The sequence below is a fragment of the Puntigrus tetrazona genome, chromosome 4, assembly GCF_018831695.1.
Source record: "Puntigrus tetrazona isolate hp1 chromosome 4, ASM1883169v1, whole genome shotgun sequence".
Lineage (NCBI taxonomy): Eukaryota > Metazoa > Chordata > Actinopteri > Cypriniformes > Cyprinidae > Puntigrus > Puntigrus tetrazona.
The window spans coordinates 8,268,484-8,340,572 of record NC_056702.1 but is presented as its reverse complement, the minus strand read 5'-3'; the positions used below and the strand labels follow the sequence as shown (position 1 = coordinate 8,340,572).

Here is a 72,089-nt window from a genome sequence, read left to right as displayed (position 1 = left end):
GTATCTAATGGTTATCATATCAGAATATGGCCTTCCTTGTCAAAATGTAGGGAGCTAGAAATATTAACACACACACACACATACACACACATATTTAATATATATTATATATATATTTATATTTATTAATATAGATCATTTATTTTATATATATATATATATATATATATATATATATATATATATATATATATATATATATACTGTATATATATTAATAAATATAATAAATAATCTATATATATATATATATATATATATATATATATATATATATATATATATATATATATATATATATGTTTTATTATTATTATTTATTATTATTTTTTTAATGCAGTTATAATTATTATACACACACACACACACACACACACACAAAAGCTTTATTACCACAAATCTGTTCACAAACCTCTAATATAGACAACAGTTCTTAGTATTTATGACAAATCAAACACATAAACATATCCTTATCTAGCTTAAACCATCCCTTTCCCAAGAACATTGTTGTGTAATGGTGAAAAAAAAAATAAATCGGGCCTTCACTGACCCAGTGATGCGTTAAACATGGATGGCAGGCCGGCTGCTGTGGCAACCGGTTCAATGCAGTTATGCAAGAGATGGGACGTAGGATGGCAGAGATCGTGTTATGAATTTACTCCGTTTAGAGGTTGTCAGACAAATCAAAAAGCCTTTTCTGCTCCCTCTCTGAAGTTACATCACCGTTCAAGAAGAAAAAAGCGAGCAGACCAGCTACATTTTTTTCAAGCCATAATCTTGCATTTTTTATCACTGCATATAGATACATACTATCTGAATAAGTCATATTTTGGGTCTGTATGAGTGTTTTTGCTTGTGTGCGCAGCTGTGGGTGGTTTTCCTGTGGGAGAGCAATCGCATCAGCAAGGACAGACTCAGATGCTTGGGTTTAGATAGCGGGAACGTCTCTATACTGCAGAATGTTACGTCACCTGCTGCTTAAATCGCAGTCTAACGCGACCCATTTAAGTCAGAGAGGCATTCTGAATACAGTTTTGCCGTTATTTCTGTTTTCTGTAAAGGTCAAAGTATATTCAGCCTAATGCCGTGTGCTCTGTGTATGTCATACTGACCTAATTTGGAGTTGTGCAAAATGTGTGTGTGTGTGTGTGTGTGAAAATGCCTCACCTCATACACATCCTGGGTGAGTTGTGTAACAATCCTGGCACCGGTTGCCCTTGACTGACATGAAAGGAAAATATACATGCATATGTGGGTGGAGAAGGGAACTCGTCTGTGTCTACAACAAAGAAACCTTTCTGTATGATTAAACCAATTGCATAATCATGGCTTTTAGTACACATTACATAACATAATGCACTTTTCCAATTTTGCACACAGCCAAATTGACATTCTTACTATTTCTGTTCGCATTTTTTTATACATAAACTCTCCTGAGTTTGATTCATTTCGCATTTTACTCCTTACGCGAATCTGTTTTGTTTTAGGAATGTTTTTTGTACCGGAAAACAAGACCAGAACAGTAGGTAACAAAACTCTTTTTTTTTTTTGCAGTGCAGTGGAAGACAGCTGCTTTTTAAATGATGTAACAATGGCACAAACGCTGACATCAAACGCAGCTAAAGCAGGACCACATCAATATTCTAGTAAGTGGGAGGCAGACGAATAGAGGACAGACGGGCAGCTGGTTATGCCAGAGGTGGGGTCGAATGCGTTTATTAAATACCATGCAGGAGGGCTGTGCCTGCGTAGGAAAACAGCTGGACAGAGTGAAAGAATGACAGATAGATTGATATATTTGTGAGAGAGAAAATAAATGGGTTCCAATCAATGCATTTTTTGTTGATACATTTTCAACATAGTTGACCCAAAGATGTCGTTTGAAATTAGGTGAGTTTTTCCATTTGGCTCACCAGTGGATCCTCTGCAGTGAATGGGTGCCGTCAGAATTGGAGTTCAAACATTGCATGCAATCAAGTTATTCACATGACTCCAGTTTATAAATTAACTTCTTGTGTTTGTAAAGAAAACTAATCTATCAGTAAGCCTTTTTGACTTCAAACAATTGCTTCTGGACAAAATAATAGCCCATAATCTGCAATAATATAACTCTTGCTTTCTTCTCACGTCAAAATCCACCGACTGGAGTTGTTACTTACACAAGTTTTTTTTACTTGTGGATTATTGTGATTTTATCACATTCTGACGGCACCCATTCACTGCAGAGGACAACTGGTGAGCGAGTGAAGTACCCCACTGAAATAAATAAAGTCTAACAGGTTGTGAGTAAAACATATGACAGGATTGACGTCATGGGTGAACTGCTGTATGCTTTTTAATTCTACACTACACAATAGATGCCCGAGGGACAGTGTCGTTTCTGGTCCCCCTTATTTTCGATGTATTCAGCGCACAGTAATCTGTTTGTGTTTTTTCTTGAACTGAATAATTCAGACAAACGCCGTGACCTCGGGGGCTGAGGGACAGGATGTTCTGAACAAGTCCATGTTAATTCTGCATTAATGAAGGTCTTTGGAGGCCAAGCACACACACACACACACACACACGCACGCTGACACGTACAAGGACGCGCTCTCAAACTTAAACATGCTGAAATTCATATGCACGGACACACTTTTACACTTACGCAAATACACTTGCATATGCAAAATCTGTGGTAAAACAATCCATGGGTTGTTTTTTGCTGACTGGCTAAAAATTGACTTCAGGATCTTATGAAATCATGAGCAGTTTTTCCAGACTTTAGACGCTGATGAAAAATAAAGCCTAGGCAGAACGCGTTTTGTCTTGATTAAAGGCATAACCACAATCCAACAGAAGTGCGACGGAATAGAGGCTTTTGTGTGTGTGTGTGTGTGTGTGTGTGTGACATATTAAAATCAGGCGTTGATATCTGTTCTGAAGGTTTGTACATGTAGAGGCATGTTGCCTCTGTGACATCTTTTTTTCCCATCCGAAGAGAATAAAGGAGCAGTCGTATCCTTCTCTTTAAATTTTCATTTAGTCCTTGAAAAGCACATATTTGTACAGCATCCTTTTATTAAACACATATTTTTTTTTTGTCTGTAGCTTATTGCGTTCTCGGCTATTAAGAATGTTTATTATTTTGGGCATTCTGCATGGATTTTTAAAATGAAATCAATCTGGAAAACGCAATAAAATGTAATTTTACAACTATAGTCATGTGTCCTTGTAAATATTTGAAAGATTTTATTTATAAATATTGAACCCATTGCCGCAGATGATGCTGAACTGAATATGAACTAGAGATGGATATTAAACAAACAAACAGGAAAATCAAAAAGCGTCATATTTGATTAGCGTAAGGACACCCTGACCAGATATCAACGTGCACCTTTATTTGTGTTGCCTTGTTGCTTTCTTAACCCGTGGTGAGCTGTTTTTAATACAGTGTGTTATTTAAAAACTTATTTTGAAGACCGTGTGTTGTTACGTTCAGTTGAGCTCTTCAACGGTTTGAAAGGAGGAACACGTGTTTTGTGCACGATCCGTGACGAATCGTGGGCCTATCCTTTTTGTTGAAATACGAAGACTGATAGGCGACCGCTGCAGGAAACGTTCATATCAGTATTATATGTAAATTGAAGTGTCTGTGTCAGTCGAGGCAGCACAAAAAAAATATTGTATCACTTTAGAAGCTTCCTGCTATAGTGAATACATTTTATGGGCTAGTTGAGCACGGTCTAATAAAAATGCATAAATAGTATGTCAAAATATACAAACAGAAAAATATTGGCTTTGACGTGCATATAATAAGGAGTTTTCGCATTACATGAGATGCGCAATTTGTTGGCGTGCACGAAATGCAGTTTTCGCACACATGCAATACTCATCTACCTCACACCCATTGTCAATTTCTATTTAGCAATAAATAATACGCCAAATTGTGCTATTGATTTGCACTTGACTAGTTTCACTGTAATGACCAAGGCATCCGGTCTTTTATATTTCACCTTCTGTGTCCCACTGATGGTTTGAAACGTCATGAGGGTGAGTAATGAAGACAGGTTCTTATTTTTAGACAAACAATTCCTCTATCTAATGTCGGCCTACGTCAAAATGAACCGACGAATACAGATCACCAACGCTTTTTTTTCGTTACTCATGCAGTGATCAGATGCTTTTTACATATTCATAAGCTTTCTGTAAATGTGTGTGTATTTGGGTCAGTTGGTAATCAGTCCAGCTGGTTTGTGAGATGTTTTGTTGTGTGTGTCATGTCTATATTTAACAACCCACACGTATCAGAAATCCGTCCCCCCAAAACCCTTTTTTTGCCCCGATACACAGCAGATCACCGACGTGACACTGGCTGACAGCACCATCTGCGATCTAATTGAATTTGTCTCATTACAGAGAACAGTAGATGACCACAGCTACACACTATAAACTAATGGTGGAACCTGTAACCTCGGACAATAATCACTTTAAAGCCTGCAAACAGGAGTGCAATGATAATGGAAAGCGGATGATGTTTAATGGATAATGCAAATGAATTAGTGTTATTTCATTGACTCCTGTTTATACGGATGTGTGTGTTCTGTGGGGCACAAAAAGGTGAGATCATTCAGATGCTCAAGGGTTGCACTTTTATAGCTGAAAAGTGTGCCAAGTTGTGTCGCATTTTAATATCTTCGCTTCGTATGTTTCTCTTGTGCAATTTTCTGAAAATGTACTCACCCTCAGGACATCCAAGATGTACATGTTTCTTCACTGGAAGAGACGTGAAGAATTTTTTTATTGCTTGCTCATTAATGGATCTTCTGCAGTGAATGGGTGCCGTCGGAATCTAAATGGCTGATAAATACGTACAAATCCGCAACATTAGATCGATGGCTTGTGAAGCAGAATTAACAAATGCATTGATGCTTTGAACGGTGGTTTTCCTTCAAAAAAAAATAATGTTTATTTCTCGCTTTATTCATGAAGGAAGCATTATTGTGGATTATGAACTCATATTTTGAGCAGAAAGGATGGTTTAAAGTTAAAATGCCTTAATGATGGATTTGTTTCTCAGATTATTGTGATGTTTTTATAGCTAGCTCTTTTTTTGAACTCTTACTCTGACGGCACCCATTCACCGCGAAAGGGTGGAGGGTGAGCGAGTGATGTAATGCAAACTTCAGATCAAGTGATGGAAATAAATGATGTTTTATACAGAAATTATGTTTTTTTTTCTGACACGATAATATTTTTTTACCACGATCATATGTATTTAAAGAAAAACACAGTATTTTTCAAGAAGACTGTTTTTCCAAAAATACAGTTTTTAGAGATTTTTCGGGATTCCAATCATAACGTGAGGCAAAGATGCACATAACAGTCTTACGTAATACACGTTGCTCATTGATATAACCAGATATTTTGGAATTAGAAAGCACTGCGCTGGTCTGTAATGAGTGTTTCCAGTTAGTGGCTATGACAATAAGCAAGCAGGAAAATAACTGCTTGTGATTTCTTCCAGTAAGTGTAAGTCGGTATGGGTGAGAGAGAAACACAGGCTAAGCACATGGAAACTTTCTGGCAAGTATTTTATGATACTTGCCAGCGTATTTTGCTGCATGATCAATAATAATTTAGCGGTGTTTGTCTGCTCCTTTTTGTGTTGATTCTTTCCTTATGTCAGAAGTCGTGTGTAGCCGGGACTTTATTTAAGTTGCTGTATGATAAAAGAGTTAATGAAGGATGTGGGAGGCCGGAGCCACATAAAGGAAGCAGAATATTTCAAACAGATGCCAACGAAATGCACACACACTTTAATCTAATGAGCTGCATTCATTTCTTTACAATGTGCAGCAGTATGGAGATTAATGGGCAGGAGAAGCTTGTTTGTGTAGTTTTATTTCTTTGGTTGAGCAATCTTGCATCTGGTTGAGCGTGTGTGTTATGATGTGTTGTGTGTAAACTTTGGATGACGCCTACACGCTAAAACGTGCTCCTGCACCCACAGGAAGACTGTGTGTGGGTCTGGTCTTGCCTAAATTGAAGGGACCCAATGTCTACAAAAATATAATAAAACCTGATATCACCTGCTTTGAGGGGACCACACAAGGTTTCTTCAGTATAAAAATAAAAATACAAATAAACAAGTACTATGTTGGGGTATGTATGTATATAAATGATTTTGAGACAAAGTTGTTTCTGAGCTAAATGGTATTTGCAGTCAAGTTAATAAATACATGTAAAATAAAGAATTATTTTGTTTTCATGTAAAAAATTATGTGTGTGTAATAATATGTATATATGTATATATAATATGTGTAGGTGTGTTTATATATATATATATATATATATATATATATATATAAAATATTTAAAAATATAATATAATATAAAAATTAAACGTTCTATTTCTCTCTCTCTCTCTCTCTCTCTCTCTCTCTATATATATATATATATATATATATATATATATATATATATATAGAGATTTAGAATTAGTTTGAACTGAAAGTACATTAATTTGTTTTTATATTTCAATTTTTCTAATAGATGTATATATTTATATACATGTCCTATATAAATAATGGCTATATAAATAGTATTTTGTACTCATTTCATATTTAAAAAAAACAATAAGCATTTAATATTTTCCATTTAGATAGCTCTGTAAATGTGTGTGTGTGTGTGTCAGAGGACAGAAGGAAGAAGGTTTCCAGACAATCCAATTTAATCCACTCAAAAGACTGGATTACTACTGTGTCTGTACATAAACACAGACACACATATACTCAGTGCATTATAAAATTACACTGGCTTTATATTTCGACCCAAACTGGCACAGCTCACAGGAGATTTGAGGGTCTGGTCTTCACTTTACCACACTATGATGAGAAGGGACAGGCTGCGCTCTCTTCATTTTAAGTGGATTGTCTGGGCTTCCTGAAGCAGAACAGACTGGCCTCTTAGTTTCTGTCAAGTTTAAACAACCGACAACCAATGCAGCTACACATGCATCTTTTCAGTCGAGCATAGAGAAGCGATCTTGTGTAGCATGTGATTTGTTCCAGTGAGGTTGTTTGGGTTGTTCATGTAAATGAGCCAGATCAAAATGATTCACCTATTTGAATCAAGAACAGCAACAGCCACTGGCCGGCACTCAACATAATAATCTTGCCACATCTTTTTTTTTTTATTGTAATTATTTTTTTATCTACATTTTCTGTTGGTGCGCGCAAACAAGCCAAGGCTCTACAGCATTAATCATGAACATGTCAGCCGGTGGTTCGATCTGAGACAGGTTGACATGGAAACACAGTGACTTATCTAGATTGAGAGAGACACTCGTCTTATTTAAACACCCTTCAGGATGGGAGAAAACGGCCTTTGTTAGGGGGAAAAAGCTATTTGACAGTGTTATTATTGAAATTCTCTCCACAGGTCAGATTTGACAGTTATTTATAGTTTGTATCCATGGCAAAAGACGGCTGATGGGTTGAGAGAATATGTTTGGTTTAGATATGTATAGATAAAGGCTTAAATATGCTTACATTTCAATCTGTGTGTGAAAAGGCCCTTTGTTTACTTGCTGAGTAGTGTGCTGTATATACCGACCTCATCCAGATTTCCAATAAATAAATAAAAATGTCATGCGGTTTAACCATCAAGGAAAAAGAAATAACACGTTTTCCTTACACCTTTATACACATTTATAAATATTATATAATTGTTAAATATATAGTGTATTACATTATATATATATATATCAGAACAGTGTTAAAATAGTCCATGTGACTTCAGTGATTTAAACATAACTACCAGAGTATTTTTTATGGACAAAGTAGTTACTTTATTTAACAATTTGTCTCCTCTGTGACTCCCTATGCCGCCATTTTGGGGTATCAAAGTGATTTTGGAGTATACACGTAAACAGAGTTTATGTATGCATTAAATATTCATCAGAAATATCTTAATTTGAGTTGACAAGTTTGTATTGACATGAGGGTAGTTAATAAATGACATAATTTTCATTTTTAGGTTAACTATCCCTTTAATGTAATTCTGCATAAATTGCCCTAATCCTATTCCCTTAGATTATTCATCATAATCATACAAACTATGAGTTTTTTTAGGCACCGAAAGGGTTAACATTGATCTTTCCAAACCCTCCGAAATCAGTTTTATCTGCTCTTGTACAATGTCTATTCAGCCTGACCTAAAAACGTATCACCATCCGAGCGAGAGAGACACAGGCTTATGAAATGAACATCTGTCTGTGGCAGACATGCTCCTGTAAGCCGTACCCAGACGTATTGTTTTCAAAGTTTGCATGGGAAGCTTCTGAAATGAACCCTTGGGGAGGGGAATCTAAAGGGTGGAAGCGTGAAGGTAGTTTGCTTTTGGAAATGTGCATTTCAAGCTCTATTAAAATGCAAATGTGATCTCTGAACTCCTGCATAACTGCTTTTGTGAGACACATCACGGCACCTTAAGAAAGATGAATCGTCTTTTGGGAAACTTGGTTTGACAACTCGAGACCTCTCTCTCTCTCTCTCTCAGTTTGAGAGAGTGCACTTTCACACAATGTTAAGCATCTGTTTTTTTCCTCTACTCAAGGGACTGCATGATTGGTTAAAAGAGCCACTATGCAGCCAATGAGAGGTCTGTTGTCATGCAGTCTTGGCCGTCTTTGGCGTCACCTATCAGCCCCCCCACAGCCAACCTCCTGCCCCCCCTCTCCCCAAAACACAAACACACACACACAAGTGTGCCAATGAGCGCTGTCATGACATAATAGCGCGTCTCGCCAACCTGACCCCCCTGCTGATACACGCTAGGTTTAAGCCTAGATCTCACCACGAGACAAATCAGCATGTCTCTAGAAGTCTGCCACATGTCTTTCCTCTAATGCGCTCATGGGTGGCCCTTTATCCTGGTTCTCTAGAAAAACACGGTTCAGAGATCGGGATGTGTAAAATGTTGATGCATTTTATAACATTTTATAATGTCATTAACTGGTTGGGTTTCATGGTGATATAATGCTAAAGTATATGCAGCCTTAGCCTATAGCTAAAATGTGACCCATTTATAATTTGAAAATCCCAAATATTGTACATGTGTGAAATTTGCTTCATATGTGAGTTTATATATCATAATTATGTTTATGTAGATTGTCTGTGTCTGTGTATGTGTATACACGCACACACAAGATAAATTCAGACTTGCGAGATGTTAACTCATAATCGATAAGAAAAAAGGTAATAAATTATATATATTATTATATAAAATTATATGTATATATATATATATATATATATATATATATATGTGTGTGTGTGTATATATATATATGTGTGTATATATATATATATATATATATATATATATATATGTGTGTGTGTGTGTATATATATGTGTGTATTTAGAAATATGTGTGTGTTTAGAAATATATATATATATATATACATTTTTATGTATATATGTGTATACACACACACACACACACACACACACACACATATATATATATATATATATATATATATATATATATATATATAATTTTTAAATATTAAACATAAATATATTTTTTTAATCAGAATTTTGAGTTATAAATTCAGAATTGGGATTTTTATTTATTTATCCCATTATGGAAACAAGCTTCCATAACTTCTGCTGTAGCTCTTAAATCAAATATGTCAAAATTATTATGTTGTAAAAAATAGTTCTTTACAATATCACATCTGTTTTGAGTGCACATTTTAGTTTTATCAGTGCACTCTGGGATTGTGTGCGTGTGTTTGATTGATCATTTATACAAGCGTCATGAAGCATATGGTGTTGCTGTCAGCTGAGTCCAAGTAAGACACAAACGCACACACACACACACACACACACACACGCACGAAAGCACACGCTCTGTACATATGGTCATCTGAATATTCATGCTGTAGGTTAAAGCCAAACCTAAAATCACAGTCTAACTTGACAGGCCTTTTTAACAGCACTCCTGAAATCGGTCTCCCTCTCTTTATCTTCGTACTTTGCATTATCATCAGAAGATCACCAGCTGTGTCCTATTCTCCAGCGTCCTACATATGTGCACAAATCAATATGATGCCTATATGCGTCTATCTGTGTGTGTGCTTTTAATAATCCTTACAGATAGGGAGCTCCATTATATAGATTGGTCTGTCTTTTACGTCAGCCCCATTCTTACGTATTAAAGTGGAGTCAAGCATGCAACTTCCCGCCATCCACACAAACTTACTCAACTCTGACCTTAATGGCCATCTGATTTGATTTGAGGTTATTTAGGCCAGATATATATTTTAATATATAGTCTATATATAGCCTTTCCTAAACCTATAACCAATACTGCCTTGCTTTACTATAAATATTAACTAAAATTATTTATAAAAATAGATTTAATATATACCATTTTTGATGTTAGACATTTTTATGATGCCAAATATAGTGTTAATATATCTAAACATCCTTAAACAACTAAGGTCAGTTTACTTTTTTAGAGATACAAAAATACATACAATAAACTATGTAATGCAATATATAAAGAGATATCAAAATACATAACATTTTAAGCATATATTTCACTAAATGAAATAAAACAAGACATGTTTTTAAATGTTGAACAAATGATAGATGAACGTAGTATTTTAAAAGTACAACGTTTTCTGATCTTTCAGTTTTAATATTTTTACAGGTTGAGTTATGAATTTCCCTTTCGTCAACAACTAGACGCATGTATCTCGTTTTTCCTTTCAACGCACGTCTCCCTTTTTTTTATTGCTCGTAATCCTTTCCAAAGACTTCCAGCTCCTCTCTACACATCGAACGATCCACATGTCCAAAGAAAACACGAAGAGGGCAGGAATAAGCTGGGATATTCTAGGCAGGGTTAAGACAACAGAACAGGGGCCTGTCAGGGGCCCTGCTTCAGGCCTCATAGATCTCATGAAAGAGGGATGGATCCGTGAAAATATTTGGATGTTCTAGGCCAGCGAAGTGCCTGAAAGTCTGTGTTTGTACATGTGTGACTGGTAGCGTGTGGTCGGTTTCCGAAGGTCCAGGAATAAGGAGAAACCGAAGTCTCAAAATCAGGTCGTCCGACTGCTACTTTACATATCTTTTGGTAATCGGCTCTGGGACGCGAGACCGAGCCAGAATTAGCAGTGAGCTGTGATTAAACATTTACACAGTCTTTTCTGTCAGAGACGTGGGCAGCAGACAGATTGTCCCATAGTTAGTGGCCTCAAAGTGACAGACGGCTGGAAAATTGATAAGGTTTTATGTGTACAAAGATAAGGCAAGCGTAAAGTTCATTCGCGCTGTACTGTATGAGCGTCACACACAAATTGATCGCAGTCTGCGACCTATGACCTTTCAAATCCCTGACCCCCAGCAGACAGATGGGTCTGTGGTTGAGGGGAGGAGATATCCTATTCTCAGTCAATGTCATTGTGTTCTCACTCTGGCTTTCCTTTCTCGGTTTTCCTTTCTGTTTTCAGTACAAGCATCATTGGTTTCACCAGAAACTTGACTATTTCCATTGAAAATAACACCACATTCCAGGCAGGCTGTATGTGAAACCAGAAAGCGCAGTCTTGGTGGAGGTTAAATTGCTCTGCGAGAGACCCAGGTGTTCCTCAGCGTGAGGTCAATACCACTAAGCTTTGTTACACCCAAAGTTGACAGGATTCGAAATAGAAATCATGGGCTTTCTGACATCAGATTTAGTTCGTCCATCACTTTATGTTCAGTGTGAAGCTGTGATATGCTTGTTCATGGTGTTACAGGCTGAAAACCCTGCATCTTTTTCACCCGGCGTGCTTTAAGAAAGCTCTGAGGCTGCATCAGTGCACTTTGAATCAGAAAAAGTGATGTTTTTTCCCCAAATCATGCAATCCTGAGACTTCAGCTGTGTGTACGGCAAATGTTTGCATCAAAACGTCAGTGTGTTTATGGGTTTTTATTTGGCCGTTATACATTGGATTGCATTTGGCTGCACACATCCTTGCATCAGGGCATCCATTCGCGTCAAAATTTAAGCATACTTTGTTCTTAAGCGTTTAGCTATATGTTAAGCGTTTGCGTCACAAATGAAGTTAGCTTTTGACTCGTGCGTTTGGGTGCATGAATACGCTAAGCGTCCATGTCAAAGTTTAGGCTTATGCGTATGGCTGTATGCATACACTGTGTGTTTTGACAAAACTGAGCTATATTATGTGTTTATGTGTTTTGGCTGTACACAATAGGCTGAACATTTGCATCAAAACTGAATTATATTTTAGGTTTATGCATTCGGCTGTACACGTACACTGTGTTTGCGTCAAAATCAAAGGATGCTCTGCATGTAAAGGGATACGCCACCAAAAAATAAAAATGACCCCATGATTTACTCACCATCAAGCCATCTTAGCTGTATACGGATCATTTTCTTACACCAATGCATCAACATTTCTCTTCATAATGCCTTTATTCACCCCCTGAGCCATGTGGAGAACATTTTATGATGGATTGATGCACTTTATGTAACTTTAAAATCTCTTTTAGTGAACTATCCCTTTAAGTGTTTGTCCGTATGCATGCACTTTAAGTATGCTTTAGGTTTTTGCAGGTGTCTGTATGCTTGGTGTCAGAACTGAAGTATAATTTGGATTTATGCGTTTGGCTGGACGCATACACTGAGTGTTAAGCATACATTGAGCTTTAGTGATTTACCCTATGCATGAGTCTAAATGATTGGTTAACCTTCAGGGCACACAAATAATAGAAAGCTATAGTGGAAACCTCCTCACAGTGCTGGTTAGGTTATCGAGTGGATTGATACATGTGTTTATGTAGTCTGCACACACACACACACACACACACACACACACACACAAAGTGCAGTCAATTAGTCCATCTGAAGGCCACAACATTTGCTTTTGTTTCAGGTCTAAATTGGAATTGGAAAATCAGCCGTGAGGTTTCTATTATCTCTCTTTGACTTCATCACTGTTGGTTAAAGTACAGACTGTCAGCTTTAATTTTAGGATATTTGCATTCATAAACAACGAGGCGTGTTGAAATTACAGTCCTTTGAGCAAATGTAATTGGACAGCTGGTCGTTCAGCTGTCTCTTGACCAGGTGTGTGTCATTACAGCTCCAGCACATGCACAAAGAGAGCTAACAAAAGGTTTAGTGTTGAGTTTAGGTGTGTCATCTGTCTCTTTTTAGACAAATGTAAAGGGTTTACCATTGACACCATCTTAAATAAGGAGCGATAATGGTATGAAGCCTAAAATGTAGCTTTCGCATATATTACATCATATTTAGGCCTAATATAAGCTCTTCTTATAGTTGTATATAAAATAACAGCCTTTTTTTTCCCACTCCCACCCTGTTGTCAATTTCCAAACAGGTGGTCTGTCTAGGACAAGCTGGCCCAGTTTCTTTCCTCATCCCAGCAGACAGTAAAACTAACATTATCCTTTCTTTTCTCAAGTCTGTGTCGTTTCCTCATTCTGTCCATCTAGATCTCAGAATGATAGTAGTGACACCAAAGATAAAGAATATAGTGTCCTATTTTTAGTGTCCTATTGTATTGTGCATTTACATACGCTGATGCCAGTAGCTGGTAAAGTTTGTTGGAGAAACAATTTGTTTTTATATACACTTCTGACCTAAATTCTTACAATGGAGTGGTCCATCTGGGTGAACGTATAAAATGTTAAATGGTCCTTTATTGCACCCTAGTGTTTTTTTTTAGAACTTCATCTATTAAAAAAAAAGCCTACACTTGGGGGCAAAATGATTTATTTTTATGCATAATATAATACAAATATTTTAAAAATCAATTTATTAAATAATGTAATACATGTTTATATATTTTATTATAGTGTATATTTACAGTACCCACTGTGTTTAGGATGCATTTCTGATGTATTTTGTAAAGTAGGCTAATCCTCATAAAAAAACAAAACAAAACAAAAAAACATTAAAAATATAAAAAAATAACTGTGTTTGATCTATGAGAGGCAAGCTATTCTTCGCTCTGTCGTACTGCTGTGCTGACCATTCGAGCCACTTAGGGCCACTTTTAATGCATTTTAATGAATGTGGATTATTTATACAAGTTACATCCACGGTATGATGTTATAGTGTCTTTCATATAGGATTGATATTACTTTGAGAGAGTATAACTGGAACAGAATTCCACTGAAGAAAAATGCAATATTTCACAAATGTGAAATAGGAATTAAATGTTTGATCGTTATATAGTCCGCTTGAAATGCATGTCTTTATGACAATGATTTAGAGTAGGGGTTTTTAAACTGGGCTTTAAACTGCCTTTTGCTGATGCTAGAGGGTTCATGGAAAAGTCAAATGGAAAAGGTGTAAAATTTGAAACAGAAAGAATATTATTGTGAAAATGGGCAATTTGTGTTGTGAAGTGTTATTCAGATATTGTTCAGATAACAGTGTAAAATAATGCCAATTATTACACTTTTAAACACCATGTCCTCACAATATCTTTTTTACATGAATCTTAAAATATACATCACATTAGGGAGCCCAAATGATTCCTAACTGACTTCAAACATTGAATCCAAAAAAAATGAGACGAATTTGAGTCAGAATAAATGCATGTTTAATGCAGACATTGTGAAACTCTGTTTGCCTGCCAGCTCACTCATTCCTCTCCTGCTGCTTGGTGGTGACAGCGAACATCTTACTTTAATCACCTTTTTATTTCCTCACAATTTGATTAAAGTTACATCTGGAGTTAGAAATAGGCTTGCAAAAATGCCTCAGAAAAGTAAGAAATTCTAAGAAAAGCTTTTACATCTGTTACAACGAAATGCACGATTGGTGATGGAACGAAACGGATTTCACAAAGACAGATTCTTTGTGAAGTTTTAATTTTCAGCCTTCTTCCTCGAAACATTTCTTCCCGTCTCGCACAGCTTTCGTGACTAAATTCGAACCTGTTGTAAGGTCAGAGGCCACAGACCCTTTTAGGAAAACACTTGTCATTGTGGTGCCAGTGAGTCGGCACCAGTGTTTGTGAAAGTAGAGCAAATAGTGTCAATTCTTAAGTGAATCCCGACCTTTGACCTCTCTATCTACTATGTGTATCTCCGTTCCCCTGAATTGATCCGTCAGATTTTTCTGGATCTAGTGTGTGAGTGAGAAAATTCCCGTAATGATAAGTGTCTTTTGAAGAGAGCTATTACTCAAGAGTGTATCATTTTTCTGAGCGTCTGTGTGGAATTTGCATTAGGGAGAAGGAGAGTCTTTAAATAGGTCCATTAGTCTGGATGCGCATCTATTTGTTTGTGTATGTGTGTCAGGCTCGGTGGTGTAGAGACAGTCTATGCAACACAGGAAGCCAGCATGTCTTTCATATCTTCAGAGTATTAGGACGCCACATACTCACCTTGAACACAATCCAGGTAAGCTGTGCCTGGCGGGCCGATCTCATTAAAAAAATCTCAAGATCTGGATTTATTGCTCGCACGATCAGTTATGGCTTGTAAATGGAAACCGGTTCAGATGCTTCCTGGCACCTTTTATTGTGGTTGTGAGCCATTTAGAAGATCATGAGTATTTTATTTCAGTCTCCGGGAGCTTGGTTGATCGCCACAGACGTTTTACGGCAGACAAATAAATTTGTAACGTTCTGCTTTTTGCGTTAATTAGAAAATTGTATTCTTCTCTTTAGCCATTTTAGCCAAAAATGGAGCCCTTCATTCTGTTGTTTTGGATTTTCGCTGTGCCTGGACACACTTTTGTGCTTCAGTCAGGTAAGAGTTCTTTAAATTATTAATTGCTTAAAATTAAATAATACATTTTTTAATGTAATATTTTTAAGTCAATCTTTTAAGGTTAAATACTGAATGTTTCATATGAAACGATAAACACAAATTGTTCAGTTCATAAGTAAATGTATTTGTATTATAGAACACAATGCAGCCTTTTAATCATGTAACTTATTTGGCAAATGTCCTAAAAGCATAAGAATAATCAGTTATGAGGGTGATTTTGTGTTTAATAAGTTCATTATTCAAGTTTTATTACCTGTTATAGGTGTAAATGTGACAGTCATGCAGAATATATCTGCAGAAGATGACCTTTGGGCAGATCAGAGACTTGATTATTCAACAGAGGCTCTCAACACTGAAAAGGAGAAAAAAAGTGAGGAAGAGGTCACAATGAAAGAGGCGGAAGAAGAAATGGACACAGATGAAGAACATGGTGTGCAGAAAGCAAAAAGGGTAAAACAAACAAGAGAGAGTGATGTAAAAAGCAAAGTACTGGAAAAAATAGAGGAGCAGCAAGGACAGAATCTGTATGAACATGACATGTCTGATGTAACTAAACCCATCCTTACTGCACAGAATACCAGCCATTCACAAGACATTGAGGAACAGGAGGAACATCTACCTCCCACCATGGCCACCATCTCCCAACGTGTCCTGAACTTGCATACAGAATCAGTTACTGCACCTTCCTCATTCTCCTTCACTTCACGAGGACCAGAAGCAGTGGCAGCAAGGGCAGGACCCACTGCAAAGGGCCCTTTCACGGTCGAATCCAAAAACAAACCTAAAGACAATATGAAACTGAAAGCAAAGAAAAAAAAGGCCCTCAAAGTAAAGGCCAAGAAGTCCAAAGTTACGAAAAAAGCAAAGAAATTGAAAAAGTTCAAACGCGAGAGGAAATTGAAACCAACAACACCTTCGTATTTTCCTTATTTTGAAGATCACTACTGTCCCTCAGAATGTTCCTGCTATGGGAGGTATGTGTCTGCTAAATCTTCAACCACCATGCTTAAAATTAAAATTCTGTTATTAATTTTTTAAGATGTTTTATTAAATCCTAAAATTTTCTCACCCTGCATAGACAGCAACACAACTGACAAGTTCAAGGCCCAGAAAGGTGGAGAAGACATCATTAATAGAATAACGTTATGCTTTTTCATTGTGCACAAAAAGTATTATCGTAGCTTCCTAAAATTATGGTTGAACCACCGGACTATTTTATTTATCTTTCTTGGCCTTGAACATGTCAGTTGCGTTGCTGTCTATGCAGGGTCAGAAAACTCTTGGATTTCTTAAAAAATTTCTTAAATTGTGCTCCAAAGATGAACAAAGATCTCACTGGTTTGGAAGGACACAAGGGGGAGTAATTAATGATCAAATTTTACTATCCTTTTAAGAATTGTCCTGATTTTGCTGAGTATTGCACTGGAAAACGTTCCGTTTACATGCTGCAATTTAACATGATCTCTTCTTTTTCCAGGGTTGTGCAGTGCTCCAACAAAAACCTTGACAAAATACCTTACGGCATTCCTTACAACTCCCGTTACATTCTCCTAATGAACAACCACATCGATAGCATTCAACTGAAGTTGCTTTCCGAGTATGACTCCATGGAGTTCCTGGTGTTAAGCAACAACTATTTAATAGACGAGACCGTAGAGGGTTCCTTTGAAGGGATCAAGAGCCTAAAAAGACTATATGTGGAGCGTAACCTTCTCCAAAGTATCCCAAATGACCTGCCCGTTACTCTAGAGGAGCTACGACTGGATGGAAACCAGGTAAGTGTTATACCCGCCACAATATTCGGACGCTGCCCAAACCTGCTGATCCTCAGCCTGAGCAACAACAGCTTGGGCAGTAAATCATCCACTATCCCTCCGGGAGTTCTTCTACCATTGGGCAAACTTCGGACGCTTACACTTTCCTACAATCAGCTTGCATCTGTTCCCCTGCAGCTGCCCCTCAGTCTTCGAGAACTCTATCTCAGGGGCAACCGCATTCAACGCCTACAAGGAGACATGTTCTGGGGTAAGGCGGAGCTTCAGGTCTTAGATCTAAGTGCGAATAGATTGACCGATAAAGGTCTTGGGAAGGCAGCACTACTGAATGCCAGTCGCCTTGAAAGTTTAAATCTAGAGGGCAACTTACTGAAGCAGGTTCCTCTCCATCTACCTCATAGCATAAAGACCCTTAACTTGGAGGGAAACTTCATCTCTAGCATTGGCAAGGATGCTTTTATCTCAATGCCTCAGTTGGAGCACCTAGGCCTAGCAAGAAATAAGATCACTAAAGTTGCCCTTGGTGCTTTCCGGGTTCTTCCACTTCTGCATCAGTTGGACATGAGTCACAACACCTTACAACAGGTACCAAGGCAGCTCCCGTTATGGCTCCATTCTGCAACATTTTCGCACAACAAGATCCGTGTAATTCCACGGGATGCTTTCTGTTGGGGTCAAGGAAACGAGTCTCCTCTCAGCCGCCTAGTCATGGTTCACCTGCAATATAACCTGATAGACCTGGGCCACTTGGACACATTGGCCTTCCGTTGCCTCAGAGGCTTTCAGGTGGTCCAGTTTTACTAAACTGAATGAATTCCTGTAAATGGTCAACATATGGGTCGAAATGGGCTTGGTCTTTTTTTTTCTTGTCTGTACTGAAGACCTTGAGCCAGCTGCATCTGTTACAATGATGGTACACTTTCAGTGGGGCGAAAGTCTGAAATTTGTAGACTGCAGACCTGTCATATAAGACAAAAATGTAAAGTTTGATCTACAAACTTTACAAAGTAGGATTTTGAAGTTTGGAGTTGTGCTCATGGGGACAGACTTGAATCCTAATGTTTATTTACCCGTACCTTTCTTCCCGCTGGTGCTTAACTGATTTTATTAAAAGTCAAAATATAGCAGGATTTCATTGTCTGAGACATGGGTTACTCGACCTCCATAGGATGTGTTGATGTTTTTTTTTATTTTTATAACTGTCACAGCACTGAAATCAGACTAGTTGCTAAAAACAAGGATGTTTTGTTTGTAGGAATCTCAAGACAGTTGTTTTAAGATTACATTGTTTTAGTATGTTTCATAAGTGTACATTTCAATAGTGTATTGAAAATAAAACACCCACTTTCATATCCTGGCAGTCCGCAATCTCTTTCTTGAGCCAGTGTTATATCAGCACTGGTTTGCCAAAGTGGTTCATCATAACCTTGCTATAACAGCTTTCAACAAGAAAATTCATCATGACAAGTGTATAAAATATTGTCAGTATGTTTTTCATTATTCATAGTGAAAAAGTGTTTTTCTGAAAATTGCTTGTTTTATTTTTCTTGGTAAACGCTTGGCAGCTTTTTCTGCTCGGCTATGGTTATTCTTGCCAGATTTGAAGCGAAGAAAAGCGCATTATTCAGAATTTGGCTCAGGTGAACTTGGCTGTTTTTCTCTCTCACGCATGTACGCCAGTTACAGCTATTCCAATGTGTGTTTTTTCCACTGCAAACAAACATGTTTGGATGAAAGTTATATTGAGTGTCTCCCTGTTCATGTTTATTCCGGACGAGTCCAGAATTAAATGCTAAGTATGCTAACCTGAGGGAGACTCTTGTGCTCAGTTGTATTCACCACTAGATGGTAGCAGAGTATATGTTAAAAAGCGCCGCAATACATAACTTTACATCTTGCTTTTTAAATATGTATGCTGGTTATTCAAAAATAAATAGCAAATAAGTTAACATGATCTATCATGAACAAATAGATCATATGCGTTATTAATGACTGTTATTAAAATCTCCCTAATCTTGAATATTTGCTTTTTGTCTCAAATGTCTGTTCTTGTTTAATTTCTTCTGACCTGTTGAAAGCAGTTGCAAATAATGTGCTTGCTCTAGGATTTGACCAAATTTGACAGGGTGCTGCCAAAGTCATGAGGTCTTTACATTCAATTAAGTGAGGTTTAAGCAAACCATGCGAGCGAATGGAAGCGGAGAATGAGTCAGGGAATACAACGAAAGAGAGGTGAAGAGGGGGAAGGGGGTGACAGAGTGAGAGAGAAATGAGATGGAAAGAAAGCAAATAGCAGCTTCATGTGTAGGGTTGGTAAATTCCATCTGTCTAATAATGCAGGAAAGCTACGTGGCACTGGGAGACAGCTGCAGGGAGAGAGAGAGAGAGAGAGAGAGAGAGAGAGAGAGAGAGAGAGAGAGAGGAGAGAGGAAGATAGAAAAAAAGAAGGATTTTTAGGAAGGTGAAGGACTCTCCCAGAACCTCCCTACAGTCCAGCAGGACCCTGACCCCTGTAATTTATCTTTTTGTCTTTTACATTTTTTTTTAACTATTTTTCTTTTATGTGTTAACTTAATCTTGGCAAATGGGAGGGTAAGCTGTGACACATTTGACATGAGATAGAAGATGTCTATGAGATAGAAGTAAAGCTGATACCTATAAATATCTGTCAGGGTTGATTACAATTTGGAATTGCAAACATAATAGAAACTCCAAATAGTAAGTGCTTTTTAAAAAAAGTTGTCTAGTGACACAATATCCGCCATTTGTTTTTTCAGATGAAATTATCAACATATGATTTAAAAAATAAAAATGTAATGCACAATCCCATTCTTAATTGCATGTTATTTAGGTATTCATAATCCAGCCAGGGAAAAGTTAAATATTCATTATATTGTAATTTATTGAAAACGTTTAGTAGTGGTGATTTTTGCGATAGTACTACATTTCCTTGCACAGCTTCCTTATATACATACCGTAAATACAATTTTTAATGCAAATTTAGTGGATCAAGGCAGCATAATTTCCCACTTTTACCTTAATAACATAAATGTTTCTTTAATATAATATATAAATATATAACTTTTTCCATATATAGGTAAGTTCTTCAATTAATACAATTTATGTTATTGTGCCATCAATTGAGGATTCAGTAGGATTCATAACCCCCATAAACAACGAGACAATTATTGGATGCTGATTTCATAAACCAGGAAAGGTCAATGACTGTTGCACTGCTTGAGGTCAAAGTTTAGCTGCTTGAGGCAGATAGTTGATAGTTCAACATGGTAAATGAAAGTAAAATTAAAGGCAAAGCGGAAAATTGTAAGCAGCAGTGTAACCACAAAAGCTTGCCTGCTCTTCTAAGGCTAATGCTAACATCTGCGATTCAGTTAGGATTCAGTCTAGCCTGTGGCGTTTAATGAACAGAAGGCCTGAACCTAGTTACCATTGAAGAATGTCTGCAAACACAAAGCCAGGAAATTAAACCCCACCCTGAAAAAAAGGAAAAGGAATAAATGGATAGAGACAAAGCGTCTGCCCAGGTCAATAAACAGAAAAGCAGGTCAACGTTGGTCTGGAGGACCTGTGTCCTCTAGAAGACACGGGTCACATGGAAATGGAGAGTCTGGGATACCTGAATGAGCAAAAACACTTGGTTTGATCGCTCTTTCTGTTATTTTGTGGTGGAATGTGCTTCCAACTTCCAATTATCTTTATTTTTCCACACTTACACTTCTGCAGCACGGTTAATATCTTTGGCCTTTGGATGATAAATTGGTCGGGTTTGTCCTCATTTTTAGTCGCTTCGACAATGTTGGAATCGTGTTTTGTTTTAATTAGCAAGAAAAAAACCTACTTTCACAGTTGACAGTGAAACAGTTTCATGTTTGAAGTGATCTCTCGAAAAGCAAGCCATGATGTACCATGATGACTCCTCTCACGCAATCTCCGTATTTCATATAAAGGAGCAATTTGACAAATTTGTAGCCTGACCCTTGAGGTTAAAGGGACACTTGACAAGTGTTCAAGTTGAGTGACTCTGCTATTACTAGAACTGAAGTGAGGTGGCGCTTGAGTCAGTGGAGAGGAGAAGGAGAGAGACAGACAGAAAAGGAGGAGGAGAGAGAAAGTGGGAGGTGGCAACCGAGCAAGAAAGAGTTGAAGACTGAACCATGGGAGCCAGACGGACCTCTATATACCCACACCCACACTTATATATATGGACATATGTATGTATTTGCATTTACAGCCCCCCGATCTCTCTCACCATCACTTTTTCCCTCTGTTCCCTCGATTTCATTTAACCCTTTGGTGTGGACACGAGGTGCTTGCGAACCTGCAAGTCTGATTTACTCACGTGCAGGCTCCACAAGAGGGCTGTTGGGTTTACTGTTTTTCAGATTTGGAGCCGTTTCACTCCATTATCACGCATACAAATGCATGCAAATGTAGACATCTGAATATAAATGAAGCATTTTTCTGTCCTGAAAAGCTCCATGCAAGCATATGTAGTCTAGCCACACCTCTTTTCTTCTGCACGGTGTCTGTGTGTGTATCGGTTCAGCTCAGGTTATTTATACAATAAAAAGATCTTGCATTTAAACAGTGTAATTAAAGCTTTTGTTGTTTATAAAATGAATGAAGCTGCTGAAAGTGTGTAATTATGTACCTAATGTTTTATTATATATCCCTAGATACAGCAAAAGGATATTTTCCAGCCTGGGGAACATTCGCAAGGTTAAGAGCCATAAACGGCGCCCTTAATGGGTCATATGACTGCCGGTGTTAAAGCTAAAGGTCAAAGGTCAGTATGCTCATTTTACACCAGCCCTGGTTTTATCCCGAAATGTTATCTGTGAGGCCGGATTACGAGACCCCTGAGCATTCAGGTGTGCTCTTAAGGGTCTTTATAAGAATTCCATGTTCCTGCAGTGTATTTATTAGGTTGTTTTCCTGAAAGATGCCACTTTGAAGAAGAAAAAAGGCAGAAAACCGAAAAAGTGTGCTTTTCTATATCATACTAAGAGCTGGACTGAGATCTTTTTGTGAATTTCCTCCCAGTTTCTTGTTTAGATATTCTCCCTTTTCACCTTTCAAAGAACTCATACAGAGACCATTTGACACGCAAGGCATGAAATTATTAATCTTTGATAAGGTACAAGCATCACTGAAGCCATTACGTTTTACAGTTTGAGCAATTCTTAATTTTAAAGGGATAGTTAATCGAAAAATGCCTCACTCGCCCTCAAGCCATTCTAGGTGTATATGACTTTTTTCTTTCAAACAAATATAATGAGTTTTATTACAAAATGTCCTGGTTCTTCTAAACATTGTAATGGCACTTTTTTTTTTATATTACTCCAATTTGTCTGAATGAGGAAAGTCATATACACCTAGGATGGCTTGAAGGTGAGTAATTAACATTTTTTTGTGAACTGTCCATTTTGGAATTAAACTTTGACAAATGATACGTCATGGACGATGAACTTTACATCCAGGATTATTGAGTAGTTTTATTTTTCGAGTACAAGTTTTTGCTTGACAAAAAGTCATTTTTGACTTGGGACAGTCGATAGTCTAGCAACAGTCTTTGAGAGAGTTTAGCTATGTGCTAACAACCGCGCTGAACCTTTTAGCAACCAATTAGCATCGAGGTGGTGAGTTTTGCAAGGGCAATTACTGCGCACATTTTCTTCAGCAAATGTTAAAAAATCGACTTATAAAATAGCCTTGCGTAATTCCTGTTTTTCCTTTCCTTCTCTTCTCTACGTGATTCGTCCCTGACTAGACAAAAAGTCTATTGTAGTACACAGTGTTTCCTCCTCGAGCAGACGTTACCTAAGCACTCCAAAGTTGTTGCTTGTCCCACTATTTTTATGTCATTTTTTCCTTCTAATACGGTCTCGTCCATGTCAACGGGAATTAGACCGGTAGCTTCATGAGCTGAGGGGGAAATGCTTGCGAAAAACGCTCTTATGATTTACCGTTTGCCGCTAGGAAGCTGGGTTAGCGTTCATGACGCAGCTTTTTCTAGGCCTGCAGACTCTCGGTAATGTGATCTCCAGCTGTGGCAGACCAGTTTGTAAACTTTACTGTGCTGTTTGCTTGCGAGGAGGCTTACCGCAGGTGAGGCATTCGTATCTCTCCTCACGGCATTCAGCTTTTCAATATGTGACATTCAAAAATGAAGCCAAGAAATCAGAGACTTCGTAAACATGGACTCTTCAGCGGTGATGAGTTTACAGCACTGTTTAATGGTGCATCCCAAAGTCCATTACAAGCCCCAATAAAGTTTTCGAATTGCTGCATGAGTGTCTGTTTGGGCAAGTATAAGGCTTTCGGTAGAACGCAGGATGTGTTCAAGGAGATAATTGTTGTTTTAATGTGTTTTCTGCATCACATCGAGGCCGCCTGGAGGGCTCTTCTATGACTCTGTGTGTGTGTGTGTGTGTGTAGACACAGGTTATCACGGAGGCTTTGATACACCATCTGGCATTTAAAGGTGATTTTTAGCAGACTCATCATTTTTCACCTAGCCTTCAAACCTCTCAGCATGATCCGTCTTGAATCTTTGACTCGCCCTTTTGTTTTTTCAACAATTGAAAAATTCTAGAGCCTAAGGTGCAGAGTAATGCAAAAATTTGGGATTGGAAAGATTTCATTAACTTCATTAATACAGCAAAACAGTAATATTGTACCATTATTATTTCTGAATTTTCATCATTAGCCCAGTCTTCAGTCTCACACGATCCTTTAGAAATCATTCTAATATTCTGCTTTGCTGCTTAAAAAACATTTATTCTACTGTTGATGCAGAAAACAGTTAAACAGCTACCTAAACGAAATATTTTGCAGCATTATAAATGTCTAAGCTAGTGCTGTCGTTTCATTTACATACTATAAGTATGTGTACTGTGTATGTTTATTGTGTATATGTAAATACAAACATGCGTCTATATATTTAAGAAAAATGTATTGTTTATATGTTAAATGTACTAAATATGTCATATAAAATATAAATGTATGTACAGGTAAATATTTTCAAAAAATATGCTGTATGTGTGTTCATATATACATAGTAAATAAACAAAGTACATAAACGCGTCTTATGTAAACAAACACTTTTATTTTAAACGCGGTAATTTGACAGCACTAAACTGTCCCTTTTGATTAATTTAATACATTTTTGCTGAATAGAAGTATTCATTTCTTGTAAATGAAAAGAATGGTATTTATATAGCAAACCAGGGTGTGCTGTTGCCATTACTCTGATGGGATGCTTAAGTGCTGGTATGCATGCAGTGTGAAAACTGCTTATTATTGAGCTCCAAGGAAGCCGCATCTGTTTACCATTATCAGTCATTAGGATCATATAAACATGTGAAGCCGGAGTTGATCAGTTTATGGATCAAGTGCCTGCATTAGAATATAGTGAGCTGAAGCTCGCTTTAATTATTTTCTCTCATTTAGTGCTGCTTTGAACACTAAATGCTTGTTCATTTAATCCCTCATTAAAGGCTGTTTGTGTTTTTCAATCAGTTTGCATTTTAAAAATCATTACAAGATTATAAATTTTTTTCAAGGTAAATGCAGTCTGTGTCTAATCTTTTGAATGCTCGAGGTTACCGTAAAAATATTAAGCAGCGAACACTTCAGCGTTGATACAAATGAGAAATGATTCTTGATCAGCAAATCAGAATTACAATTCAAATAGAAAAAAATTGCAATTGCTTTTTCGCAACATTACAGGTTTTACTGTATTAAAAATAAATGCCTATTAAAAGAAAATAAATTAAACCTTTCATAACTCATAATTGGTTAAATACTTTAAATACAATCCAGACTTTTGACAAGTAGTGTACATACAATATATAATACATATACAATACACATTTTTGTTTCTTAACCGCGTTAATAAGATCCAATTCTGAATTTCTTTTTTTTGTTGTTTTTTTTTGCAGCACTGAGCAGTCATTCGTTTCAGATGGAGAAATGAACAGAAGCAGATGTGCTGTGTGTCGATATGAGATCAGCCTCAGGAAATAGAGCCAAGCGGAGATGAGAGGAGAGCCAGGAGCGCGCTTAGGTAAGCAGGCACTCTGTCACGCCAGACACGCCGCTGGAGCTGTAGTGGGTAAGCAGGGCAGAGTTCACACACTGATCAGTGGAGATGAGAGCCACGCTGCCAGCGTGAATGAGCTCAAACACACACGCGTGCTCTCGCATACACAGACCGAAACTGATAATGCGGTGATGTAGAAACAGCAGGTCTATGATCCGTCAGTCAGCAACTTCGACTTTGCAGCACAGCCAAACATGTCAAAAACACATGCATTATTATTGCAGATATGTTACTTTATTAGCACTCACGAGGGACGCGTTTGCTAATACTTGGAGTTGGGGGTTTGAGCACACCCCTGGAAACCGGCTTTGAATTCTTGTGGTGAGTTTTGCACAAAGCAAACGCAACTTTAAAAATGCCATAATTTTGCTTTGTTGCAGTTAGGACACACTCTCTCTCTCTTTTCCCTCATTCTCCGTGTGAGTATGGATAACTCATTCTCTATAAAACGTTTTAGTGGTAGCAGAAAGCAAGCCACAGGCACTTGATCTCAGTTATGAAAATGTGAAGCATTCAGCACAGAATATATGCGAACTGTAGAGCAAACACACGTACGTCCAAGAGAAACAGGCTGGGCTGCTATTATACTCTCTGGAGGATGATGGGAAATCAGCCCCACTGGGCACAGCAAGGAAGCCACGTGAGAGGATTCACAGAGCTTTCAGGGTTTCATTCATCTCACATAGACTTTGATCAATGAAAGCAGACTTCGGGGTGACTAATGTTGGTGTGTGTGATATTAACAAGAATATCTTAGTGGGTGGTAACGATAATTATCAGACTCCCAAAACCCAAACTCTTCATAACTTATGGTTCTTTCCATATTTGCCGCCTTAAGTGTATTTCTGGGGTATTCTTTAGTTTTATAAGCGGAGCCTTAATTTGTATACACATGAAAAAAGTGCAAAAGCCAGTGTTCTTAAAGGGATAGTTTCACATCGTTCCACATTCTGTTGCATCGTTTCAAACATGTAAAACCTTTGTTGAAGACAAATTTATGATTTTTTGGATGAAATCTGAGAGCATAGACAGCAACGCAACTGACCCGGACATCATTAAAACAGTCCACGTGACATTTAATGGAGCTATGAAAAAACTAAACAAAAAACAACAACAACAAATAGGTGTAAGCAGTAGTCCTTTTGTCAGAGTTCTTACGATAATGATCCATTTAGAATAAGACACCGTAGATGGTTAACATTACCAGTCAAATGTATCCATGAAATTGAAAAATATGGCGCACAGTCAGTTTCGTTGATAGCATTTTGGTATGCCTTGTCAACAAATGAACATTTTCCAAAAAATAATATATAAACGCAACAATTAAGATGTTTAGCTTTTGAAACAGCCGATGCTCCCTCCATAGGCTAGTTCACTAGATTTTAGAGTGAAACAGCAGTCAAATGTATTGTCTTTTCTAAAAAAACTGATTTTAGACAGAACCTGGCAACCGTAATGGAGAAAAAGCAGAGAATGTCTCTTTATATTCTCTTCCTATCAAATGCGCAAACACAGAATGAGATAAAAACAGGCGCAGTGATGGCCAGGCGCCGAGGCCTGACATACACAAAGGAAGTGTTTCGTCTGGCAGTCAGTGTTACCAGGCATTCACAGAGAAGAGCTGAAAGCTCCACATTGCTCCATTCAGAAGAGAGTTGAAGAAAGATGGCTGACCTTCTATTCAGCCCAGCTCCCCGTCAGTCATTCGGCTGGCTAACTGTGAGCTTACAAGCACGGCGGCCGTCACGGTGGGTGGGTGGTTGGGTGGGCGGATAAATACTCTCAAATGATTTTGTTGGAAATGCTTTTTCTGTGCAAGTTAGATATTGGAGTTAGTTGGTGAAACTGCTACTTTAGTTTCTCCGAGCTTCAAAGCGGTTTGTTGCTGTGTGATAAGGCATGTCTTTGAAGGATTCGAAAGAATAATGGTTCAAGATGTCTGGGGCTGAGGAGGGGGTTTTGACCATTTATTCAAACTTTAGACAGGAAGGCTGAGCCAAGGCCTCGATAAAATCAACAGGATCGCAGAGGTCTGGGAACAGTAAGCCAGTGGGAACGTTCATTTGAGGCATACGCAAAGAGAAAAAGCAATAACACGACAAGCAGTCACTTTAAAACACAGTATTCGGAGAAGCATAGTTACAAGAAGGAAATATTTACTTGTGCTTTCTAAAGACGTGATTACATTTGCATCAAGCCAGGTGGAGCATCATGTTTTCTACTTTTTTTTTTTTTTTTTTTTTTTGTCTGAAGGCTGAATCTTTCCCCCTCCACTGGCCCTTTCCTGACCAGCCAGACTCTAAATCTCCCCTGAATTTGTACATTCCTCTGGTATTGCCTAATACATTTTCTTGTCAGGGTGTGTGTGCATAGTATCGTAGACTAGAGTGTGTGTGTATTGGGTGTTGTTTGGGGTGTGGGTGTGTTTTTGTGTCATTTGTGTGCGTTTGGGTTGGAAGCATCTGTTTATCTTGTTATCACTGACATTTTTTCGGTGATGCACTGCAGACGTTTGGCTCTCAGGGGTTTCTTAAAAACTTCCATCTTTCAGATGCGAAGGAGAAAAAGCTCGTTTTCCCTGCATTTTACTGATGCAAAATGCTAATTATTTAGATGATCATTTAAAACAGCCATAGTGTTAGTACCTGAAAAAAAAAATGTATCGTGTTTTTACAATTAGATGGCTGCTTATTATTACTTCAATCCTTAAAGCAAAGTAAGATTAATTATGAAGCTACTGAGTGTATGATATTAACATAATATTATCCTAATTAGCTAGTTAAACCAATCAAAAATGGTGGTTACCTGGGGAAAAAAAACATTTATTTATTTATTTTTTTTTAAAGAATTGAATCTTACTTTTGGCCATAAAACAGTATATAAAAATGATACATTTGAGAGGAAATGCTGTGTAATATATTAACTTAATATCCCTAAAATGTAATTTTTCTCCTTTTTTCTTTTTCTTTAATACTACACAATTAGTGTTCTTGTCTTACTAACTGCAGACATTCCAGGCTACGCTTGCAAGCTTTGATGAGACTGGTAAAGACATCACATTTTTTTAACGTCTGTCAAGATTTTTCCATGCAACTTTTTCTCACAAATGCGCTCGAATGCAAGCTCACGCTTACGAGTCTGTGGTCCTCAGATAAAATATTTGAGTCTTATTAGAGTCATTTGATTTTCTCACACACTCAAAACATTTCAACGAAATTCACCCCATGTCGGAAAATTTTCTCTTCAGTGTTTGAGCCTCAATATCCAGCCCACCTCTGACAAATCAAACAGCTTGTGTAATGTAATACGAAATCCTGGTTCATTTAATTTCCACTTCACTGCAGTTAATCCAGTTGAGCAAGGGATACTGTATTGCTATTAATATCCCCATAATTAGTCAACACATAATTAATTACTAAACAGTTTTAAACTATTTAACCATTTTAAACCAAAAGTCTATTTTTAAAACTATGTAAAATGTTTTGGAGCGCAGCTTGTTTCTCTGTATTGTGTTGTTATCCATAAGCTCCATCCATTTATAGTGATTTTTTGCTCTTTATCTCTTTGTGCTTCTGTCAAGCTTGACATTTCTTTAGATTAGCTTGACAGGGCCAAAGGTCACCAGAAGCTTTGTGAATAAGGGTTATTTAGATCGTCCCAGGATAATAATACCTGAAAAAAGCAATAAAAGTGTCATGATATGCGACAGAAGAATAATTCAGGTTGTCAGTTTGTTAAAATCTACTCAAATCCAACAACTGACCATTTCTGCTTTTTAAATGTATATTCGACCAAATTCATTATTTAACGTTTATTGACTGAAACCAACCTGGTTTCATAAAAATACATAGCTCTGTGTACTTTTTTGCACAAGACCGCCGCATTTTGAAAGAGAAATGTCCACTGATTGGTGCTAAAACACATGCTCAATATGTGAACCCTGGCACGTTTTTAGGTATGTATTGCTGTTTTTATTGTCACTAAAAGTTAACGCTCTGTCATGTCGAAAATATGCCCTACACAAAATTTAAGTAATAACATGAATTTCTTTAAGTAATTGCCTTGAACATTTGGCTTTATTATTCGAAACTAAATTTGTGTGAAAAGGAATAAAAGGTTTTACTTGGAGTTTTCTGCCTCTAATGTATATTTCTTTTGGAAACTGCAGTGATATGTACTTATTGGTACACGTTTATGCCATGAGAACAGGAAGCAACACAGTTATCCTTTTTTCATTATTTTTTAAAATGGCTTTGTAAAGGATTTTTAGCTGCCTCTTTCTTATAAGCCGTTTTTGGTTCAGGTCTGCTGGTTACTTTAGTGGGGGACTGTTGACTTTATTATCAGGTTTGTGTGGGGTTCTGTGGGGTTCTTTAGGGTTTTGGCCCATTTGACGCTCATTTTATGGTTCTTTTGGGCTCTGGTGGTCTTGTGACTGAGTTGCCAGCAGTAAAAGCTGTTTGGTGTCTGATGGAAGCTATAAATCAAAACCAGACTGAACCAGAAAAACTGACACTGGATCGGCCCACTAGAAGAAAAGCAGTCCGAGTTTGACTCAACCGCCAACATGCCAAGATTTTTAAAAAAATTAACTGCATGAAATTGTAGTTTAATAACTGAGGATGAAGTTTAGTCGTTAGCTACGTTTGAAATAGCAAGGAGGTCTGTCGTCTGTCACATCTTGACCCTCTTGAGATTTAGTGAAACAAATATACACTAATCAAGATGCCAAAGAGATTACACACATCCTGGAACTCGCGATGTTACTTAGGTTGTAAAATCCAATAGTACAGAGCTTGGGAAGTTTTGTGAATGCATGTAAATGCTTGCTAAATAGATAGGATAGGCAGAGATATTAGATAAGTGATAATCATGTAAATAATAACAGCACAAATCTGCAAGGACGTGTGCAGACCGGAGGTGAGAGGACATTCTCCACCGCCCACACTCCCACAGCTGTGTTTTCTCTTAAGACCTAGATTCAGATGTGAGGTCTGTGTGGTTCTCTTTGGTAATTGTGGTTGGTGATGCAGGGATTAGTTCAGAGCAGCTTTTAATGGCAGCATTCATCAGTTTCACAAAAACCAGACCAGTTTTCAAAAATAAATAAACGCACAATTTTTAACCATTTGACATTTTAGTGAATTAGTTACTAATCTGTATGAAATCATTTGTATGCCTTTATACAATCTGTTAAACTGTTTATGTTTTTATGTAATTGTTTATGTTTGTGTATGAACTTATACTTTTTGTAATAATTACAATAATAGAATAATTAATATGTACATATCAGAATAACATATGTACTTTTTAATTGAATACTTATATATAAAGACAAACACATATAAACAGATATAAGTAACTTAATTCATGGAAGTCAAAAGTCCAGTATCTCAAAATATTATAATGTTTACATTTGAGATTCTTTTTCACAATATTCAAAGTTTTGAGATATGAATGAATAAATAATTTTTGATCAATGCAGTCTATTGAATTGATATAGAACAATATTAAATTGATCATAGATTAATGGAAAACTCATGATGCAGCACTGGTATTTTTAATGAAAAACATTCAGTTGAATGGCAATCCAAATTTTGGACAATATAACAAAATGATTAGGAGAAACAGGGTGAACTTTCACATTATTATTAAAAGAGAAAAAGAATGAATGTGTTCTTCATTAGTGCAACTGAACCCTAAACCAAGTCTTTCCATTGAGTGCTTTTAACTAATGACATTGTACGGTTTATTTACTTCAGTGGTTTATTAAATGATTAGTCTCTGTGCAGTGCGTCAGTGACTAACGCTGCTGGGAAATATCTGGGTGTGATTGTTGAGGATTGGAGAAACAGATATACCCATGCAGACTCACTGTGGACACGTGAAAATAATATTTGCACCATTTTCATTGCAGGTCAACACCCTCGTAAATATTTTTCGCCTCTCGAAGTCTATAGTGGTTTGATATCTTTTGTCTTTTTGTGATGTGTTTCTCCTCATCTTGTCCCAGCTGTTCAGCGGTTCCAGAGGCAGTAGAGTTTCGAGTTTCTTCGCGCTGCTCTGTCGTGGTTTGGTCCGCACTCTGCCTGCAGGTTCTGATGACTCTAACAGACTCTGAGCTCTCTTTTCAGCTGCACACATCACGTCTCTCGTCTGCAGATCCATATCTGTGCCAAGCATAAGGCAGACAGAGCTTCAGTCTTGCCACTCTTTTGAACCAGTTGTGAGATTAAATCCAGATTGCTTGCAAAAGTTGAGTCATTGGTCCCGATTCCACTTTGCATTGTGTAACTAACCGCTGAATGGCGTGGGATCTCACACAGCTCACTTTTATAACAATGATTCAAAGCCTTTGTCAGGTCAGGATGTCTACAGGAAATTTTTAATGTGTGTACATGGTTTTCAATTTATGGGTATCTGACATGATATAGGCTACTTTTCTGAAAGATGTGTTCTGTCACATGCTCATCGCATCTAAAATAGTTTTAAAAGATTCTGTTGATATTTTAGGATTATATCAAGCGTTTCTACTGAACGCTACTGAATCCTGAGTCCTGGAAGTAGACAAAAAGGATCCAATCAAACAATTGAGTCGTAGAGTATGTGAACCCTTGCTTCCAGGGTCTGGTGTGACCCACTTTTGCAGCAATAACTGTAGCTGAACATTTCTTGTAACTGCTGAACAGTTCTGCTCAGCATCTTGTAGGAATTCTCACTCATTTCTCAGTATAAAACCGCTTCTTTTGGTGAGTTTCCTCCTATGAACTCCACAACATTTTAGGTCAATTAAGTTGTTCTTTTTTAACCAATCTTTGGTAGAATGACTTGTGTGCTTTGGGTTATTGTCTTACTTTATGACCCCTTTTCTCTTGAGATTCTGTTCTTGGACAGAATTAGCTAATAATTCAAAATTTGTTGTTCTGTCAATGATGACAAGCCTTCCTGTCCCAGATGCGGTAAAAAAGGCCCCAACCATGATACTATCATCACCATGTTTCACAGATGGGATAAAGGTCTTATGCTGGAATGCAGTGTTTTTCCTTTCTCTAAACAAAACTCTTGTCATTTAACCCAAAGCGTTCTATTTTGGTCTCATCATTCCATTAAATCTTTTTCCAATAGTCCTCATTGTTTGTACACATGATCTTGGTCAAACTTCAGACGGCCAGCAGTGTTCTTTTTGGAGGGCATTGGCTTTCAACTCAGCCATGCACACTATTGTTGCCCTGTGTTCTGCAGATGGTGGACTCATGAACTTTAACATCACCTCATGACCTCACAGACTATTACACACCTTGCTTTTAGAGTGATCGTTGTTGCTGGACCACTTCAAGGGAGGGTAACAGTGGTCTTGAAATTCTTTAACTTGTACACAATCTGTCTTTCTGTGGCATTGTCCTTTTTCTTTGTTCAAGCCAAGATTCATTTCCCCAAACATGATCAAGACTTTGATAGATCCTTGTTCTTTGTATAAAACAGGGCAGACTCTTACACCTGAAAGTCATCCCACTGATTAAAAGCACCTCTGAATAGATGTACTCTAATTTCGCCTTTAAATTGCCTGCTAATCATATAGATTGACATATTTTTTTGTCACTCACAGAAGTAATATTGGATTATTTTTCAAAATAAGTAAATAAATACTATTATGTAGTATGTAGTATTAGATATAGTACGTATTTTTGTTTCAATTGTTTGATTGTGTTCTCTTTGTCAATTTTCAGGTGAAAATCTGATGATCTTTTGAGACATAAAAAATTCAGTTCACAAACTTTCAACAAACACTGTATGTGCTACATTTGTTAACTACATCTTATGTGTTTTTTTTCTAGCATAGCTAATAACTTCCTCTCTTCCTTTTGACTTTCAGTGTAATAGTTTCCACATTAGCGTTTATAGCTTGTGTATGCAGACACATGCAGCTAAACAGACATTGACACCAGCAGGGGCCCTTGTGTCAACTATCCTTTAGGGAGCACTGGTGATGTCAAAGACAAACTCATGCAACAGCTGGAACCTGTTTTGATCTCATTCGTCCATTTTGGACATGCAAGATTAGAACGAGAAATCAGATTTAAAGAAGAACATAGGAAAATGAAGTGAGAGTCATCATATGGAATAGAAATTCATAGTGATTCATTCCTGTTTTGCCAGCAGACACTTCCTGTCGGTGAATGTGTTTAAGAGCTGCGGTTCTCAACCGATGAGTTGTGCCCCAAATCACAAAGATTTGTTCTTATTGGTAAAAAAATAAATGATTCTAAACAGCAATAATAGCATGCAACTAGCAACTGTATAATCGTGTGTAATTAGTGTAGCATCATAAACCAGAAACGTGCGTCAAAGACAGTGTGTCTAACCAAAAATATTGGTGTAAGCAAGAAATATAGCCGCTCAAATTAATCAAATGTGATATGAACCGGTTGCGTGACATCTTTTGAAAATCTACTCAACAAAACTCAAAGTTAAAATAACATAAAATCCAGAATATATTAGATGCAGATTCATGTGTGCTGAGCTAGAGGAAAAGAGCGAGAAGGACAGAATGTGAAGAGGGTAAATAGGAGGGTGTGGGTCACACAACTGTGTCTGAGTTTTATGTGGACATTTGGCTGTGGCCTCAGGTTTATTGGCCAGATCCTCTGATTCTGAGCTCAGCCCAGGGCAGATGGCCGGAGGGGATGATGAACAGGTCATCATCTGCATCCTCCACTGATCTGACGCCATTTCATCCTCTCCAGCTTTCCGATGAAGGAGCACACAGTGTCTCCAAGTCTCCTTATAGCTGACACATGGCTTGGGGTCAGTGAGAAGTAATTTTGAGACCATAAGTTTAGGTTTTGAGATCTTTTGAAACCATAAAACTGATACTGTGAAAGGGTCACTGGGGATTTTAGACCTTATTCAGTGGTCTTGATGAGTATCCAGCAGTGTCCGACCAAACAAGTTATGAAATGAGTTATGAATTACATGAGTAACAGTGACCCAATGACTTGAAACAACTGGCGTGTCCAATGACGGGGAAACAGTTTAATTTTCATGAAAACGTGAATACTTCCAGATACTTCCAGTAAAACAATGGAGTGCACAGGATTCATATCCTGTGTTACTGTGATAATATGACCTATTTAATGTATTTGTGATTTATTAATATAATCACATTGATAACTAATCATTTGTAAATTGTGTAAAACTTTATTGTAAGGAGCAGTGTTCACTATTAACTAGTTGCTTATTAGCATGCATATTACTAGCATATTGGCTATTTATTTGTACGTATTTATTAGTGCTTATTCTGCATGACCACATTTTATATCCCTTAATCTACCCCACACCTAAACTACCTAAGTACATAAACTACCTAACTAACTGTTAATAAGTAGCGAATTAGGTGTTTATTGAGGAAAACTCTTAATTAGCAGTCAGTATGTGTTCCCTATTCTAAAGTGTTAGCATAAATTGTATTTCTAGCACGTATGCATTTTTTTGTATATTTTCCATATTTGATAACCTGATTTATTGCTTCATATAACACATTCCTCTCTGAAATGTTCATTTTTAGTAGTGATTTATTGTCACAGTTGAATGGCATGTTATTTGTACTTGAATTCTATCTAATTTGTGATGAGATTTTCAAAAGCCTTTCAAATAACCAGTAATGCAGGACATCCAGTGGTGTGATAAAATCAGTGTGAATGAGGCTTGAGACTGAAATCCTAATCACCCCAGTCCAAATGTACAGCTTATCTTTGCCGTCTCCAAAAAGTGTGCCAGAAAATCCCAAAAGCCCAATCTGATTTAGGAGGATTGAATCGTACCAATTCAACCCGGTCTTTCAGTTTAGACACGAAAAGAAAAGAAAGTCAGGCAAATGTAGAATAACTGAAATAAAGAAAGATAGAGAGAGAAGAAAAACTGGGTCCTGATTTCAGTAACTAGCTGAACTCAAGCCAGCTCCTCCCTCCCCATTTTGGGTACCTCCGCTTGCACATTCAATGCTCTTCCATGCCTGTTACTCCGTACAAATAAACAAGCCTAATACGGATTTGGAAATGCTGTATGTGTGTGTGTGTGTGTGCGGCTGAGGTTACGGGTCACCGAATAAGTTTCTTGTTTCAAAAGAAACAAAAGTATAGTGGGTGGAAAGGAGGGGAATGTTTCCACCACGCAAAAAAAAAAAAAAAAAAAAAAAAAAAAAAGCGGCATGAAGTCCGCCGAAAGACTACGAGAGAGAGAGAGCCGAGCCGCTTTTGTCGTATCCAGAATTCCCTATCTTTACCAGATGACACTGTATAGGAGCTTGCCAATGCCTGTATAGTTGCAGCCTCTCGCCTCCCAACTTTTTTCCCCCTCGTTTTTCTTGTTCCAACTGCATTTGGACCGCTCCAGTCCGGGGGAAGTTCTTCTCCAATTGTCTCATTTGAAAAGGACGTAGAAATCAACCCCTCCCTCGCTCCTTTTCTTCCCTCCCTCCCTCTCTCTCTCCTTCTCTGTCCTTCTCTCCATCCCCTCCCCCCGTGACAGAGCACACCTGCCTGATCTTGGCTGCAGGCGTCCACACAGCGATCAGCCCTCGGCCTGCCGCGCTGCACATTGGCTCCAGCCCTCTCTGGATTTGCGGATCTTCGTCTGCAGCTCTACAAGCTCCTGTACGTGCAGGTAAGATCAGCTTTCGTCCTCCGAGTGATGAAAAGCAGGGACTTTGATTGAGAGAGCAGACTGACCGTCTCTAAGAGAGGTGGACGGTTTGCTGATGAAATGTGGGTATAACACTTCGGGAATCTGCGGTTTGGTGGTTTCTGCAGTTCATTAAGGCTTGGAGCAGAAATCGGGACTTTGCATGGGAAGTTTACAGCTTTATTCTGGCATATCCTAGATGAACCGATTCAAGAAATTGAGTGTGTCGATGATACAAATGCATTTATTTTAAAGCCTCCTGTGTTTATTAGCTTTGCATGTGGAGTAAGGTTGCTTTCTGAGAAAAGCATCTTCTGTATTTCAATCCAGAAAAGTGTATGTTCGTGCAAACTGATTGCAGAAGTGATTTTCTTTGTTGCTCAGTTGGAGAGGACCAGACCTTTTCCGACTTTTCCAAATTGTGACAAGTATCTCTGCTCTTTGAAACCCCTCCAAACAAACTCACTGTTGTGAAAAAGCCATTAACTTTTCGAGTGCCCTTATTCTCTCTGCTCCGACTTTTCCATCCCAGTTTTTCTTCTTTTTGTGTGCGCCACTTGGCATTTAGAAAGAGTTCATGTAAGGCCTGAAAACACTAGAGGATAGACCTGTCTGGAGAGACGTTTCGTCCTCTGGCCTCGCTCTGCATCTGCTTGCCTCCACTCGTTCGAAGTTGCATCCTAAACTCTTTATCCATGGCGTGGAAGCCAAAGTGCCTTGAGCAAAATCAGCTAAAGGATGAAAGGACTCTGGAGGAGAAAAGATAGAGATGGGAGAGAGTGAGAGCGTGGGACTGGTGTCTCATTAATCCTTTAATGATATAGCTTCCTTCCAATCGCAGGCAAGTCTGACAAGGCACTTCCTGGTAATCCCACCACAAAATTCCCAGCTAACTCAAAACATACAGTGGAGGGGGGCAAGGAAGAGGCAGCCGAGGGTTAAGACGCATTCAGCGGGCACTTTATTTGGGTTAACAGGGTCATGCATTTCTCGTTTGTTGGGGTTGGAGTTGGGGTTCGATTTGGGGTTGAGTTTTTGTCCTCTAGTCCTAGTTTACAGCTTTCAGTAATTGCGAACAGAACTCACGTACACACCATGCACCATGACAGGAAACTCTCGTCCCTTTCTTCCTCCCTTCAAAGGCAGCATCCTCAGGCCATGCAATAAGTATACTTTGGAAGCCAAAGGTCTCCATTTGGTTCCAACTATTTGATGTTAGAAAGAGAGGATCATTAAATGGTAGCCATGCTGGTCACCCTCTCTTTATTTGCTTTTTAAACCTTTGAGGAAAAGACGCTGGAGCTTTGGACCAGTGGCTTATGACAGATATGCAGTTATCTTGTAAAAAGGAAGTGAGAAGATGAGTCCTTGAATGTAAATGTCATGGGCTCAAAACTTTATTCATTCATTTTGGGGCCAATATAATCAGACGACCTTCGGCATATAATTGCTTATTCAACGTTTGAATAACTTCTTGTGGCTTTCAGTTCAGTCCTTTTGAAGACAACCATGTTTGATGGGTTTCTGTGAGAAAGTCTAATTGTGCTCTGGCAGTGGCTTTGGAGTTTGGTTTAGTGGTCTGGAACCAGCCTGACCGCACAGGGCAGAGTGGTTGAAATCCTTGTATGCTAGTGTAGTCCAGGAGTGCAGTTTGTTGAGCTCAGTATTAAATCCACATTTTTTTTAGGCTTTTGCACATTGGGTTTTATATCTTTTTGTGCTTTTGTTTTGAAACATGACTCATTGGAATGGGCAGATAATTACATTTCTGAAACATTCTCTCAGTGTTTGGGGAATTTGGGATATTTTAGAGCTTTCAGTGGAAGAATTCTTTTAGAAATAAAAAGCAGATTTCTGGGTATAATGATAAGACAGGTCTATGTGTATGTTTTAAAATGAAGGAAGCACACATTTTAAATGTCCTATAGCCTGTAAATACTTTTCTGTGAGTCATTGCTGAAAGGAGCAACAGGTCAATGAACATGTGTGTGTGTGTGTGTGCGTGCACGTGAACAGAAATGAAAGAGTTATGAGTAGAGCTACATTCTGTCAATATGCAATTTACACTATTTTAATGAGTGTTTAATACCAAATACAGTAAACATTTAATTTTTTTTAAAAGAGCAACACTTATTACCTTTTGAGTAAATAAATACATAAATATAATTAAGCAAATATCGTGATTTTGGACTGTTTAGATATTAATACATACAGTTAACTGCAATAGATAATTCTAATGTTTATACATGCACATTTTCTACTATTACTTGTTAATAAACAGTAACATAAACACATAAACACAAGTTTGATCACATGACCTCATCTTCACAACGCAATACCATAATCCGCTTATAGTTGACTTTGAATACACATCTTTGACGTAAGCCTCTTGTGGTGTGTCTTGAGATTCAATTCAAAATTTCATTTTTTAAATGTATCTTGCTTTAAGGACATTTGCGAAATTTGTTTGATTAAGGGAGAGAAAAGTGCCACAGACAAATCAGACCTGCTGTGATACAACCCAGACCTTAAGATCCCGAAAGACAAGAGGGTCGAGTGAAAAGAAATTTTGAAATGCTTAGAGAAAGAGTGGAAAAGTGGAAATTTTCCTGTCTCCTCTTAATCATTACAAGCCCACATTTATAAGACCAGAAAAAGGCTAGTGCTGATTTTGGGTTCTGTGAAACACTTCAGTTGGAAAAGCTAGTAGTTATGCACAAAACTGTGTGTGTGAAAAATGTATTTAAACTCAGTTCTGATAATCCTTGTCACATTGAGATGTCTATTACTTCCTGCTGAGAGGAACATAGCATCCGTACTGTCGAGTTTGTGTCCAGCTGCTTTCCTTTTGATACAATATTTTTAACAATGTATAAAACATAATGTACATTTAAACATACATTGATCATATCTCTGAAGTTGAAGTCTCTGAAGTTGTTCATTCGGAAAATGCTTAGACAAAATGTTTAGAGGCTGTCGGAGTTAAAATATTAGTTTTTTTTTAGTATTTTATGCATATTTTATTAATATAATAATTAATACAGATAATAATTAATACAAATAATAATATTAATACAGATATTACATTTATAATTCAGTGTCTGTGCAAACTCCTAAAAGATGTATGTGTGCTAGAACCAAACTTGCCCTACACCATCCATTTAAACACACTGGTTTCAGTTCAAATTAAGTTTAATGCTGCTGTTCCGTATAAAGTTATCAATTTATTTATTCCTAAGCCAATTTTTACTTCTGTTTTGTGATTGGCGAATATGAACTTTGTACCCTGCCTGTTTTTTCTCCGACAAAGCCATGACACCATCCATCCGTCTTGTCTGTTTGCCTGGCTCTCATAGCAGCCTGTGGTTTGTTGACAGGACGCAACTCAAATGCAGCAACAGCTTCCCATGATCCCCCTGCAAACAGAATCGCTCATGGTGACAGCCTGTAATGCTCAGAGGGCTTTTCATACTGCTGACCAGCTCCTGAGGGTCTAAACTCCTACTGTGGCTTCATTCCTGCTGGGAATGCATATAGAAAAAGAGGTTTGTGCGGCTCAACAGGAAGAGCGCAAGGTCATGGGTTCAATTTTATAAAACTGCACTGTAAACCTTGCAAATACATAAATGTCAAAGGGCAAAGTGATATGGCCGTGTGTTTGCTCAAAGCTTCCCATTGCCCACTGGGTTAAAGGTAATTAAAGGTGTCTGGTGTGACTGATGTTGTATCCAGGCCTGAAAACGTAGCATTAAATTAAATAGCATGTCTAAATTGAGGGCGGCAAGTTGTTGTTTTGAAATGCTGTGGAATAAAACTACAATTTCTCATTGTTTTTCTTGAAACATGGATACTAGCTGAGCTGAAGGAACCTCAGAAAATTGATTCAACATGCTCTCCCGTGATGCAGATCAACAGAAATCTGAGGTCAAAGGTCACTTGCTGTCTTTCTGTTTTCTTCTGAGACTTAGTCTTTTGAGAAAAAACTGTTGTATCCAGACTTTCTGTGCTTGTAGAGAATTGCGATTATCCAGCAGAAGTCTTTTTAAATTTCCTCAATGGAATATATCGCAAAGTACATGTTATATAGATGTGCACCAAGATTGAATGTATCATTGACTTCTTTTGCTTGAGAAATTAAGAAAAGCTCTTTTCTAGAAGTTTGTCAAGGTCAAGCTCTGGGTTTCCAGAGTTTAACAACAGAGGGCACGGTGGTTATTCGCTGTCCAAGTGACGTGGCTGCCCGGAGGATTTGAGCTACTGTAATTATGCTGTATGTTGATTACATGGACCTGAGATGACCCTGAAAAGTCGAACTGAGCTCTGGGAGTTTCTGTACCTACTTTACAATTTCCTCGTCGTTCGGAGACGTCCAGCTGCTCTTCAGACATATGTTTATGCATGGGCTCGGGCACAGCTTTGTGCACTCTTTTTTTTCTGATTGATGGCATGAATGAGGTTGGTTATGAAGTTTAACCCAAATCAGTTCTCACATATGTAGCGTGCACAGTCATTATTTTAACGCTATAAAATTGGGGAGTTTTCAAATTGGGGTCCACAATTTCAACTTTTATAAAATGATGAGACTGAGACTAATTGCAAATTTATTTAATCTATTGACATCCCTTTTTTCAGGAAAGTAAAAAAAAAACTCTTTTTTAACATTGTAAACATTTTACTGCCACTTTTAAACAAGTGAATGCGCACTTGCTAATTACATTGTTTTGTGTGATTGTTTTGATAAATATTTTGGGGACTTTTAAGATTTACAGCATTTAATAATCGTATTCCCTTCATTACTGAAAATGACTGAAATTGCATGAAGCATGTTTAGGAATATGTTATGTTAAAGGCCCATTTTAAATCATTAATTGCAGCCACTGAAGTACTTTGTATTGTCCCTCATTCAATTTAGTAAAAATCATTTAGTCATATAAACTAACCATCAGTCTAACAGCATAAAATCCTGCAGCAATAGTAACCAGAGACCTTAAAAATCTAATAAACTCCTAAATTTGACTCTTGACCTCTGCCTAGTTATCACCCACATTGCTCAGTCACATTCATGAGCTCTACATCTGTCGTTTGACTTTTAACCTTTCACCATCACAGGTCCTGAGATGCCACCCAGCATATCGCCTCTCACCTTTAACCCCTTCTCTTCTCCATTTTCCCCTCCAGGCCTCCATCAGCAACATGAAATCGGCCTGTCTCTCCCTGCTTTTGGTGTCAGTATGCTGGGCTCTGCCCTTCCGTCAGTCCGGCTTCATGGACTTCATGATGGAGGACGAGCCGGGCTCAGGCTCTCCCATGCCTCCAGTTCGCAAACCACCTGTTCAGACTCCTCCTCCAGTGCTACCTGAGGGACCTGATGGACTTTTCTGCCCCTTCCGGTGCCAGTGCCATCTGCGAGTGGCCCAGTGTTCTGATCTAGGTAATGACTTCATGACACTTGACTAGATTGCTTGATGAAAGCTGTATAGGTCTATTTGACACTTTTTTAAAGACTCACTATCAGTGATTCTGGCTGGATGTGAGCAATGATCAATGGCAATAATAAACTAGATGTCAAATTTCTAAGTATAATGACGGATTAATGAAACCAAACAGAAACAAGTGACCTTTTGCAGGGAGTTTGTTTGTCAAGGGATCTGATCAATCATATTGATCAATCTGCCCTTTGGTCTGACAAACAAACCAGACAATTTACTAGTAAATTTAAAAAAGATGATCTGTTTCAGTGCCTACAGCAATCTGTCACGACACATTAAAAAGCTCAATTTATTGTTAAAATTTTTTATTGTGCAAACATGACTACAGTGGAAGTCGACGAGCTGTTGTAAATTCATGAGTTCTATTAACTAATATTCCTTTGGTCATAAGCCAGGCTTTGATTGAATTTGCATTTTCATTCAGACAATGAGAAAAAGACCATCAAGTGGACGGGCGATATGCTAATGGTTCGTTTTGTCATCGACATGAAACTGCTTGAGATTTGTTTTAAAAACATGTTGTTTGTTTTTAGGGGCAATAACTTTATCATTTTAATACACAGTCCACTTTCAGATTTAAAATTTGCAGCATGCTTTCATTCACTGTGTTACACACTGCATGAAAGGTAATTTTCGGAAATCCATAATAGGGGCACTTTAGGAATTTAAGGGATTTTTTAAAAAACAATTTAGCATTTCCATTGCTTCAAATTTTGCAATACTTCAAAAACAGGGTGATGGAAACATAGCAGTAGAGGGTTTTATCTGGCAGCCGAGGGTAGTTTGCCACCCCCGGACTCCCTTGCAGTGGTCCTATCTGTTAACTGTATGACCTTGCACTTATTATACTATAAATAATTGTACATGTTCAGAAAAGGCTTTGTCAAGCCAACATCAAAGTTGGTCTTTATCTATAGTGTTTCGTGCTGATTAATGCTTCATAGGTTTCCTTTCCATTTCCATCGTTTACACCTGACGTCAATAATTTCTTGAGATAATGCTGACCAAGGCCAAGCAGCCGTGAACAAAACCTCTCTCTTTGTTTGATCTGCCCATTGTTGAGTCATGAGTGAATTACTAATGTCACTGTTTCAAAACCACTTTAAATGTTTTCATATGCTGTTAACTGCCCTCACTTCCGTAGAAGACTAGGCACTAACCTCCAGACGGCTGCCTCATTTTCCTAATTGAATCCCCAGGCGTGTGTTTGTTAATATGTGAAAAAGTCAAGTTTGTTCTTTTATAAGGTTACTTCCAAAAGATCACAGCTTCTCTTCCTGTAAAACTGCCCTGTCTGCTGGGTCACTGTGATCTTCACAGAAAAGAGCATTAGAAATAACACGCAGTTGACTGATCCTTCTTAATTGGTCTGCCATTATCCCTCAGGTTTCACTAAGTTTTCTTTCTTTGACAAAAGGTCCTCTTTTTACCCTTTTAATAACATGTTTAGCATCAGGTCCAAGAAATATGCAAATGTGGTTATGTTGGTAACACTTTAGTATAAGGACCAATTCTCAGTATTAAGTAACTTAACAACTACCTTACTAACTATTAATAAGCAGCAAATTAGGAGTTTATTGAGGCAAAAAGGTGTAATTAATTGTGAGAATGAGTCTTTAAAATAAACTGTTACCTGTTTATGTTAGCAACAACAGTACAGTTGAGTATTGTATTTGGATATCTGGATATGGATGTCACAGATAGAGATTAATTCTTCAATAATATTTGCCTACAGGTTTTTGATAAAGTCAGAGGTTGGAAATGATTATGTAATATTTACAGCATTATTAATAAATAGAACATAGAGTGAACAGGGGTTAATAATAATAATGGCTTGTAATGTGGTACAACTAAGTTGCTGTAACATGTTTTCTCAGTTAGCCTAGTTTCTTATAAACAGGAAATTTCTTAGAGTTCTGTTTGATAGACAGAATGCGTGTTTGGAAAGCAAAACTGTTGACCAGGCAAAAAGGCAGTTCTCAGTAATTCTTTCGCAATGTTAACACTCAAAAGTGGACAAGGACAAATAAGAGAAGAGAGAATATTTGTGGCCTCCAGCGCTCATCTGCTCCGCAGGTCTTTTGGCATGAATCAGAACTGGGAAAGAATGGAGGGAAGGGGGATAGGTGTGCCGACAGGCCTGGTCTCCATCTAACTTCACCTCTTTTCAGTGAAATATGTGACCCAGTTTATACAGCTCCGCAGCTGCAGGGAAAACTGTCTGGAAATAGCTCCAGATCCCAAGAACAACTAATGGCAAATATGAATTTGTTTGTCTAGGAAAGTCTGATTAAGGGCCCGCTTGTGTTTTCACTTCCTAACAACGGGCTGTACAGTAAGTGTGAAATACTCCCTCTTTTAGGCAACAGTTGATATGAGCTTAGCATTTTTTTGTGTTACAATTGAGATAAGTGTAAAATAGTATTTTTTTTTGAGGGTTATGGACCACGGTGTAGTGTGATTTCCATTTTGAAAATATTGGGTGTTTACCAGTTTAGCATCCAATGGTTATGTGTTTTTCTACGCTCTTGATTTTGATTCCGTTGCTGATTTCAGTGGCTAAATAGTATTGTCTAACCACAGAGGACAATTCGTTTTTGAATAGTTTAATGTGTGTTCCATAACATTTGCCAGTGGACTGCGCTCACTGATTATCTGATTGCCATTTGGCTTAAAACTGTGACTTGTTTACTTAAACAACTGAAGTTTTCATTGTGTTATTAGAGCTTTTTGGATTACGCGCTGATAATGTGTTCCATAATAAAACACATTTTGTCCTAAATTGATTGCCCGAGATGCGTAGCCACTAGAAAACGAGACTAAACAGCCAAACGAAAAGAGAGACATCTCAGCGGCAGTGATACGTCCAGCTGTGATCTCTATGTTCTCTGTCCTGTGGTTATATAATTAACAGGGACATATTCTTAAACTGTTTATACGCATGCAGCGATGAGGAAACTCACCGCAAAACAAAACCAAACAATGTTTGTGTGAGGTTCTGCCTAAAAAGCTTTTAGAGTTGCTAGAGCAGATATCTGTATGTATGTGCCACGCGTGTTTACCTCATTTTTCTTATGTTTGAAGCAAACACTATACACAGTGGCCCGAAAAACCTTTTGAACACTTATTGGACAAAAGTATATTAAATTAGTTTAAGGATGCTGAATCTTCTGATTTGAAACAAAGTGTGTTTGTGCTGTTTTCATTCAAAATATGTGCCACGTGGTCGGATATTTTTTGTTATATCATGCAAACGCATTCATACGACTGGAAGTTTTAACTGCTCCTAATTTGCTGCAGTTGTTAAGTTTAGGTATGAGGTCTAAATATGGTCGTGCAGAATAAAGCATAAATATGTGCTAATACTATAAGTGCTAATAAATATGCTTGTAATACGCATGCTATTAAGTAACTAGTTAATCCTTGAAAGAATATTTTAAGGAAGAACAAAGTGTATGTTCCATTAAATGTAAGCTGTGTCACGCTGTCATCCAATGTTGGCAAAATCAAATTCCCCTGTGAAAATCTTATGCCAGCTTTTTCATTGGACAGCATCGTACAGCTTTTATAATCCTTCCAAGAAAAGCTGTGAGATGTCTGGCTTAAGAGTGGTCTATGATTATATTTCAGAACTGCTTCGAAACACTAAAACTTACTTGAACCATCATATAACTCTTCACTGTGTTGCACTTTAGAAATGGATTGGTCTGATGTCCAGCTACACATTCAGACGTTCATTTTTTGTTTCAGTCCTTGGAGTGCTTATGAAATCCTCCTGGTTTTGTAAAGAGTTGATTCATTGTTAGTTTTGATGCTGTTTTCAGTGTTTTAAGTGCTTTATAGCTGTACTGCTCGGGCACTGTAACTCGTGAAATGTTATTTTATTATTATTTTAATTCAGAGTATAAGATTAATAAATATTAAGATTATTTAATATTAAGACATTATTTTTTCTATACAGTGATGACTGGAGCTCATCCAAAACCAAGACTACTCCAGAGTTCATTTTCTTTTTGCAATTTAAATGTTTTTCAGGAATGTGCCTGCTCTATTTAATACCCCAGTTTACGCTCTTCGAGGATTTATTTTTTTTTGTTCGTATCAGTGCGTGTTGTGTTGGTGTTGGACCAGAATCCATACGTCTACAGCTGATTTGATTTCAAAGAAGATTCTAGCCACGAAAGCCCAGATCGGCTCGTATCCCATTTCATCTGTGTCATTTTTCTTACTGCTTGTGGTTTTGTGTGTCTCAGGTTTGAAGAACGTTCCAGAAAAAATTCCAGTTGATACCACTCTCCTGGATTTGCAGAACAACAAGATCTCAGAGATCAGAGAAAACGACTTGAAAGGCCTGAAGGGTCTCCAAGTGAGATATTCAATTACTCACTCTCTCCCTTTCTCGTTCTCACTTTCTTTTTTTTTTCCTCTCTTGCTTTTTCTTTAATTGCCTAGATTGGGTTGTAGAAGCCATGACATTTCTCAATCCCCTTTTAAATCCAAGTAACCCTCATGGGACAAATCCTATTTCCCTTTCATATATACATTTTGGGATCAGTTGGCTGCTTGCTGCTGATAAATGGAAGTGACAGCATGATGTTTTTGCTATGACCTTGAAAGCATTAATTCAACACAGAGAACATAAAGTCCAAATGTCAAAATCAAAACCTTGCGAGCCTCATTTCACATAAAAGAAGTGTAATTCTTTTGCCCAAAACAAATGCTTGAGCAGCTCTGAAAAACTCTCCAGATAAAACACTCCAACGCTGTTTGTCTGCCAAATGTGGAATTGGGTGCTAGAACTATGCGCTGCAACCACAGCGATCTTTAACGGCAAATATCTGCTCTAATTTTTTTCGAAAGCACAGCGAAAACATTCTCTGGAGATCTTCAGAAACTTTGCAAAACAGAGCTTCGGGCAAACTCATAATCCGTAATGTGAAGTCCTCCGTGTTTCCAATCCATCATCTCCAGAAAACAGCTCTCAGTGTGAAAAATGTGTCATTCCCAGGTGCACAAGTGTAATGATTCACTTTTGGAGCGGATCCATTGTCCGGCCTCCTGAACTTCAATAAATATGCAGCCTCCCGTCAAGGGCCCTTTGTCGCTTCTCCCTTTCCAAGCTCAACATCTACATGGCGCCTGGATCCAAATGCAATTAGAACATAAAAATGAAGATTTTCATGCACTGGAATGTAGTGTGGATTATAGCAAGTAGCTAGGGGACGTTTTTATGACCGAAAGTCAGGAGAACTGTATGTTTTCACTATCATGTATGTCTGCACTGGAAGCTCATGTTGTCAAATTCCTTGTGTGTGCGAGCTCTTCTTATTCTGATCCTAAAGCTTTGTGTATTTAACACTAGTAACTGAAGAATTATACCATTCATTTACTGCCATGAAGTTTCTAAAGGAATGTCTTTTTTTTTTTTTTTAAGACACTCATCCTGGTCAACAATAAGATCACCATCATTCATGCCAAGGCCTTTTCTTCTCTGATCAATTTGGAGAGACTCTACCTGTCCAAGAACCTCCTGAAGGATGTTCCTGCTAACATACCGAAAAGCCTGCAGGAGCTGCGCATTCACGAGAACCAGATTAACAAGATCAAGAAGTCCTCCTTTGCCGGCATGGCCAATGTCATCGTCATGGGTAGGAATTTTTGTCGGTGCCCATTACAAAAAAAACTATATGGAAGTGGCTTTCTCGGATTGCTTTAGTTGCATTATTGCATATTTATTTATTTCATCCTGCACGCAAAGGAATAACACATTTATGTAATTATTCATGCATTTTAGTCAAGTTTTGTTAAATTGTTTTAGTTTTTCCCCAGTTTACGATTGTTTGTAAAATGCTTTGGTTTTAGTTTTTGGTCTACATTTTTTTAGTTTTGTGGTAACACTTTACTATAGGGACCAATTCTCACTATTAACACGTTACTTATTAAAATGCCTGTTATTTTTGGCAGTTAATTAGTACGTATAAAGCACATATTCCGCTTGACCATATTCTACATCCCTAATTCCACCTAAACTTAACTGCTTTACTGTTACTTGTTCAAACCTAAGGCTCAGTCACAATGATTTATTTTAATTTGCACTAAATAAAAAAGTGTAACAATAATGCAAAATTAATTTTGACTGTCCCGTTCCAGAGCTGGGCTCTAACCCTCTGAGTAGCTCTGGGGTTGATAATGGTGCCTTTGCTGATCTGAAGAGGGTTTCTTACATCCGAATTGCTGACACTAACATCACCTCCATCCCCAAAGGTACAGAATCATGCCTTCTGTGAATAACCACGAAGGCCTGTTTCACTTTAGTGAAATCTATCAATGCAATATCAGTGTGTTTTCATTAATCTAACTCAAAAAAATATATAAAAATATGTTCAGGTCTGCCCAGCTCTCTTTTTGAACTTCACTTGGATGGAAACAAGATCACCAAAGTGACCGCAGACAGTCTGAAGGGCCTCAAGAACCTGTCCAAGTAAATGCGTCTTCCTTGTTAATGCATTTGTAACTTGTTATGCAAACAAAAACGTTGATTTTCTTCCGTGGCAGACTTGAGTCTGAACAGAAACAGCTAAATATGTCTCCGTACAGCTGAAAACCTCAGCAAAACCTGACTCAGAAAGGAAAGGGTTTGATACAAAGGAAATAATAATTCAGATTTCATTAGGTTTGCTTTGAATTTGCATGAGAACGACCCTGTGAGACTCAAACAGCATGACTTCATAGCATGGATCAGTTTGCTTTGGAGCGCACAGAGAAATTACAACATTCATATTACAGAGATTTTCCAGCGTACACGCCGAGACTGAATCACAGCCGAGATGTTATAAAAGAGGATTGACTCAAATACAGACTGCTTTATGAGAACACTGGAAGATTGTTTTACTGGTCGTATCATTATTTTGATTATATTTCATAGAATATATCATGTTTGCTTGTTTGTTTATTAGATATTTTTTACATTTAGGGTTTTCTTATTTTTAAATTTTCAGTTTATTGTTGCTTTATCGTTGTTATCTTTAGTTTAATTTTTGTAAAGTGTTCTCTAAGTTCACGCACGGGTATATTTTTAGCAATAGCCAAAAGTGCATTGTATGAGTCAAAATGCTCTATTTTTTTATGCCAAAACTCATTTGAAGTAAAAATCACGTTCAGTGAAGATATTTAGTTAATTTTTCTTCTATAAATATGTCAAAACATAATTTTGAAATAGTAATATGCATTGCTAAGGGCTTCATTTGGACAACTTTAAAGTTGATTTTCTCAGTATTTAGATTTTGTTTTATATTGTCCAATCCTAATAAACCATACATCAACAGAAAACCTATTTATTCAGCTTTCAGATCAGATCAGCTTTCAGCTTCAAAGAAATTTACCCTTATGACTGGTTTTATGGTCCAGGGTCACATTTCTGTTTTAGTATTTCAAGGCTGCCTATGGTTGTATTTATTTATTTGTGAGTCTTAAAATACCTAAATCTCTATTTATTAATTTTGAGAGGATGCATTACATTTATCAAAATTAATGACACAAATATTGATTCCAAATATTTCTGTTCCAAATAAATAAATTAATATATATTAATATATAATTATATATTAATATATAATAAATTAATATATATATATATATATATATATATATATATATATATATATATATATATATAAATAACTATATATATATATATATATATATATATATATATATATATATATATATATATATATATATAAAATAAGGAGATAATGACAAATTAAATGATAATTAAAAAAATACCTTTGTGTGATAGTGTACCACGTATAAAGAAAAAAAGTGGCCTTTTTTTTTTTTACTTAGTTTGTTCAGAAAACAGTTTCATGTTTTTTGTTAATGCTAATAACACGGCGTGTGTTTTCAGGCTGGGTCTGAGCCACAATGAGATCAGCATGGTGGAGAACGGCTCTCTGTCCAACGTGCCTCACCTGAGGGAACTTCACCTGGACAATAACATGCTGACTTCAGTCCCGTCCGGCCTGCCAGAACACAAATACATTCAGGTGAGAGATCTCGCACGGGTTAACGCGCCATTTCCACAGTTTTGAGTCGCAAATGGTCACGCTCTCATTCGATCGATTCCAGGTGATTTACCTTCATGCCAACAAGATTGCTGCTGTGGGAACAGAGGACTTCTGCCCACCCGGCTATAATACAAAGAAGGCCATGTACTCAGGCATCAGCCTGTTCAGTAATCCAGTGCCCTATTGGGAGGTCCAGCCCATCACCTTCCGCTGCGTCTTCGACCGTTCGGCCATTCAACTGGGCAACTACAGAAAGAAATAAAGCCTCCAATCAGACGGCTTAGTCACTGTTTTCATCCCGCCCCTTCCTGTCTGACCTAATCCTTTCAAGCACATAACTTAGTCTGAATGTCATATCCCAGTTAACCCCAAATAAACTCCAATTGCATTTTCAACGTGCAGATTACCGGACAGATATTCGAATAAACAAATGCATATCAGTATTGTATTGAACGTACATGTTGTGTAAGTGCAGAGGAGAACAGAAATTGTATGATTTTGAAAAAAAGAATAGAAAAATAAAGAAAGTAAAGCCACGGCCACTTAGAATATCCAATAGCGCACATCACCCAGATAATGAAATGATCTTTTTCGAAGGTCACTCTGGATCTTCTGGACCTAAGCCATGTTCTTTCATGTTCTTCGCTGGCCTGCGGAGCGGGCAGCAAGGGGTTAACACACGTCAGCCAGTGCCATTAACAAGAGCTTGTATGCTAGAATGTATTCAGTTATTACTTTCCATTGTAGCGCTAGTTCAGATTGTGCTAGTCATGTTGTTTCTCTCGCGATCAATTGAAGAGGGAGAAAACAGGAAGTCAAGGCTGCTCGAGATTCTCTTCGTCTCATTTGGGATGCTTGGGTGGCATTTGTGTTCATTAGTTCCCTCAGATCCCGTCTGCTCTCTGCCCAGGTGAACATAGCGCTTCGAGATGTAGAATAAACTTTGTTGCCATTACGATGAAAGCGATCCCCGAACCTATACGCATGCTTTTTCTACTCTGGTGAGCACCGTGTTTATGTGCAAGCTTGTACATGTGTTTCTTTCTTTTTATTTTCGTGTTTGTTGATCGTCTGTGTTTCAGTCTGGAAGGATCGGGAGGGAGACGGCGGATATGGACACCTCCTGCTTTCATGAGAGTCATGAATGTCTCTTGTATAGACGCTGTATATAAATGCTGTATAAAGAATCCTATCAATGCTTTGAAGCACAAGCACTTACAGTAGTTTGGACTTTAATATATCGGCAATAAAGATAATCCCTTTCATCTCTCTTTCTCTCTCTCTCTTTTCTCTCTCTCTCTCTCTCTCTCTCTGGTCAATTGAGGCTTCGACACAGGTGTCTTGAACCAAATAAACAGTCAAATCTCTCACTGTGCTTTCTGGGAACTTTCACTGGGCGGTTTACCGGGTTTGTTCGGGCACACGGTTGGTTTTCAGGTAAATGAAACCGAACGAGGCTTCAACATAACACACAGGACAAACTTTCTATGATGGATGCTACAGCCGCAGAAGGCCTTCAAGAGCTACGGTAAAACAATTTCACGTTTGGGTGCTAGCTCTGTGTCAAACAAAACCGTGTTTGTGGCGTTTAGATGAATTACACAACCATTGCTCAGATTGAAACATTGAAGCGTTTTTAGGGAAAGTCCGAAGAAAAAGTTTTCAGAGCCTTTCATGTGGCTCATTGTGTCCAAAAATACAAAGAAAATTAAGACATTCGGTGCTTTTAATTGTGTGGTTTAATTTCCTTTAATTCTTCTCAGCTTTCTGTCTTGAAACGAAATATTATTCTTTCTCTGTATTTCGTTTCCTTGAGGCAGAAATAGCAGTTTTTAAAAAATAATAGTCGCAATTCTGCCATCTCAGAGTCACCGCTGCAGACGAATGCGGTTTAACCCGTCCACCATAAACAGACTTTATGAAAATGTAAAAAATTGCTATGAATTGCTATGATTAGCTGTTAGGATGTTAGTTAGCCTTTGTGGAGATTATATATATATATATATATATATAAATTTCCTGATTTGGTCCCTAGACAATATATGCTTATGAAACAGAAGGAATAAAAAAACAGAAGATCAAATTTAAGATCCTAATGTAAATTCTTTAACCATGAATAACTTAAAAAAATGGCATTTGTTAGTAATGACATTAAACATTAACTATACTTCTATACACTCTAGTTTTAAAACCCATAGCTTGGGATGATTTTAATACAGCAGAAGTGTTGTTAATGTATTTTAACACCCCGCCCCCTTTCAATTTCATGATACATCCTGCAGGTTTCCTCTGGTTTCTCTCTGGTGCCCCCTTGTGGATTCTTTTGCGCCGCACTGTTTTGAGTTCTTTCTCAATTTAAACACATTTTACTGTCATACGAGCTTTAATAATTAAGCTCCTCCTCCAGAACTCAACGGTGAAGTGAAGTGCAGTGTGTGTGTGTGTGTGTGTGTGTGTGTGTGTGTGTAAGTGAGAAATGGAGGGGACACAGTGTGGGATTGTGTATGTGTAAATATACGAATGTGTGTGTGTGCCAGAGAGCTAAGTGTGCGAGAGGTGGTATATTTAACAACTGTGGCAGTTTAAAGCCTCTCTTCTTACTTGAGGGAAAAAGTTAACATCACCACACTGCACTGGACAAGAGCTGTACAGAGTAGAGCGGAGGTGGAAATAAAATAATAATAAAATAATGTGGACATTACTTTCATGAATTACATTTTTCCAAATTAAATGTCTATTATTTATGTTGTAAAATGTAGGAAGTATAAATATCACCCACAATCATATATCCACACAAAAGGACATTTTATATCTAAACAATTTTTTTTTTGGAAGGCCATTTTCATGCCTTTAATATTTTACAAATAAAAAGATTATTGTGAAATAATAAAGTTTAAAGTAAAAAATAAAGCCACTTTATTGGCGTATTAATAAAATTATATAAAGCAGCATATAAAATAGTTATTTTGTTGTTAACTAAAAGAAAATAGTTAATTGAGATATATGAAATATGTTAGGTGAATATTTTAACTTAAATGACAATTAAAAATATATGCCTTTGATAACAATTGCTAAAGTTGAAGTGCTAAAACTTTTTAAAACTTTTTTAATAGATGTGTTTACAAAAAGACAATAGTACGATGACAAAAGAACAAAACAATTATTAATATTTGAAGTAGAAATTAATTGAAGACATATAACAAGTTAAGTCACAATGTTAAAAATACTATATTGGTATACAAATAATATAAAACAACTTCAAATTGTGAGATATGATAACATCAAAAACAGTGATATTATTGTTACTAAAATAAAGCTGAAATAAAAAAAAAAGTAAATATTAGACTGAAATACCTAAATAATGGGTTAATATTCCAAAAACGTTTAATATTATTTAAAAGAAAAAAGATAAACAATAAAGGTGGCAAAAGCACAATTTAACACTTTAAGCTATATAATAAAAATTATATGTAAAAAAATATATATATTTATGCTGTCAAACAATTGCATAAATATATATATATATATATATATATATATATATATATATATATATATATATATATATATATATATATATATATTTGCATGTATATATGTGTATATGTCATATATAAATTGAATATATAAACGTGACATTTTTCCTAAATATACACATGCATGTGTGTGTGTATTTACATGATAAATATACACAGTGCACACACATGCATTATGCAAACAAAACTTTTGGATGTGTTTAATCATTTGACAGCGCTAATATTATGATAAAAAAATATTAAATAATATACATTAAGTAAATAATACTAAAACAAATCCAGTTTTGCTACATATATGCATATCAGGCTCAGTTAGTTTAATGTGCTCCAGAAAGAAGCCACTATTCTAGCTTTATGGAGTAATGCAAATTTAAAACGCATTTTATGCATTCTGGCACTTTAACACTTTCCTGTCACAATAAGAACTGATGCTCAGAGCGTCACGTCATGACTGGGAGATGATCAGGACAGTGCTGAAGCGTGAGCTTCGGTCAGCTCTCGCTCTCACATGCCTCCGCAGCATGCTGCGACATCTTAACTAGCTTGCTGGTATTATATTAAGTGGATATACAGAGGTCTCGCAGCCGTCTGTGGCACATGTGCTACCATGTGTGTGCGTGAGTGTGTGTTTGCCAATGTGAGGCTCAGCTCTGAGTCTGTTTGTGGCAGTACTGAGGTGTCTGAGGTGCGTTTGTCCGCCTCAGGATCACCCAACACTTGACTATTTGTGTCCAAACTGAGTCTAAATGCCTCTTAATTGAGAGGAGAGCTGATGGCTGGGATTTTACAGCGCGAACACATTGTTAAAATAAAGATCGAGCAACGCCAGTTCTCTCTAAAAACCAAGAGTATAATATAATATGAATTTTCATGTATTAATGCATATTTTAATAGATTATTTGATGGTTTATTCAGACATTTCCAGCCTTTTGTAAAAGTATAAAATGCAATATAAATATAATTGAAAATCAACACAAATAGTTTACGTTCATCTATATGTATAATTACATATACTAAAATATTATATAATATATTTCATAATCCAATATTGTCTAATATGTTTTTGATTTGTGACTCAAATCATTTTGTGAATTGATTCATGTGAAATTAATAGTTTGAACTAATCCGTGGACATAGATTGAACATACAAACTGAATATATACATTTTGATTTTTTTTTTTTCTTTTAAACACATTCACACTAGACAAAATCATCTAAAGAAATCAAATGTGACCCTGGACCACACAGCCAGCCTTAGGCTCAGTTTTTAGATTCATACACATAAAAGCTGAATAATAGGACAATATTTGGCCGTGATATAACTATTTGAAAATCTGGGGGAAATCTAAATCTAAAAAAAATCAAAATACTGAGAAAATGACCTTAAAGTTGTAAAAATTAAGATCTTAGCAATGCATATTTCTACTTAAAAATGAAGTTACAGTAGGACATTTACTAAATATCTTCATGAAATATGATCTTTATTAGAAAAATCAAGAATTTTGACCCATACAATGTATTTTTTTCCTATTGCTATAAATATACCCCAGAGACTTAAGACTTAAGGTTTTGTGGTTCAGGGTCACATGTACAGTATGTAGAGAGTATTCAGTATCGCTAAGGTGAAGTGCTGTTTGTGATGGCTATGGTAACATAATCTAATAAAATATTAATATTAAAAAGTTAAGGTGTTAACATCAATGTCCGGTAATAGAAGTATTAAATAGTTAAGGGGCCATTTGTGAGGTTATCGTTTTGCAACAGCTTTAAAGTAAACATGAGCCATATTGAAAAGTTTTGTGACGTTTTTCATTTTTATTCATTTGTTTGCTCTCTCTGCTTTTAAAAACCAATCAGCTGTGTGTGACTAAATCAGTTTATTGCTGACAAAGACATGTATTGTAACGGGAACCACATGAGCTAGTCCTCGGATAAAATGAAACGAGTATCATGACTCAGCTTGATACCAACAGAAAACAAGATGAAACTTGTTTTATTCAAGGGGAAAAAAGGTTACTATAACTGTAGCAGCCTTTGCCAGGGAACGTCAAGTGTCAAAACAAGTAGAAATAGCAAGGAGAGGAAACATTATAAAGCTGTTGACATCAGCTTTCTGATAGATTTATAAACCATGTTTCAATTAAATTATAACACAGTCCTCGTCTACAAACGTATTCGTCTCAAAAGCGTTCAGGCCAGGGAAAAAAAACGGGTCGGAATTTACGTAACTCGCCTGGAAACGTCTGGTCCTGTCAGAAACCAAGACGCAGACGCAGTTTGGACTTTCCTGTGGGTAGTTTTGAAGACGGAGGGAATTTGTCCGCTAACGTCACCGTAAACTCGTGTAGGTGAGATGAAAAGAGGAAATGAGAGAAATCCACAAGCAGACAAAGTTGTAGGTGCTGGACCTTTTCGTGGAACTGGTGAGGAGAATCTTTCCAGTGATCTTCAGGGACGCTGAGGTTTTCATTTTGTGTGCGTGTCAATGTCCAGACAGGAAAGACAGAGAGAGCACAGCTGGACGACAGAATGCTCTTACAACATGCTCAGTGTCATTACGCCAAGTTAAGCTGGAAATAAAGAAGCTTTATGGTCAAATAAATACATTTATGACAGCAACAACAAAACCACCAGCTGTGGTCGCCAGAACATTACTAGAAGAAGAAGAAAAAGAAGAAATATAGGGACAATAGGTTGGTCACCGTATATTTTGTAACTGTGTATGTAGTTTAATTATAGTGATGATGATGGAGGCATTGACAGTATATTGGAAAGACGGTCATCAGCATTTGCATTTCTAACAAACATGGCAGTGTTACACACATAAAATCAGTGTTATAAACTATACAAACAAAACGGTTAGATATACAGGGCTGGCCAAAAGTATTAGAAGACCTGACAGATCGGAAAATATTGATCCTTTTGCCTCCAAAAGCATGATTTCAATTCATAATGTTCATGAAACATGCAGTGCTTTATAAAGACCTTTTTTTTTTATCAACCTGTCATTTTTACATTATATAGTGGTGTTACTGTTAACCAAATCTAAACCCATGCAATTATTAATGCGTAGTGTAATGATGACTTGATAAGTGTTACGAATAATTATAACCACAGTTAATGCGTTATAAGTTGTATAATGCATTATAAGGTATATCCCAGTATTAAAATAACAATGCTATCTCAACCAGTTAATACATATTTTTGAGATGATTAGCACAAATTCGTACATCCTCACTCGTACTATTTTGTACGATTTGTTTAGACTCCAGTTGTTGAAGTAGGTTTAGGTTAGGTGTAGGTCATTTGTACAGATTCATTCGAATTAGCCACCTCGTAAAATATGTACGAATTGCTCTGAGATAAGGCTGAAAATAAAAGCACTGTCTCAAAGCTAATTTCCATCAGTTAAGACTAGTGATGCAAAGTGTAATAAATGACTTGTGTTTGCCTTCTATGGTAAACAATGTATTTGTATCCTCTAAAAAAAGTGCTTCAGCAGCTGATTTTTATCATTCAGCCTGCAAATATACTATTTGTACATGATCTGGGGGCAACTGCAAATCTCACATACCTGTATCAGGTAGAGCTGCACAGGTTTGCCCTGGCCTGCCCCTGCTGCATAACTTCATCCGTCCAAGTCCCAACATGAGGCCTGACAGATGAGTGCAGTGAGCGAGGGGTGAGCTGCAGGGGACGTGACAGATGACGAATGGGCGATAAGGTCACGATGCTATTGGTATGAGACAGGCATGAGCACTGCAGCAGTCAGATTGATCCAGAGTAGTTTCAGACCACCCAGCGACATCAGATCTGTGGCCTAGCAGTAAGCTCATAGACTATAACAAGCCATGGTGATCGAGTATGCACTTAGAGTTTGAATCTGTCTCTCCAATCTGTTCACCCATTTTTATTTTTATTTTATATATGTTTAAATCATTTATCTGTTTACTTAGATTTTTTCTTAATTATTATATGTCCTAATAATTTTATTTCATTTTTTTGTTTATGCTTTATACCAGGGGTCACCAGAAAAGGTTGTGGACGACTGGTGTCCTGCAGAGGTCAGCTCCAACCCTGAAGCAGATCTCACTAGGTATACTTGAAAGTTCCAGGCAGGTGAGTTAAAGCAAGTTGGAGCTAAACTCTGCAGGACACCTGCTTTATTTTTGTTTTGTTTTGTTTTGAATCACAGTGAACCTGACATTTAAAGTTGACATTTATCCGGACATTCATTATTGACAAATTTATTTAGTTTTCTTTTATTTTAATTTACACACTCATTTATTCTAATATTTAAATGTAATATTATAGTTAATATAAGTAAAATAATAAAAATTTTATTAATAAAATAAATACAATATTATAATAAAGAATGATGGAAAAATGATGAAAATAGACGTTATTTTACAAACTTGTTGCTATTGTTTTTTTTTTTATATTAATTATTATTAATGTTATATTATATATTCTGATTTTGCAGTAGCGATCAAAGACAGTGCATAACCTCCTCTGATACACACGAGGCTTACAGAACAGACCTCTCATCTGGTTTTCTGGCTTTGCTGCATTCCTAAGAGCCGATGTATGCTATTAAAACTAAACTGACCTGCAATCAGCACCATCCTTCCTAGGTCCGTCGTGACTTACAGTCCACCACAGTGTGCGAGCTTCCCATCACACAAGCCCATGACCACAGCCAGACAGAAGCCGTCTGGATTTTATGAGGCTTAACTTTAAAAGATGGCACACCGTTTGATGATATACAATCTACCAGCTGTTAAAAATTGGATACACTCTTCAGTTCAGATAGTCAACACTGTTATGTAAGTCTGGTTTGGCCCACTACTGTCTTATTTGGTCAGTTTTTCCAAGTCTTATTTACAGCCCGATAGTCTAGCAGGCAGCTGCCATCTCAAGTAGCCAATTTTTTTGGCAGGCGGTTTTCCAAATAGTTTCATTAACCTTTGTTTTGTTTAGAATATTTATTTCTTCTGAGGAATGCTTAGCATTGGTTATGACAGAACCAGCCATGGAGGTGTTTGTAGGCTTGCTTGCGTCTCACACACAACAGAGGAATTGTTTTGTGGGATTGTTTGGAAAGGATGGGATGGAAAAGTGTGTGCGTGTGTGTGGCGACTATTACAGGTATATATATTTTGCAAACCCTCCCCAGTGAGTCTTTATTCCTGTCTGTGTCCCGCGAAGAACTACATGTCCCAAACTGCTTTGCTACATGTGAACCTTGTTAGAATCCATATGTTTCTCAGGGAACAACTGCTGACATCTACACACTAGAACCGCCTGACTGCTGTTTCCTATCAATCTTGGGCGACTAAGGTCTGGCTTGAGTGTTTGTCTCTCTCTCTTTCTCTCTCTCTCCCTCTCTCTCTCACTCTCTGCTTTCTTCCTCCCTTACTCTTTCTCTCCAGAGTCCTCGGGCCGCACACAACTCTACCTGAAGTCGTGCACAGAGAGAGAAGCAGGAAGGTAAGGATATCTAGCATCTGCGGTTATATTGCCCGCTTTTGTTCTGTCTGGATGAGATTATTAGAAATGTGCTCGGCAGATTTTTGGGGCGGACTGAAAAAAAAAAGTATTATCATATTGCAGATATTCGGCTTGGGGATGTTTGGGAACATCACCCATGCATGCATTTTATTCAAAACATTGTTTTAAGTTGTTTATAAATAGATTTTTTTACATAAATGATTCATTATTAAAAATGCATGAGCTGATAAAATTGTTATGCACTAGAGAGATTATGCAGTATTTTTTTTAATTGTTTTTCACAAATACTCTTGCAAAATTGCATGCATAATACCTAATCTAATTTATTCTTCTTTTCTTTCTTCTTTCATGAAATATTAATCAATTAGTTAATATTATTATAAAAGTACTTTTGCATTATTCATCATTTGCAATGCAATAATTCTTCAGCATAGCATGCAAAGACAAAGCGACCTATAGGTATGAGGTAAGGATAAAGTAATTCGAGATACTGCTTGGATCTGCACATAAGCAATGTGGGTCTAATTTGCAAAGGGAGGAACGGCTGTCTGGGCCTATTTGCATTCTTGAGGATGAAGTCATCAATTTCCATTAAAAGAATGTCTCTGGGTCTTGTTTATGTCTGAGGTTGATCGTAGAAAGTTCTGTTATTCTTAAACATTTTTTCACATTGTAATATTGCCCCTTATGTAACCATATAACTGTCTCTTCTCTTCTCTTCTCTTCTCTTCTCTTCTCTTCTCTTCTCTTCTCTTCTCTTCTCTTCTCTTCTCTTCTCTTCTCTTCTCTTCTCTTCTCTTCTCTTCTCTTCTCTTCTCTTCTCTTCTCTTCTCTTCTCTTCTCTAGGTTTGATTCGACTGAGTTGTGCAGCCATGTTTGCTCTTGGCTTCTTCCTGTTGGCTGGACTGCTATGTCAGAGTTTGGCTCAATACGATTACTATGACGAATACTACGTCCCCTCCGCACCACTGGAGGGATTATCGTCTCCTACTTGTGCCCAGGAGTGCGAATGTCCCATCAGCTTCCCCACAGCCATGTACTGCAACGAGCGCAACTTGAAGTTTATCCCTATTGTGCCGAGCGGCATCAAATACCTCTACCTGCATAACAACTTAATCGAGGAGATCAAGACTGGCGTGTTCGACAACGCCACCGACCTCCGCTGGCTCGTCCTGGACAACAACATCATCACCAGCGACAAGATCCAGTCTGGTACCATTGATAAATTGAGCAAACTGGAGAAGCTCCTCTTCAGCAATAACAAGCTAACCAAACCCCCTGGTCCTCTTTCGAAGTCCCTGGATGAGTTGAAGTTGGTCGGCAACCAGCTGAGCTCTTTCCCGCTAACACCTTGTCTGGGATGGAAAACCTGACCACCATCCACCTGTCCAAGAACAAGCTGACCACCGAGAGCATCACAGGTGCCTTCAAAGGCCTGAAGTCCCTCGTTCTGCTGGATGTGAGCGAGAACAAGCTCAAGAAACTTCCCGCGGGAGTTCCCCCTTCACTTTTGATGCTCTACGCCGATACTAACGAAATCGACAGCATCCCTAGTGGCTATCTGGCCAAGCTCCCGCTCCTGCAGTACCTGCGTGTCTCTCACAACAAGCTGGTGGACTCTGGTATCCCTGCGGGTGTATTCAATGTGTCTTCTTTGCTTGAGCTCGACCTGTCTTTTAACAAGCTGAAGTCCATCCCAGAGATCAACGAATCGCTCGAGCACCTGTACCTGCAAGTCAATGAGATAAGCAGTAAGTCCTGCTCTGTTTCCATCTGTTCAAGCTACAGATTTTGCATGAGTTTTATTCCATTTTCCACTTCTGTTTCTTCAGAGTTTGACCTGACGAATATCTGCAAGTTCAGCTCCCCGGTCAACTACTCTCGACTGAGGACCCTGCGCTTGGATGGAAACAACCTCACACACAGCAGTATGCCAGATGACACGGCTAACTGCCTACGCCAAGCCTCAGAGATCATCTTTGAATAGAGTCGCATCTCGCTAGTAGTTTATCAAACAAATTAAGGCTATTGCTCTTATTAGACACTCTGATTGACATATGCATGTCTTTATTCATGATCCCGGCAACCATATCTGGTTACATGCAACACTTCCTCTATAAAATGTTTATGAACACATCTGTATATATATATATATATATATATATATATATATATATATATATATATATATATATATATATATAAAGGGCAGCAGTAGTCTGGGGTCTTCAAATCTGGCACATAAAATTTCAGTCTTGTATGGTACTGTATAAAGAGTATTAGATGAATTAGATGAAATATTCCCATTTAAATGAGAGACATATTTGTGCAAATTGTGAATAGCCCAGTGTGCACTCTATACGAAGCAGCACTATATGTCATCTAAGCGCATGTTAAATACCTTATCAGTCACAATTGTAATCATGTTATTAATAAACCTGCCGGTAAGGACATTAGATTGTTTAGAGTACACATTATGGAACATAACTATCTTAGTTGTATATAAAATGACTAAATGTGCAGTGATGTTGAAGGATATCAAGAATTCATCTGAAATTGAAATGCACGCAAAACTGAAAAAAAGAAAAAATGCTGGACACTGAATGAATTTGATGAGGTTTAGCTAACTGCTAAATAAATCTAAAGGTTTTTTTATTATTATTTAACTGAGGAATTTCAGTGGCAAAATGTTGTATTAATAGCAAATTAGTATCAGCTTGAATTTCTTAACTCTGCCAACATTTATACCATATTTTATCTGCATGCAGTTCATCTTATTTTGTAACAGAGATTGCTTTCAATTCTATGGTAAACCACATTGAATTTTTTTTATGTATTCAATACACCATTTCACATCATCACCATGTTAGTCAAATTATTGAGCCGTGAGATTACAGTAACTTTGGCAGACTGTTGTAGAAGTTGTAAGTTCCCTGATTTGTTGTTTTATTTTGTTAAAAAAAAACAAATGCCAAAGCAGTTTGTTCATCTTTATTTGAATAAACCATATTTCTTACATGTGTTGAGGGATACTGGTATCAATAATGAGGTCACATGTAGAAATTAATAAATTAATATTATACACATTATTCAAATAATAGAAAACATTTTACATTGAAAACTTGACATCACAATTCTCTGAGGCATCATCACAGGAATTTTAGAGTAGATTTAAAGTCTTTTGATTTATAAACATAACGGCATCAATCTTTACTACAATGAAAGTAAACTCTCAATAGTTCCCTTTACACAGTGGCAAGTTTTATTATTTTTGTCTTGGTTGTTGATCTTCCAGCTTGGAAATGTGGATTTCCATTTCTCAGTCCTGCTGGCAGGGATGGAAAGAAACCTGTGGTATGAATCTGTTCTCCATCTTCTTTCTGGCCTCTCAGCCAAACTTACCCAACTTAACAAAGGTCTATGAGTTTTGCTCTGTCTGAAGCGGAGGCATGATGACAGCTTCCTGTAGCAAATGTCTTCTCTTGATGTCTCTAGCTGAAATACAGGCTATGGATATAAATATAGTGTTTGTGTGATGAAAAGATTTTGTATAAGGTGTTATTTTTGTGGTGCATCCAATGGCGGTGTAATGTAAGAAACTTTATACTGTTGCCAGGTAAGAGGTATAGAAAATATCAAAACATCTTATAATATTAGTGAATTATTATGGATTATTGAAGTAGTTTAAACTTCACAACTATGGAATTTGACAACAAACTAGATGAAGTATGCAGTAGTAATATTGACTCTATCCTTGGACTGTATGTTTTTGTCATGTATAGCTCTACTAGCAAAAAAAAAAGGTTATACAAGTAGAATTCAGAACATGCTTGCTCCTACTTAAAACAATTAAACTTGGAAAAAAAGCCACTCCAGTTCTAGTTTGACACTATTTTTAATTCAACTACTGGCCTCATGGGATAGCAAAGCATTCACTGGCTGCACATTTCAGAAGCTCAGTGGCTTGGCGGATGCAGAAGGTCATCCGGGTTCGCGTACTGTATCACGAATGCTAAACAGTCTGACATTCTTCCCATTTGGCATACTGTTTTTGCATAACGTGTAGCTGGGTTGTTCGCATATTCAGATGCCGTGCCAGTATTTGAGTTAACTGTAAACATTCATTCCCATCCTCAGCTTAGAACATACCTTGGATGAATCATAAAACAGCCCAACAGTTGGTTAGTTCTTTCCCTTTTACCTCTTCCAACCATCTGCTCCTATCTCTATCTCAAACCACACCTTCACATCAGGAACGTCAAAAGTTGCATTTAACATAACTACAGATCTTTCTGTACAAGTCTGAGCTAGCGCTAAAAATGAGTGTTTTAATTAAAACAGTAGAGTTGCAGGCAGACAACCCAGCATTCCAGAAGAATGAAGGGTCTGGGGTGACCATGTGATAGTTAGAAAGAAAGACACTGTGGGAGTTCTTTCTTTTGTCCATGTGTTAGAAACGGATGATGGATAGGCAGTTCTGGCTTTTTGTTTGAAATATCTTTACCACTTTATAGCAGCCTGGGCATTTAAATTCACCACAAGCTGATTTTGCAGGACCAAACACACACACACACATGCACTTTTGATGTTGATGACCAGATGTTGATGATGAAATGCAGTTTTCTGTCTCCTCACATTTGTTCTGTGGAGCACAAAAGGGAGTTCATTTATAGTATAGTAAGCATGAGAAATTATGAGTTTCTGGAGCATGGCAGATCTTGCTCCTTTCACATCATGATAGAGCAGGGTCTCCGTTACATTGATTGTTAATTAGATAGAAGCAGATCTAAATGTGAGTTTGCAGGCGATTGTAAGGAAGGGTTGGAGAAGTCTGAAAAAGATGTCTCTTTTCTCTTTTTTTTTTTGGAAACTAAGATATGACATTTTTACATTTTATTTCAAAAGCTTAAGTTGAATTTCCATTGCTTTGTTTTGTTTCATGCAAAAAAAAGTCTGTTATTCTGAGACATGATGAAATTTTTATTTTTAAATGAATTATTCCATAACCTAACCAAAGTGCACTGACACTGTTATGTTGCTGTGACAAAAGTCAATGTTGCCATGTCATATGTTTTGTGTGAGTGTGCTTGTCAGCTGTGCAATTGAGGTCTTGCTATAAAACTACAGTCTGTTATTCAGTGTCTACTAGACACTGGAGAGATTTGGTGGGAAAAGAGACCATTGTAATGTTTGTTAGCTAGTCCTCCTACAGCTGATCTCCTGAGAGAGGACAGTTTCTGCTCTTGCTTAGAATAGGATAGTTGTGCTACACTGTCATGCTATATGTGAGAACAAATTAAGCTTACAAAGGTTCCCTTGGGGGATAAAATCTGTTTATTTCATACATGTGATATTATCAGAAATTATAAACTTGATTTGTGTGGCTCTGCATTTACAAATGTTGGGATTTTTTTTTCTTTGACGTCAAAGTGAAATGGAAATTTACTTATTCTGTCTATCTGAAAATATCCTAATGGTTTTAATTAGTGTTTCAGTAAAATGTCAAACTCTTCTCAGAGTTCTCCAATCTTTTAGTCTGCCAAAACCCCCTACATTTTTACAATTGACTGCAAGCTCTCATTCTGATATGGCACCCAACAGATCTGCCACTCCAATCAACATTTATGGGTTGCACCATAATATTATATTTTTTTTATGAGAATTGCCGCTCTGCATAAGAATGGTGGAAGTTGCTTGACATTTGTAAAGTGCAAAGTAAAGTAGTGAGCTCTTTTACATCATAAGGTCCAGACCCTGATTAATCCCGTTTGTGATTGAATCATTCAGACTGTTTTTGTGAACCAGTTCATGATTAGTTCATGAGTTAGATAAGAATATGCTGGTGTAGATGCTTCTTTTGTGGACGGCCAGACATCTGGAGATCTGACAGGCCATGTGTGCTCTGTAAAGTACTGTATATGAGATTTGAAATTGTATGAGATTTGATGGTCCCAACTTAAAGGGCAGTTCTGCCATCATTTATAATGCATGCATTGTGGTGCTTTCATAAACATGTGTTGAAGTTGTTGAACAAAGTTGTTAAAGTTTGTTTTCTATCCATGCAAAAAGTATTCTCGTAGCTTCATAAAATTACAATTGAACCACTGATGTCTCATGGACTACCTTACTAGGCCTTGAAGTTGTCAGTTGGGTTGCAGGGTCAGAAAGCTCTTTGATTCATCTTAAATTGTGTTCCAAAGATGAAAGAAGGATATTTCATTTTTGGATGAAATATTTTTTTAAGAGCAGAAATCCTCTTTTTACAAGACAATAACATCCTTTCAACAGGATAAAGATTTGCTCCTTTTCAATTGAGCAATGGGACTTTAATCAGTGCCCTACCCAAATGAAAGACCTTCTATATCCGACTTTCCTTTTCTCCATCTTGAAATATCTACAACAGGATCCAGATGTTGAAACAGATGTTGCCTGGTTACTACCCACTGCCTTTCCATTCATTGCGAAGCTATGTGCAACTTAAGTAGAGAATAGAGACCTGCCGGGATATCGTGCAGGATTAACTCTCTAACATCACTGTGCCTTTCACCAGTTTTTGCATTCCAACTTAATTCTACCTTTCACGGGTTGGGACGAGTCTCCATCAGTGCAAAATGACAGCCAGATGATGTGCATTACCTGAGGGGGCGGCCGAGTTTAAAAGGGTGAAAAGAATCCCCAGTGTCATGAGAGATAGAGATATGTACTTTGAAAAGAAAGAGTTAAATGTCTCGAAGCCACCTGCAACAGTTTGAAGGGTGTCATATTTGCCAGTGTCCCCCAACCCCTGAGGCTCCACAGACCCTCACTGCACCAAGAAAAGAGTAAGAAAATAGAGAAAAAGTGCTATGCCAGCAATAAGTAACCAATGCATGCTTACTGAAAGACAACTCCACAAGTATGTTTGAAGCTTCTACACACCCCCTTATTCAAGCTCACCAGCTGATGTCAAAGGTTTGGCCTTGGGGAAGTTACACTACCAACAATAGTAATCTAATAAGACTGTGTCTTCTGATGCATGTCCGGGCCAGAAAGAAAGTGGGAGAAACTGCAGACTGGACTCAAACTCGAGAGGAGAGCAGGCAGACAAAGAAATTGACTGCAACCCCAAAAGCAGAACCAAACATTTCGCCTCCATCTGCACAAACCAAAATCAGCCCTGTGACTCAGATGAGCAGGTAATATTTTCATTTCTTGGTGATGCAATAAGGAAGTGGGTAGTTGGTGTATGGGGTTCATGGTTTTTCTAGATATTTTAAACACCACTTCCTTGTGTTCTCTTGAGACATTCTAATTTTCTGCTGCACGTCTTTTTTTTATAAGATGATTAATTTTGTATTTTAATTGTGATATGGAATTCATGTTTTTTTCTGTAGTTGTGTATTGAGATATTTTAAAAAACACTTTGTGGTACATACATTTTTTTCTACTGCATGTCTTTGTATAAGATAACGAATTTGTATTTTAAATGTTATTGGAAAATAAATAGTCAACAGCAATAGCTAGCAACAGGATCATGAACTTGAAATATAAATAGTAGTATCTAATTATTAGCTTGTGTGATAACTGCAAGAAAGTAATAGTGTTAAGATATTCACCATGATATTTTTAATCAAAATACAAAATACTACTAAAATACAAAATACTGTGTTTTTTATGACCATATCATCTCTGTACCATTGTAACCTACCAGGACAGTTTATTTTTAAAGGAAAGTCTTATATGTTGCTTGTAAGCAGTGGAGGAGGTGTGTTATGATGTGTAGTTAATTATTTCAACTTTAATTAGTTGGCATTAACGGAAGCTCAAATATAAATTCTACTGAATACTAATGCAGCTTTTTAAAGTTGACTAAATACAGAACTTTTCTTTAGAGGTCTCTGTTCAAATCAAGTTTCTTAAAAGCGTAAAGATGAGAAAATGGACAGTGGACATTTGGACGGCACTAGCCACAGAGCTAGAGCCAAATGTGGAACTGTGTGTAATTAACATAACTGCCTGAAACACAATGCCCCAAACAGGAAATTAAACCTCTTTGAGAGCATGTGTTTTCATTTAGGTAAAGAATAAAATTAGTGTTGACTATGTTGTCATTTCTTAGTCATAGTTTTCTTCCCCCATCTATGACGGATTTTATCCTTGTGCATTTCATTTAGATGATCAACTTCTGTTCCTTTTCATTCAAAGCTGCTGGTATATAATGCATTGTGCTATTAAAGATATTAATTCATCTAGACCTATCATTCAAATATTGCTTACCAGTCTCAAAGTTTAAGAATTTTAGGTGCATAACAGTTAGCATTAGCACTTAGCACTGAGCAGTTTGGACTGCTCCGATCCTAAGCAATGGAAGTAATTGTTTAATTCCCGACCTGCTGCTCTCATGCAAGTCTGGACAGTCCACCTACCTGAAGACTGGGTGACTAGAAAATCCAGTCTGAAATCTGTCAGTCATGTCTAGTCTCACAGGTGTAGACATTAGAAAAGCTGGCACCTGCTATGATCTAGGGCTTTTTTGTCGCAGACTAGTCGTAAACACAGTAGGGTGACATGTGATCTTGTTCTCAGAAATTATAGTGTAGCAAATCTTTTTCCTGTTGGACTATTAGATGTATATAAGTATTGAACAGTTTGTCTGAACTCATTGAAGCCATCATTGGAATAAACAGATATCCAAGATACAGAGCACTTTAATAGGCTTAAACCTCCTACAGCTAGATGCTAATTGCTGCCCTGAGAGTAACCTCTTGTCATGTCCTGTATTTCGGAGCCTAATGCTCTTAGTTGCGATTTAGTGTTGTAGACCTTGACACAGACCTATTCCGTGTTTAGAGCTCTTTTAGGTTCCTGTGAATAATAGGTTTTGAATTCTGTAATTGGATTAGGTTGATGTTTGTGCGCTTTGCCCTTTAGACCACTGGTTCTAACGTAGAGCAGCACCATCCTTGACACGAGATGCTGGATAATAGACTGGACTTCTAATGGTCGTAGATTTTGACTGGAGGAGCCCACAACGACAGAGTAAGTAGTTGTTGTTGTCAGCGGAATTGAGAGCAAGTAATGACACAACAAGATCAATAGTTGGCAGTCAAACAAAGATACCATATGTGTATACCTGTGCTTCAAATCAGCCTTTAAATCGAGACTATTGCTCCGTGGGGACAGAAATTTCAGTACATGAATTTTGGCAACTGTGCACATTTAATAACAAACATGTGCTCTGAACTTGTGCTCTGAACCTGCATTTTACCATTTGAACAAAACCAGTATCATATCATATACACAGAAATGGTAAGGCATTCTTGGCAATCCATCAAAATAAAAGTTTGGTTTACATAGTGTGGCAGAAATATATTAATACTATTTAAAATTAGAGTATGTGATAGGCTACTGAAGTACCACTAAAGTAAAAAAAAAAATCATAAAACTTTATTTTTTCAGAAATAATCACACAATATTTCTTATTAATTTTAATAGTAAATACCCTTTATTTACCAAAAAAATAAAATGTTTAAAGTTTCATAAATTAAAAGTTTTCGTACATTTAATTATTGTTTTACTTTATTAATAAATGTATTTTATTTTTTTAATTAGCATGTTTTTGTGTTTTGCTTTATTACAGAAATTGGTAGAACTGTGGATTTTCACTGGTATCGGTACCTAATACAGAAATGATGGTACTGTGACAACACTAATAGATAGATGGATAGATAGATTCATCAACTTAGTGGTCTGTCTGAGACATTTGTTTATTCAAAAGACAGGAGACAGGTGTTGTTTTGAGGGGCGATGAAGCATGATACATAGGCCTGTATTAGCCTAATTATAATTGGGCCAAGGCGCCCATGTCTTCTTTTGACCAACACACTGGCTAAGCATTGTCCATCCCCACAGGATTATGACTCTTGATCTCAAGAGGCTATGATTGGCTAAGGTTGTGTCCAGTGTGTCTGTCTGTGAAGGGATCATGAGATGTCATTGACACTACAAATAGGGGCAGGAAAGGGCAAAGTAGCTCAGAGTTGAGGCATCGGTACCAACAGAAAGAGATACGGTAGCAGAACCCCAAGAAGTCAAAGGTAAGGCTCCATACCAGAAAAAAGCTTCCAGAACTGCATACTGTGAGCTAGGAGCCATTTTTGTGCTTTGATCTCTGTAGCTTTGTGTTTAGTTAATCTTGCAGAAGTGCACAGTGATAATTGTTTATTTATGGCAGTAAAGTTTTTGGTTGTTTTTTTTTATGCATTTATTTAAAAACCAGTATGGAGGTCATGATTTAAAAGGTCTTTCTTACTTTTAAAGATCTTAACAGGTGAAGCTGACTCCACTTGATCTGTTCACTTTGTATCCAGGGCTTCCCTTTCATGCTTTCTGGTTTAGTGTGAGACTGCTGCCCATAGAAAATGATCTCCAGACAGTCACTTGGAACACAGGCCCAAAATTTCAACCAGATGAGACATATTATTTCATGCAAACATACTTGACAAAGCTCAAACTTGCATTGACAGATAAGAATGTGAAAAGACATGTTTAAAAATGTGTTGAATTGTCGATTTGAAATGGGAAAATTACAAACTGTCATTGGATGCCTAGTATGTAGGTGTACCTATAACATGATGGTCAGGTCTCGTTAAAAACCATGCTGTATTTAATCCAATTTCAATGCAAGTTATAACTATTTTATTAGGTGGCTAATTTGTACTAATTTGTATGACCTGGCTCATACAAATGCTTATGTTTTGTGAAAATATTTTGCAAGGTCCCCTATTTGTAGGAATTTGTAATAATTATCAGTTAAGAAATGTACTCCTTACAGCGGGATCACACGAAATCATATAATTTAATTTAACCACCTCATAGTCCAAGATGTAACTTCTGAATGGACATGAGTAGTACTGTGCCATGCTAAAGTCAATTATGGTTGACCTGGCAGCATATTCTGAGTTTAAGAGGATTACTACTTAGAAGATGAAGACACAGGGAATGATAATCTTAACTAGAGGATGTTCCTAAATTTTGTCAATGAGTTTATCCACTTAGAGAGAACCTGCTGTAATGTAGGGTGAATCTATGGATATTTTTAGCATAGAGGACAAACGTTGTTCCAGGCCCTGTGACAACTCTTTATCTCTGAGAGTTATTTGTTTTCAATATTTTTAACAGCTGTTTCTTCTTCTCTGTTTCTATTATTTTTCAGATTAAACCTAACCATGGAGTGGCTCATGGTTGCATTTGTAGCCCTACTTCTGGCGAGCCAAGTCCGCTCTGAAGAAATTCCATATGAGCACCTTATATCTCAGATCCAGGCATGTCCTAAAGAGTGCCACTGCCCTCCAAGTTTCCCCAATGCTGTTTACTGTGACAATAAGGGTCTGAAACGCATTCCTGTCATCCCTGCCTACACCTGGTACCTGTACCTCCAGAACAACCTGATTGATGTCCTGTCAGCTGATGCTCTGCGCAATGCCACACAGCTAAGGTGGATCAACCTGAACCGTAACAAAATCACAAGCGAAGGCATGGAGGCAGATGCTCTAAAGGCTATGTCTAACCTTGTACACCTCTACATGGAAGACAATTTGCTTTCTTCCATCCCATCTCCTCTGCCTGCCAAATTAGAGCAGTTACGGCTCTCCCGAAATAGAATTTCAAAGATCCCACCTGGTGTCTTCTCTGGAATGGACCATCTCACCTTGCTGGATCTGCAAGCCAACAAGCTACAGGATGATGCAGTAACTGAGGTCAGTCTGAAAGGCCTCAACAACTTGATCCAGATCAATTTAGCAAAGAATCAGCTAAATACCATGCCCCTTGGCTTACCACCCACAACCACACAGATCTTTCTGGACAGCAACAACATTGAAAAGATTCCATCTGAATACTTCAAGGGTCTTCCCAAAGTGGTCTCTCTCCGGCTCAACCGCAATAAGCTGGGTAATGGAGGTATCCCAAAAAATGTGTTTAATCTTTCCAGCATCCTAGATCTACAGCTTTCTCACAACCAGCTCACAGAGATACCCGTTATCTCTTCTGGCCTGGAGCACCTGCATCTGGATCACAATAAGATCAAGAGTAAGTTCAAAATCAAAAATCCTGTACATGCACTATTGTACATATTGACTTTGTATTTTTAGAGAAAATCTTTTGGTAATTAGCAGGGACCATGTTAATTCTGTTCATACTGTTGCCCATTTTTGGACAATGGTTGTATCTAAAACATAAGACTTCATGTCTACCATTAACTGAGTGCTTGCTTGGTTATCTTTAAATACTCTCTGGTGCCTTTAGGAACCTGTCTGAAACCTGTTTCCTTAAGAAGCACTTTCATAAGCAAAACACCATGTTATTGTCTGTGATTGTAATAAGTTGTAATAAATTGATTGACCTTGTATGGAGTCATGTCTGGATGACAAAAAAATATAGCATGCAGAAGTATATTTGGTAATTTGGATGCAAGTCTTTGATTTTATCAGTAAGATATGTATTTTTGTCTTTAATTTCCATAGGTGTGAATGGCTCTGACATCTGTCCACCCGGTGCACTCGATGACTACCTGGATGAGAAGGCTCCACGTCTCCGTTACCTTCGCCTTGATGGTAATGAGATCAAACCCCCTATTCCACGAGACCTGATGATGTGTTTCCGTCTCCTCAGGGCTGTTGTCATATAAAGATGCCACACCATCTAGATACTCCTGTCCATCTCATTTACCAGACCTGAAAATGTATGGAAGCTAAAACACTTGAAAAGGGTCCAAAAAACAGACTATCTATTTGCAAAGTCTGAAAATAAATATTTAAACTGCACACTGCTGAAAAGACTAGTTAAGACTAGAATGAATTTCAATGCGGGTTCAGTTTCACTCATGCTGGTCTAGTTCTGGACTAGCTAATGAAACTAATCTGATAAAGCTTTTGACCAAGAAAGCCCTGCTAAATATGCTATTTATGAGTGCTTGTGGGGATTCCAGTATCCAGAATATGACATATTCAGACAGTCTCCTGTTTTTGGTCTTTTCAGCAGAGTGGAAATTTGCAAGACTGGTTCACATTTGCATTTATAGATGGTTTCTCATGACTGTATTGTAAAACCACTGT

General features: G+C 37.4%; 4 protein-coding genes across 5 annotated transcripts in view; all 4 read left to right on the top strand.

The window, feature by feature from the left end:
- Positions 1-14,726: 14,726 nt before the first annotated feature.
- LOC122342541 (podocan) lies at positions 14,727-19,119 on the top strand. Its single transcript, XM_043236385.1, has 4 exons — positions 14,727-15,441; positions 15,711-15,792; positions 16,076-16,787; positions 17,291-19,119. Exons 2-4 carry the CDS (start codon positions 15,726-15,728, stop codon positions 18,390-18,392), a joined length of 1,881 nt encoding a protein of 626 aa, XP_043092320.1. The 5' UTR covers positions 14,727-15,441; positions 15,711-15,725; the 3' UTR covers positions 18,393-19,119.
- Positions 19,120-36,116: 16,997 nt separating this feature from the next.
- On the top strand, positions 36,117-51,318 carry dcn (decorin). Of its 2 annotated transcripts, none has more exons than XM_043237588.1 (8): positions 36,117-36,365; positions 41,572-41,824; positions 46,136-46,248; positions 47,317-47,530; positions 48,033-48,146; positions 48,270-48,363; positions 49,789-49,927; positions 50,010-51,318. In XM_043237588.1, exons 2-8 carry the CDS (start codon positions 41,587-41,589, stop codon positions 50,208-50,210), a joined length of 1,113 nt encoding a protein of 370 aa, XP_043093523.1. In that variant the 5' UTR covers positions 36,117-36,365; positions 41,572-41,586; the 3' UTR covers positions 50,211-51,318. The 2 variants fall into 2 exon arrangements, with proteins under 2 accessions (XP_043093523.1, XP_043093522.1); XM_043237587.1 differs by having other exon boundaries at positions 36,120-36,375.
- A 7,352-nt stretch (positions 51,319-58,670) lies between these two features.
- lum (lumican) lies at positions 58,671-62,013 on the top strand. Its single transcript, XM_043237957.1, is given in 5 exon segments — positions 58,671-58,824; positions 58,917-58,974; positions 59,842-60,338; positions 60,341-60,746; positions 60,828-62,013. Coding segments are annotated over 3 exon segments (1,032 nt in total). The 5' UTR covers positions 58,671-58,824; positions 58,917-58,974; positions 59,842-59,867; the 3' UTR covers positions 60,983-62,013.
- Positions 62,014-66,042: 4,029 nt separating this feature from the next.
- The window catches only part of kera (keratocan), a 6,807-nt gene continuing 760 nt past the window's right edge, over positions 66,043-72,089 (top strand). Inside the window, exons 1-3 of the mRNA XM_043237768.1 lie at positions 66,043-66,170; positions 70,190-71,064; positions 71,499-72,089. The exon at positions 71,499-72,089 is cut by the window's right edge and continues 760 nt beyond it. Coding sequence (XP_043093703.1) covers positions 66,163-66,170; positions 70,190-71,064; positions 71,499-71,662 — 1,047 coding nt within the window. The 5' untranslated portion in view covers positions 66,043-66,162 and the 3' untranslated portion in view covers positions 71,663-72,089. The remainder of the gene's footprint in view (positions 66,171-70,189; positions 71,065-71,498) is intronic.

Coding starts and splice junctions, on each gene's coding strand:
- LOC122342541 (XM_043236385.1), top strand. CDS start 15,726: ATGGAGCCCTTCATTCTGTTGTTTTGGATTTTCGCTGTGCCTGGACAC. Junction 15,793..16,075: donor CACTTTTGTGCTTCAGTCAG/GTAAGAGTTCTT, acceptor TACCTGTTATAG/GTGTAAATGTGACAGTCATG. Junction 16,788..17,290: donor GAATGTTCCTGCTATGGGAG/GTATGTGTCTGC, acceptor TTCTTTTTCCAG/GGTTGTGCAGTGCTCCAACA.
- dcn (XM_043237588.1), top strand. CDS start 41,587: ATGAAATCGGCCTGTCTCTCCCTGCTTTTGGTGTCAGTATGCTGGGCT. Junction 46,249..47,316: donor AAGGCCTGAAGGGTCTCCAA/GTGAGATATTCA, acceptor TTTTTTTTTAAG/ACACTCATCCTGGTCAACAA. Junction 48,147..48,269: donor CATCACCTCCATCCCCAAAG/GTACAGAATCAT, acceptor AAATATGTTCAG/GTCTGCCCAGCTCTCTTTTT.